Source organism: Manis javanica, chromosome 15 (assembly GCF_040802235.1).
Source record: "Manis javanica isolate MJ-LG chromosome 15, MJ_LKY, whole genome shotgun sequence".
Classification (NCBI taxonomy): Eukaryota; Metazoa; Chordata; class Mammalia; order Pholidota; family Manidae; genus Manis; species Manis javanica.
In genome coordinates this window covers 38,891,410-38,958,268 of record NC_133170.1, presented here as the reverse complement: position 1 = coordinate 38,958,268, position 66,859 = coordinate 38,891,410, and the positions used below count along the sequence as shown (strand labels likewise).

The following is a 66,859-nucleotide window of genomic DNA, read 5'->3' as shown; positions in this document are numbered from 1 at the left end:
CCCAGAGTGCTGGGCCCATCTCCTCCCAAAAGAGCTGGCTACAGGGGGCCACTGGTGCTAAGTGCTATCCATGGACCACCCACCAAGAAGTGAAATTAGGGTCAAAAACTGTTCAACATGCCTTCCTGGTAATTCCGGAGTGCCCCACTCCCCTCCTGGGCTGAGATCTCCTAAGCAAAGTCCATGCACAGATTTATTTCCAACCACATGGGAAGTCACAGACAGGGAAGGGAAACCCCTACAGGTATTGACCGTGAACCTGCAAGATTAGTACCGCCTCTACCAATCGGCTGAGCAGAGTCACAAACTGTCACCAGAAATCCAGAGGTGGGTACAGGAGATCCCCCAGGCTTGGGTGGAGACTGCAGGGCTAGGAGAGATGCGGCACCAACCTCCTGTGATTATCCACCCGAAGCCGGGAGCTGTGCCGACTCTGGTAAGACAGTACCCAATTCCCCGCGAAGCCCGACAGGGGATCTCCCCCCACATACACCGTCTGCTGAAAGCGGGAATATTGAGGAAGTGCCAATCCCCCTGGAACACCCTGCTACTCCCTGTGCGGAAATCAGGAGGGGGCTACCACCCAGTGCAGGACCTCTGGGCTGTCAATGCCAGGGCAGAAGACATCCATCCCACCGTCCCAAACCCATACATGCTCCTCAGCAGCCTAGAGCCCCGATAGGTGTGGCACACCATCCTAGATTTAAAGGATGCTTTTTTCAGCCTCTCCCTGACCCCCAGGAGCCAGGACCTCTTTGCATTTGAATGGACTGATAGTGAGCAGGGGACACCACAACAACTGACCTGGACTCGCCTGCCCCAGGGGTTCAAAAACTCCCCCACCATTTTCAACAAGGCCCTGGAGAGGACCTCCAAGAATACCGAACCAGACATGCAAAGGTGACCCTCCTCCAATATGTGGATGACCTCCTCCTGGCCGCAGCAATGCAGGAAGAGTGCAAGCAGGCCACTGTTGACCTCCTGAGAGAGCTTGGGTGCCTAGGGTATCAGGCAAGTGCCATGAAAGCCCAGATAGCCCAGCAGGAGGTAAGATACCTGGGCTACTGCCTAAGGTGGGGGCAGAGATGGTTGACCCCCGAAATGACAGACTGTCCTGTGGATACCGCAACCCAAATCCACGCGAGAGGTGAGAGAATTTTTGGGGTCAGTGGGATATTGCCGCCTGTGGATACCAGGGTTTGCTGAAATAGCCCAGCCCCGCTACGCTGCTAGCAACAAAGCACCGGGATGGGGATGGACTGAGACTCACCAAAAAGCCTTTGACAGGCTAAAGACAGCCCTACTAGAGGCACCCGCTCTGGCACTGCTGGACCTAGAAAGGCCCTTTTTCTTATATGTCAGTGAGGCCAAAGGAATAGCCAAGGGAGTTTTGGTGTAGCCTCTCGGCCCATGGAAATGCCCGGTTGCCTATCTGTCTCAGAAGTTGGACCCAGTGGCAGCCAGATTGCCCGCCTGTCTCCGGGTTATAGCAGCCACTTCCCTATTAGTCAAAGGTGCTGATAAATTTACCTTCGGGTAGCCCCTCACCATCATCACGCCCCATGCGGTAGAAAGACTGCTGCGCCAGCCACCAGGGTGCTGGATGAAAAATACCTGCCTCACTCACTACCAGGCTCTCTTACTAGACACCCCCTGCATGCAGTTCATGCCTCCTACCATGCTGAACCCAGCAACAATGCTACCGCTCCTATCCAGACAGGCTCCCCTCCACGATTGCCAAGAGATCCTAGCCGAAACCATGACCGTGAGACCAGACCTGAAGGACACCCCACTGAGTAACAACGACCTTGTGTGGTTCACAGATGGGAGCAGCTTTGTCTAGGACGGTCACAGGTATGTGGGCGCTGCCATGGTAGAGAAAGAGGGAGGAATTGTCTGGTCAGAGACTCTACCCCAAGGCACGTCAGCCCAGCAAGCGGAACTAATAGCTCTGGCAGAAGCACTGGAGCGGGGAAGAGGAAAGTGACTGACGGTTTACACCGATAGCCACTATGCCTTCAGGAACCTCCACGTGCACGGGCCCATTTACAAGGAGTGGAGATTCCGCACGGCTGAAGGAAAAGACATTAAGAATCAAGGAGACATCCTCCACCTGCTGGCTGTGGTACATGAGCCCCAAGCAGTAGTAGTCTATATACAAGGGCACCAAAAGGGAGACAGTCCAGAGGCCTTGAGCAACCGCCGGGCAGATGAAGCTACCCGACAAGCCGCTACATCTCAAGTCCTAGGTCTACTTGCGCGAAGGGGACGAAGGGGAAGGTCTACAGCAGTACAGTTGGTCTACAGTTGCATCAGATGCCGCTGCCAGGTATGGGAACCCTTCCCCCCAGCCCCGAGTACTCCTCCTCATACACACAGTGGATCCAGAGACAGGCCGGGATAGAGAAGATGGACTCTGGGTGGTACTGAGACCAAGAAGGATGGCTAATATTACCTGAGACCTTGGGGAACCAGATACTAACTAATTTGTACTCCTCCACCCACTTGGGTGAGAAGAAGACTCGAGTACTCTTAGAAAAAGCCAAGATCTGGATCCTGGGGGCCAAGGCCCACATACAAGCTCTTTTGAGATCATGCACTGCCTGCCAGGTAATGCAACCGAGCCGAGTTAAAGAGGCACACACAAGACTTTGCCTTCGGGGCCATGCACTAGAGCAGCATTGGGAAATAGACTTCACTGAGGTGAGACCTGGCCGATCCGAGTACCAGTACCTGCTGGTGATGGTAGACACTTTCTCCGGATGGGTAGAAGCATTCCCTACAAAGAGACAGCACTAATAGTGGGTAAGAAGTTGTTAGAAGGAATCTTGCCTAGGTATGGCCTGCCCCTAACAATAGGATCAGACAATGGACCAGCGTTCTCTGCAGAGGCTATACAGAGAGTGGCTGCCCACCTGGGGATAAATAGGAAATTGCATTGTGAGTACAACCCCCAAAGTTCAGGACAGGTAGAAAGGATGAATGGAACCCTAAAAGAGACCCTCACCAAATTGGCACTAGAGACTGGCGGGGACTGGGTGATTCTCCTTCCCCTTCGCCCTGTTCTGGGCTCAGAACACACCTTACCAGTTAGGATTGACCCCTTTTGAGATCATATTCAGAGCTCCCCCTCCTATCTTACCCCGCTCAGCCCCTACTCCTGAATCCCTGGGACCCCTGGCCCTTTGGGAAGCCTTAGAAAGGCTGCAGGAAGTACACCAAGAGGTGTGGCCCCTCTTACATGCTGTTTGGGGAAACCCTAGCAGCCAGGAGGCACAACATGTCCTGAAACCTGGAGAAGAAATATGGGTAAAATGTCACCGTCCCAAAACTTTAGAACCTAGATGGAAAGGGCCTTATGTTGTACTCCTTACCACCCCTACAGCCCTTAAGGTAGACGGCATTGGGCCGTGGATTCACCACTCCCATGTACGCCGAGCCACCCAGGTGGAGCAAGGACAAGCCAGAGAGTGGACCATGCAGCAGCACCCTGATAACCCCCTGAAGCTGTGGATTTTGAGACCTCGAGAGTACCCTAAACCTCCTGCCCAACATGGTGATGAAGTGGCTACCAGTCCTGCTCCTGCTCAACAACTGGAAAGACAACTGTGTAGAGATCAACCCTCATTGGCTTTACAAGCAGACATGGATCCTGATAAATGAAAAGACTGATACAATCCTTAACGAGACCTCCGGCACAGCCCCACTGAACATCTGGTTGCCAGACTTGTATTTTAACCTGGACAAAGTAGCAGACATCGGAGAGATAGCAGGGGGAGGCTGGAAAAAGGGACAGCACCATCGAGCCCCTCTTAGTAGAAGGCAGTGTGGAGTCTCTGTAAGTCAAAATGAGTTTTATGCATGTCCTGGGTTTTGAAGAGGTCCAGAGAGGATTCAGTGTGGAGAGGTTGAGTCCCTTTACTGTGCACAATGGAGTTGTGTTACCACCAATGATGGTGAACACAAATGGCCAGTAACTCCAAACCTCATTTTTCTCTCATTTGTTAAGCCATGCACCCAAACTTGGTACAATCCTAACTGCAACCTAGTAAAAGTCCACTTCACAGAGGCAGGGAAGAAAGACAAGCGATAGCCATCAGGTTTAACTTGGGGCCTGCTTCTCTATCAGACACCTTCAATTGGAACTTTTCTCCAGATCAAGTTGAGAACTGAGATGATAGTCACAGCTCTGGTGAGCCCAAATACAGTGTTAGCTCCTCCCGCCCCCTGCCCCAATCAAGTATTGGTAATAATTCCAATAAGTCCACACCATGCCCCAGATAACAAGAGCACCTCTACTAAGAAACCTGAAATTCCCCGAAACAGAGGAGCTCCAGTGACAAGTACAGTGCTACCCCCTACCCATACCCCCACCACTCTTATCCACCATACATTGCTAACAGGAGTTGTAGCTGTGAGCGCCTCCAGTCCTCCTCTCCTTGGCTCACCATGCTGAGCCTCATAGCTGGGCTCATCTCCATGGGAGGCACCTCTAGAGCCCCAAAAGAACCAAATGCCCCCTGCCTAGAGGCAGACCTTGAGCTCCCGAGTGTGTGGCAACTCATCAATCAGACCTACTTTGTCTTTAATGCCACAAACCCAGACCAAACCTCTGAATGTTGGCTCTGCTATTCTGCTAAACCACCCTTCTATGAAGCTATAGGACTGCAAGCCAACTTCTTTCAAACCAAAGATCCCAACCAATGTAGATGGAGTCAAAGCCTAAAGTACAAGTTGACCCCGCAAGACGTGCATGGGCAGGGAACTTGCCTAGGACGGGTGCCCCCTGACCTTAGCAGCCTTTGCAAACAGACTTTTTCGAGCCCAGTAGACCTGAACACCCTGAGCCCCATAGACCAGGCAGACTTGTATGCTCTCCCAAATGCCAACGCTTGGTGGGCTTGCAACACAGGCCTAACACCCTATGTCAGCTTCTTAATTTTAAACCAAACTCAAGGCTTCTGTGTCATGGTCCAACTCCTGCCTCAACTTACCTACCACATTCCAGACCAGATTGCCCGGACCCTAGAACCTTTTCACCAGAGCCAGAGAGAACCCATCACTGCCCTCACTCTCTCCCTGATACTAGGCCTAGGAGTAGCCGGCGCTAGGACAGGGATATCTGCTTTAGCCCTTCAAGGGAAAAATTACCAACAACTCTGAGTAGCCATAGACTTAGACATCCAAAATTTAGAAAAATCCATCTCTCACCTCCAGACCTCACTCTCTTCCCTTGCTGAAGTAGTTCTTCAAAACCAAAGAGGTTTAGACCTATTGTTCCTGCATCAGGGAGGACTCTGTATAGCCCTAAAAGAAGAGTGCTGCTTTTATGCAGATCATTCAGGAATAGTAAAAGAATCTCTAGCCAAAGTCAGAGAAGGACTAACAAAGAGAGAGAGAGAGAGTACTGAGAGAACCAGAGTTGGTACGAAGGATGGTTTGACAGCTCCCCTTGGCTCACCACCCTTTTATCTACCCTCATTAGGTCCCTTGCAATCCTATTGCTCCTTCTCACCTTTGGTCCCTGCATTCTTAACCACCTAGTTCAGTACATGAGACAGCACCTCAGTGCTATTCAGCTTATAGTAGTACGCTACCAGTGCCAAAATAGCGACCTTGAAGGAGCCTATGAAGTGCTATGCCAATAATGTCATCAATTGAATATATAGTGGGACAAGAATGCCCACTCAGGCACAAAAGAAAAGGGGGGAATGTGAGACCGCTAAAAAGTTAGCTTGACATAACTTACTCCAGTTTGTAAGCTTAGCCAAACACACCCCATCTTGTGTAAAACCTTAGTCACAAGCAAAATCAGTAAAATCACAGTCCTAAGCAAAATAAGAGAAACGAAGTACCCCATCCCTGGAGAAGCCACAAGCTAGAAAACCACAATGAGCAAATGTCTATTTTGCTGAAACTGTGATTTAGAAACTGTGATTATCCATTTTTGCTGAATCTGCCCCTTAGAAAGCCCCTAACCATTTTAACCATAATTGCTAACTGTTTTTTGCTGTATTTGCTGTTTTCCAAAGTATAAAAGCAAAAAGGGAACTTTCTTCAGGGTCTCAGATTGTGTCTGGTGTTCTGACGGGCTGCTGAGACCCTAGTTCAAGCTAGCAATAAAGACCTGTTCTGTTTTTGCATCTTGTGACTGAGCTTGGTGACTGTGACTCCGCACGGGGACTCAAAGAAACAGGGCACAACAGTATTATGCTCAGTGAAATAAGCCAGGCAGAGAGAGACAAGTACCAAATGATTTCCCTCATCTGTGGAGTATAAGAACAAAGAAAAACTGAAGGAAGAAACCACAGCAGAATCACAGAACCCAAGAATGGACTAACAGTTACCAAAGGAAAGGGACTGGGGAGGATGGGTGGGAAGGGAGGGATTGTTGGATTCCCCTGAGGAAGGCGCCGCCCCAAATCACTCACCAAAGACGTTTCTTGATGCAACAAGCAAGAGGAATTTATTCAGAAGCCAACTAGTTGGGGTCCAAGTCAGCCCGTCACAGCGGGTCTCAACGAGGACCCTGAGCACTTACAACTAAGTGGTTATATAGGATTTTCTGAGGCATTCAGCCCTAGAGGATTACCATGGTTACAGATTGTTTTGTAATAACAAGATAACAATACTACATAGCAAGATAACAATACTACAAAGGCAGTAATTTTTCAAACCTACGATTTCTGGGTTAGTGCCACATCCTGGGGGGGTGTAGCAAGGTAGGGTCGGCATTTATGATTAACTAACCGAGAGGTTAGTGCTGCCAGCAGTCATGATTGATTAACTTGTTTTTCCAGAGGAGTTACCTGGTTTCAGTTGTTCCCTCTGAGTCATATATCAGAATGGCTTTTTGGACTTCAAGATGGCTACTCTTAGGCTAACTTATTTCTCAGGGAGGTTGGGGTCCTACATTCCCCACTTCTTTTTCTGAACATTCTAATCATGGAATGTTGGTTTCTTCTTGTTGTGTGAGGGTATGATACTGTTGTCTCAGCATTAGCACCTGCACAGCACTTACTCTTTCTCTAATAAAGGTTATTACTCGATTTAAAATGCAGGGACCTAAGGTGAGGAGCAATATTGAAATAAGCAGGGGTCCTGCCAAAGTGGATATTAGAGTTGTAAGCCATGGGGATCTAGAAAACCAGGATTCAAACAGGCTCTGGTTAGCTTCTCGTTCTCACTTTCGCTGATCTAATCTTTCTCTTAATTTAGACATTGAGTCTCTTACTACTCTAGTATGGTCTGCATAGAAGCAGCACTCTTCCTTTAGAGCTGCACACAATCCACTTTCTTTTAGAAATAGTAAATCTAACCCTCGTCTATTTTGCAGCACTACTTCAGAGAGAGAGGTTAGGGACTTTTCAAGTTTAGAAATAGACTGTTCTATAGTTCTCAAATCTTCATCGATAGCTATTCTTAGTCCTTCATAATGTTGGTTTCCTTGTATAATTGCAGCTGCCCCTGGTCCTACTCCGGCTGCGACTCCTACTCTTAGTAATACAGCTAGAGTGAGTGAGACTGGCTCTCTTTTATACTTTAGTTTAGGTTCTAATTCTGCCACGAATGATAAGTCATCATGATACATTAGTCTGGGTACTAACTGGACCATGATACAGAAATCACGGGAGGAGTTGAAGGCAGAAGTAGAGACACATGGGGTCACTCCAGTGTTACAAGCCCACCATCCCTTGGGAGGAGGGATTAAATACCTGTTTTTACCAGGGAAGGCTATGGGTATGGTCTCATTCTTTCTTCTACAGATAGAGACTCTAGCTGCTGCTAGGGAAAAGGGGCGATGACCGCTCTGGCTGCTTCGTGCTGAGAAGGGGGCACAGTAAAGGGTGCAGCTAGGTCTCCATCACTGGTCAGTTGAGAGGGCTTCAGAAGGCTGGCGCTTCTATTCTGGGTTTCATTTTTATTACTATTTGCAGTTTTGTGGCTTCTAGGCAAGATAAAACAAATTGTGTTATTAGGTTATGTAGCAACATCTGGAGTTAGATTTTTTATTCTGGAAGGAGGCTACATTATTGAAACAATACTTCTCTCTAAAATCACTCTCATTTTTACTAGAAGTAACTAGGTTAAGAAAATAATTAACAGCTGGCTTGATTATTTGCACAGGTGCAGCAAGAAGAGCAATTGATTACACAGGCTCTTTTAAATATGCTTTGCTGGAACTTTTTGTAAGGAATTTCAGATTGAACTTTTAAAGGCCTCTTGAGGCCAGACAGCCAAGCCAGACTTGCCATCAGGCTTTGCCTGCAGTACCTGTAGATTTGGATGAATTCTTCTCTTCTCGAGGTCTCTGCACCTGCCAGGAAGTGACCTTCTTTACTCACCTGGTAAGGCTGCTGGGAACTCTGTAAGCAAGGTACCAGGCCAGTTCTTCCAAGGGGCTTTGTTGGCTTTATAAAGTCAATCTTAGTTCTTTAAAGTTGTTCACATCTGAGTCTATGCACATGTCTCTCAGGTACGACATTCCAGTCAAAGCCCTGGTAGTATAACCAGTGTTCTTAAGTAGTCTTCTCACAAGGAAAGCAGATTCTTATTGAACTCGTGCAAATAAACATACTGCCATGGAATACAAAAACAGTCACTGAAAGTTTTTAAACTCTGGAGGGATCAAGTAGAGAGAAGGATGTTTCAATTCTGCTCATAAAGATAGTCATTTACTAAACTGTTGTCAGTTTAAGAGAACAAGGTTAAAACACTTTACCAGCAACATTTGAAACAAAAAGACACAAAATCATTTTCTTTAGTTTATGTAATCTTATGTAACTAATACCTGTTCTGCTGAAATCTAGTTCTTTACCAGTTTAGGGATAATACTATAAATGACAAAAGACTTACAAATGACAATGGTTAAAGATCTGATGAGAGCTTACTGTAAAACAGTTGACATAAGGAAATTCTGATATTTCTGTAATACAAAACATTCAGTAACAAAGTTTAGCATCATTCTCTTTGACAGTGCTTTCCTGGTAAATAAATATATATATATCAGATAAATAAGCCAAATTAGTCAAATACTTTCTCTAGTGAGAAAAAATTCTTCTGACATGTTCCAGGGGCCCTCTGGAAAATATCAGAGTTAACTAGAGGTAAAAGCACCTTTTTGCATTTAATTTTTTTAGAACTATCATTACACATTTATTGTCTATATACTCAGCACAGTAAACGAGATATCTTAAAAAGTGGGGCAGCAGGGGAGACTGCTGCTGTCAATTTTTAAAGACAACATACAGAAAGTCAAACTAATTCTAGGTTACTGTAGGACCCCAACCTCCCTGAGAAATAAGTTAGCCTAAGAGTAGCCATCTTGAAGCCCAAAAAGCCATTCTGATATATGACTCAGAGGGAACAACTGAAACCAGGTAACTCCTCTGGAAAAACAAGTTAATCAATCATGACTGCTGGCAGCGCTAACCTTTTGGTTAGTTAAACATAAAAGCTGACCCTACCTTGCTACACCCCCAGGACGTGGCACTAACCCAGAAATCGTAGGTTTGAAAAATTACTGCCTTTGTAGTATTGTTATCTTGCTATGTAGTATTGTTATCTTGTTACTACAACATAATCTGTAACCATGGTAATTCTCTAGGGCTGAATGCCTCAGAAAATCCTATATAACCACTTAGTTGTAAGTACTCAGGGTCCTCGTTGAGACCCGTTGCGACGGGCTGACTTGGACCCCAACTAGTTGGCTTCTGAATAAATTCCTCTTGCTTGTTGCATCAAGAAACGTCTTTGGTGAGTGATTTGGGGCAGCGCCTTCCTCAGGGGAATCCAACATTTGGGGGCTCGTCCGGGATCGGGCGTCCACCCTGCTTCACTCCCGAAGTCGCTCTTGGAGGAAGAGGTAAGATTAGTGGCGCCTTGAGTTGTATGTGTTCTGTTTTCTGTTTCAGTGAGACCGGTCGGAGTTCTGAAGGGTACCCGCTGTCTGGCAGCCGTCTCAATCCCGTAAAGGGGCTGTGACTGCGGTCAGTAGACATACTAGAGCACCGCAGGCTGCAACCCTGGGGGACGCCCCAGGGAGGTTGGGAGGCCAGGGACGCCTGGTAGCCTCCCGTCTGTTTTTCCGGCAAACTGAACCTGATGAGATAGGGTTGATTTTTGGGCGCCGAGAATATCAACCCTCTGATTCCTTTCGGTTTCTGTTCGAGGCTCTGAAAAGAACCAAAAGCGGCCGCTGTGTGTCTAATCTGTGTGTGTCTTTGTTTTTTGTGTCCTTTACGTGTCTAATTATTGTTATACTGACAATGGGACAGACAGTGACGACTCCCCTTAGCCTGACGCTAGATCATTGGACGGAAGTTAGAGCGAGGGCACATAACTTGTCAGTAGAAGTGAAAAAGGGACCATGGCAGACTTTCTGTACCTCCGAATGGCCCACCTACAGTGTTGGGTGGCCCTCGGAGGGGACTTTTGATCTCCCCACCTTATTAGCAGTAAAAGCTGTTGTCTTTCAGGATTCGTCTCAAGGACACCCAGATCAGCAACCCTACATTGTAGTCTGGCAAGAGTTGGTGGAGAACCCACCACCCTGGGTAAAGCCCTGGGTGCAAAAGAAAATGGGCCCTCGAGTTTTAGCTGCCCAGACTCAACCTCAGAAAAAGGAAAAGGAAACTACCAAAGTTTACCCTGATACTCAGGATTCGCTTATAATTGATGATCCCCCTCCCCCTCCTTACCCTCCTGCCCCCACGGCACCCCCGGTGCCCCCACCCCCAGCACCCTCAGCACCCCCAGCACCCCCAGCTCCGGCATCCTCAGTCCCTGATGCTGAGGCAGTAGGGCAGGCTCCGGGACCTGCCCAGGGCACCCGGCGCCGCCGAGGGGTCATCTTGGACCCACCGGGTATCTTTCCTCTCCGGTCTTATGGAGTTCCCATCCTTGGAGAAGAAGGGGAACCACCTTTTCAACCCCTGCAATATTGGCCCTTCTCCTCTGCTGATTTGTATAATTGGAAAGCTAACCACCCGCCCTTTTCAGAGGAGCCACAGAAACTAACTGGTTTAGTAGAGTCTCTGATGTTTTCCCACCAGCCCACCTGGGATGACTGTCAGCAGCTTTTGCAGGTGCTCTTTACCACGGAAGAGAGAGAGAGGATTCTCCTGGAGGCACGGAGGAATGTGCCTGGAACCGACGGACGGCCTTCGCAACTCCCTCATGACATAGAGAGGGGGTTCCCGTTGACTAGACCCAACTGGGACTTTAATTCTCCAGAAGGTAGGGAGCGACTAACCATCTATCGTCAGGCTCTGGTGGCAGGTCTCCGTGGGGCCGCAAGACGCCCCACCAATTTGGCCAAGGTAAGAGAGGTCAGCCAGGGAGCCACTGAAGCACCTGCAGTATTCTTAGAGCGCCTGATAGAAGCCTTCAGGCGGTATACCCCCTTTGATCCCACTTCTGAGGGGCATAGTGCTTCAGTGGCCCTTGCCTTTATCGGGCAATCGGCACCCGACATTAAGAAAAAGCTTCAGAGATTGGAGGGCTTACAGGATTTGTTGCTGAGAGATTTAGTGAAAGAAGCAGAGAAAGTTTATCATAAGAGAGAGACTGAAGAAGAGAAGGAGTTAAGGAAAGAGAAGGAGAGGGAAAGTAAAGAAGAAAAGAGAGATAGGAAGCATGAGAGAAATTTAACAAAAATCTTGGCCGCAGTAGTAGAAAGTAAGGGACGGCCGCCCTCTAGTGGTAGAACTAGTAAGGCAGGGTCCCTGGGCAACCGACCTCCTTTGGATAAAGATCAGTGTGCGTACTGCAAGGAAAAGGGGCATTGGGTGAAAGATTGCCCTAAGAAACCACCACGGGGACCTCCGAAGAAAGTGTTGTCCCTGCTAGAAGATGAGGACTAGGAAAGACGGGGCTCGGAGCCCCTCCCCGAGCCTAGGGTAACTCTGAAGGTGGAGGGGCAACCCGTTGAGTTTCTGGTAGATACCGGTGCTCAACATTCAGTACTGACCCAAGCTAGAGGCCCCCTTTCTAGTAAAAAGTCTTGGGTGTTTGGGGCCATGGGTCAGAAACAATATGCATGGACTACCCAAAGAACAGTAGACTTAGGAGTGGGACAAGTAAACCACTCATTCCTTGTTATACCGGAATGCCCTACACCCTTGTTGGGAAGAGACGTCTTGACCAAAGTCGGGGCCCGAATATCCTTTCAGACTGAAGATACCCAAGTGACTGATAGAAAAAAGAGACCCTTGGGCCTAAGCATTCTGTCCATAAAGTTAGAAGATGAGTACCGCCTTTTTAAGGAACCAGAACCCTCCCGAGTTAATCAGAGGTGGCTCAACCAGTTTCCAGGGGCCTGGGCAGAGACGGCAGGTATGGGACTCGCTGTAAACCAACCCCCGGTGGTCATAGAATTAAAAGCCTCAGCCTCACCAGTAACTGTGAGACAATATCCAATGAGTAAAGAAGCCAGAGATGGGATTAGGCCCCATATCCAGAGGCTCATAGAACAGGGGATATTAGTAAAATGTAAATCCCCATGGAACACTCCCTTGCTGCCTGTAAAGAAAGCGGGAACAGGAGATTATCGACCAGTGCAAGATTTGAGAGAAGTTAATAAGAGAACACAGGACATTCATCCCACTGTGCCGAATCCTTACAACCTGCTAAGCTCTCTGGCCCCAGAAAATACTTGGTATACAGTCTTAGATTTAAAAGATGCCTTCTTTTGTTTGCGCCTGCACCAGAGTAGCCAACCGCTGTTTGCTTTTGAGTGGAAAGACCCCTCCACAGGAACTACTGGACAATTGACCTGGACTCGCTTGCCACAAGGATTCAAGAACTCACCTACCCTCTTCGACGAAGCTTTATACCAGGACTTGGCCTTTTACCGAGCCTCCAACCCGCAGGTAACCTTGTTACAATATGTTGATGACTTACTGATAGCCGCTCCTACACAGGAAGTCTGCCAAGCGGCTACTGAAGCCCTTTTGACTGAACTTACTAGGCTGGGGTATAGAGCATCTGCCAAAAAGGCACAGATCTGCCAACCACAAGTGACTTATTTAGGGTATTCCCTGAGAGAAGGGAAGAGGTGGCTTACTGAAGCCCGGAAGCAGACTGTGACGCAGATCCCGGTCCCTACTACTCCGCGCCAAGTCCGCGAATTTCTGGGAACAGCAGGGTTCTGCAGATTGTGGATACCCGGATATGCCACCTTAGCCGCCCCCCTGTACCCCCTAACCAAAGAGGCAGCCCCGTTTGTTTGGGGACCTGAACAGCAACAGGCCTTTGATGAAATCAAGAAAGCCCTCCTGTCGGCACCCGCTCTGGCCCTGCCAGACGTAACTAAGCCATTCGTCCTTTTTGTGGATGAGCGGAGTGGAGTGGCTCGGGGAGTGTTGACCCAGCAATGGGGACCTTGGAAGAGACCTGTTGCCTATTTGTCAAAAAAATTAGACCCAGTAAGTAGTGGATGGCCTGCCTGTTTGAGAGTAGTGGCGGCTGTGGCCCTCCTAGTTAAAGATTCTGACAAACTGACACTGGGACAGAAACTTACTGTAGTTGCTCCACATGCGTTGGAGAGTGTAATTCGGCAACCACCCGAGAGATGGATGTCGAATGCCAGAATGACTCACTACCAAACCTTACTCCTGAATCGTGATCGAGTAGAGTTTGCCCCCCCTGCCATCCTAAACCCGGCCACTCTGCTCCCCGATTTGGAGAAAGAAGTGCTTCACACCTGCCAGGAAATCCTGGCTGAAGAGACAGGAACCCGCCAGGACTTGCAAGATCAGCCCTTAGGGGGAACGAGACTCCTGACTTGGTATACAGACGGGAGCAGTTACATCATGGATGGTAAGAGAATGGCCGGAGCTGCAGTAGTAGATGATGACCGAGTTGTATGGGCCAGTGGACTCCCAACGGGCACCTCTGCACAGCGAGCAGAACTCATCGCCCTGACTCAGGCCCTAAAGATGGCAGAAGGTAAGAGACTTAACGTCTACACTGACAGCAGATACGCCTTTGCCACTGCTCATATACATGGGGCTATTTATAGACAGAGAGGGCTGTTAACTTCTGCCGGGAAAGATGTTAAAAACAAACAAGAAATTTTAGATTTGCTGGAAGCCATCCATAGGCCTAAAGAAGTAGCAATAATGCATTGCCCTGGACACCAGAAAGATGACTCTCCAATAGCTCGAGGAAATCGGAGAGCAGACCAAGCTGCAAAGCAAGCGGCTCAGGGAATGAACATTTTGCCCCTTCAAGTGTGTCCGGAAGCCACTCACATCGAGAGCTTCCAGTACACACCTGAAGATCTCGTTTGTATAAACAAATTAGGGTTCAAAAATTCCTCACCCCAAGAGATATACAAGTCTGAAAAAGGGAAAGTTGTCCTGCCCTGGAAAGAGGCAGAAGAATACTTAAGGCAATTACATCAACTGACACATTTGGGAGCAAAAAACCTAAAGACTTTAGTTCGAGACTCCCCTTATCATGTTATTGGATTAGGAAAATTAGCTGACGAGATTGTAAAAAATTGTGTTCCCTGTCAATTAGTAAACGTGAGCAAAAATCAAGCAATATCCGGGAAAAGACTTCGAGGAGATCGCCCAGGAACTTATTGGGAAGTTGACTTCACTGAAATTAAGCCTGCTAAGTATAGATATAAGTACCTTCTAGTTTTTCTAGACACATTTTCAGGATGGACAGAGGCGTTCCCCACCAAAACTGAAACAGCTCAGACGGTGTCTAAAAAAATCCTTGAAGAAATATTTCCCAGGTTTGGGATTCCAAAGGTAATCGGCTCCGACAACGGCCCTGCTTTTGTTGCCCAGGTTACGAGCCTTGGAGGCTGTGCAGAAAGAGGTGTGGGCCTCCATCAAGGAAGCCTATCAGCCAGAAGACCTCTCGGTGCCTCACCAGTTCCAGGTGGGAGACCCAGTCTACGTGAGAAGGCACCGGACAGGAAACCTCGAGCCACGGTGGAAGGGACCTTTCATCGTCCTCCTGACTACTCCCACAGCTGTAAAAGTAGACGGCGTCTCTTCCTGGATACACGCTTCACATCTAAAGAAGGCACCCCCGGACCCAGACTGGCGAGTAACTCGGACTGATAACCCCCTTAAGCTTCGCTTGTGTAAAAAGAATTATGCTGTTAGTAATTCTGATGCTCCTGCTACTTCCAACCCACCAGAACCCTAACCCCCATGAACCCAGGTTACTGACATGGCAAATCATTACCCCAGCTTCCCACCAAGTAGTAGTCCAGTTAACAGAACAGCATCCTAGGGGGACTTGGTGGCCTACCCTCACTGTAGACATATGTACTCTCTTCAAACAAGACCCTCGGCACGGAGGTAGAATAGGAAGGCCAGGATGTGGATCTCGGGCTTCTATGAAAAAACTCCAAGATACCTGCTTCTATGTGTGCCCAGCCCCCTCAACCGATCGTGCTAAGGCCTCACAGTGTGGTGGGCAGACAGACTTTTTCTGCAAAAATTGGGGCTGTGAACAAACAGGGACATGTCATTGGATAGGCAGAAATGCCGGGAGCTCCCCTCCAAGTCTTATAAGAGTTAAAAGAAACAGTACTCAGGCCCAATGTATGACCAGCTCTACCTGTAATCTTATTGATATTTCCTTTACTGAAGCCGGAAAGGAGGCAAATTGGGAAAGAGGGCTCATGTGGGGATTAAGACTCTATCAGGAAGGATATGATAATGGAGTTGTATTCACTCTTAGACTCAAAGTAGAAACCCTCCCAGCTATTCCAGTAGGACCAAACGCTGTCTTACCAGATCAGCCTCGCCTCCCAACCCCAGCCCCGAAAAGAACCCTAACTATTTCAGCTGTCCCCGTCTTTGCTCCTAGCCCACTGACCTCCTTTTCTAGCAATGGACAGCGCCTCCTCAACCTTGTTGAGGGAGCTTTCAGAGTCCTAAATGCCACCGACCCTAAAACTACAGAGTCCTGTTGGTTATGTTTTTCTTCTAGACCACCTTATTATGAAGGGCTGGGATTGCCAGCTGATTTTAAGAATACAACCAGCCACGAAATTTGTAGTTGGGGCAGTCATAAAAAGCTAACACTAACCGAAGTGTCTGGAATAGGAAAGTGTCTAGGTACGGTTCCCGCCACGCATAAAAATTTATGTAATGAGACCATCCCCATGATCCCCACAAGAGAAAACAGGTATTTAGTCCCACCACCTGAAGGATGGTGGGCCTGTAATACTGGACTAACTCCATGTGTTTCCACCTCTGTCTTCAATTTCTCCCACGAATTCTGTATAATGGTCCAGTTAGTACCCAGACTAATGTATCATGATGACTTCTCATTCGTAGCAGAATTAGAACCTAGACTAAGGTATAAGAGAGAGCCAGTCTCACTCACTCTAGCTGTATTACTAGGAGTAGGAGTCGCAGCCGGAGTAGGAACAGGGGCGGCTGCAATTATACAAGAGAACCAACATTATGAAGGACTAAGAATAGCTATCGACGAAGATTTGAGAACTATAGAACAGTCTATTTCTAAACTTGAAGAGTCCCTAACCTCCCTCTCTGAAGTAGTGCTGCAAAATAGACGAGGGTTAGATTTACTATTTCTAAAAGAAGGTGGATTATGTGCAGCTCTAAAAGAAGAATGTTGCTTCTATGCAGACCATACTGGAGTAGTAAGAGACTCAATGTCTAAACTGAGAGAAAGATTAGATCAGCGAAAGCGAGAACGAGAAGCTAACCAGAGCCTGTTTGAATCCTGGTTTTCTAGATCCCCATGGCTTACAACTCTAATATCCACCTTGGCAGGACCCCTGCTTATTTTTATATTGCTCCTCACCTTAGGTCCCTGCATTTTAAATCGAGTAATAACCTTTATTAGAGAAAGAGTAAGTGCTGTACAGGTGCTAATGCTGAGACAACAGTATCATACCCTCACACATCAAGAAGACACCAACATTCCATGATTAGAATGTTCAGAAAAAGAAGTGGGGAATGTAGGACCCCAACCTCCCTGAGAAATAAGTTAGCCTAAGAGTAGCCATCTTGAAGCCCAAAAAGCCATTCTGATATATGACTCAGAGGGAACAACTGAAACCAGGTAACTCCTCTGGAAAAACAAGTTAATCAATCATGACTGCTGGCAGCGCTAACCTTTCGGTTAGTTAAACATAAAAGCTGACCCTACCTTGCTACACCTCCAGGACGTGGCACTAACCCAGAAATCGTAGGTTTGAAAAATTACTGCCTTTGTAGTATTGTTATCTTGCTATGTAGTATTGTTATCTTGTTACTACAACATAATCTGTAACCATGGTAATTCTCTAGGGCTGAATGCCTCAGAAAATCCTATATAACCACTTAGTTGTAAGTACTCAGGGTCCTCGTTGAGACCCGTTGCGACGGGCTGACTTGGACCCCAACTAGTTGGCTTCTGAATAAATTCCTCTTGCTTGTTGCATCAAGAAACGTCTTTGGTGAGTGATTTGGGGCGGCGCCTTCCTCAGGGGAATCCAACAGTTACTAAGCATTCTTGAGAGAATGGTAGCAGATGGTAGATTCTTCTGCTTTGATCTTCAGGAGGGGAAAAAAGCTACAATAAGAATTCATATTTAGCTGAAAGAACTGTCTAAACTCAAGGCAGAGTATAATATCACCAGGCATACAAAAGACTTGTTAGAGATACATACAAAGAATGAATATGGCTATAGTCAAATTCAACTTAAAAGTTTAAGCAGAATCTCAAATTTAAATGTCTCTTTCTTTCACACAGATATTCAGATATGACCAGAAATATGATTTGAGATGAAAGAGATCAGGCATTTTACTTCTTCATTTAGGGACTGAGAAATGATGACCTTTGGCTTACAATCAATAGCTTACAAACAGTGAAAATAATAAGAACATAACTCAGCATAAGTGTCTAAGACCAGATACAAAAAAGCAGAGAAAGTGCTTAAGTTTACAGGTCTTCCCTGAAAGCTTCAAGAATGTTTTACTTTTTAATAGTAGATATAAGCTGCTATGCAAATTCTATTAAAAGCTCTAAGATTATTTGCATTAAAAAATATGGAGAGTCCCCCATGTTTTTTTTTTTTTTTAAACATACAGCATATAAATTAAACAAGAAGACCTGGTGGTTCTCAAAAAAATCTATTACAACTTTTCTCAAAAGTGGTCACACGTTCGTCTATCTAAACCTTTACAGTGAAACCTGTTTTTCTGGGAGAAACATAATCTTGTCCAGATTCTACAGTTTAATAAATTTTGGTTTGTTAACTAAGTGCATTTAATCAGCTGAAAAAAACTTTGTTACTATTCTGCTTAGGAATTCAATTTTTCAGGCCATGCAATCATTTTTAATAACAAAATATTTCAAAGGCAAATAAAGGTTATACAGTTGTTAACAAACTTTAGCTTTTAGTCCCTTTAACATTACGATTTCATGGCAACTCACTGAGACTTTAAGCATGAGAAACTGCTGTGATCTTTCAACATTAAGAGCAGACTAACAGTTAAAGAAAACTGTTTAACTGGAAACGAGATTTTAATTTTGCTGTGCACTTGATATCAAGACTCACTTGCTTTAATTTCACTAGGCACGACTATATCTGTAAGAATATAGTAATTTATTCTTCATTTGCCCCATGGTCCCAAGCACATAAGCCGGTGAGAATTATGCCTGGGCTTGCCTGCGGCTTGACTGGGTTTATCTCACTTTATCTCTAAACATCTTAACCCTCCCCCCAAAGCAACAGGCTGAGCGGATCTTCCACAACAAAAGGCACCAGGCTGTTTTCTCTCTTTGTCTCTCTTTAAATAAATAGCTGTACTTTAGAACAAAGTTACTTTCTTTTACTTTCAACAAAACGAATTTCCGTTCTTTACACTTTCTCTCATTAAAACATACATCTTCCAGCATAGAGAAATGCCCTATCACTTTAAGCAGTTCTAACCAGAACTCAAAACTATTAGAAACTTCAAGCTCCAGTGAACACTGAGAAGCAGGACACTGCAAACTGTCAAACCAACATTTCCTAGACTGACAAACTTACGAACACATTCTACAATTTCTGCAACCATGAGCTTCACAGCACAATCTCCCAGAAAACACAGAGCACATCTTCTCAACTTAACAAAACTCTAAGGCCTTAAGTTACTACAAAGATTCTCAGGCTGCAGGTAGGCATACACACTGCAACACACAGTTAAAAAGGTGTTCACTTGCCACACTTATCCAGTTCACCTACCTGCAACAACTATGCTAGCCTACTCACAAGACCCCCACTGAACACTAGACAAAGCCAAGCTTCTAAGCATTCTATTCTTAAAAGATTTAGCAGATAACATGACTCAAATGACTCTAGGTAAACTCAGGCAGCCGACAACTACCAGGACATGCCCGCCTCAGGCAAACTCAAATTAGCATTAATGCTTAACACTTTTTTATCAGGTTTTCTGGAAGTTTTAGAACACTCAATTTTCACAAGCGCTTGTCTTTAAATCAATTTCATTAATACCATCCGGAGGTAGAAAGATATATTCATTTACACACTTAGGGGGTTGTCTGAGTCTGTCCCATTGTCAGTATAACAATTATTAGGCAAATGAAAGACACAAAAAACAGAGACACACACAGATTAGACACACAGCGGCTGCTTTTTGTTTTTTCTCAGATTTTCAAACAGAAACCGAAAGGAATCAGAGGGTTGATATTCCTGGCGCCTGAAAATCAACCCTATCTCATCAGATTCACCTTGCCAGAAAAACAGACGGGAGGCTACCAGGCGTCCCTGGCCTCCCAACCTCCCCGAGGCATCCCCCCAGGGTTGCAGCCTGCGGTGCTCCTAGTACGTCTACCGACCGCAGTCTCGACCCCTTTACGGGATCGGGACAGCTGCCAGACAGTGGGTACCCCTTTTCAGAATTCTGACCGGTCTCACTGAAAAACAGAAGACAGAACACAGACAACTCAAGGCGCCACTTATCTTACCTCTTCCTCCAAGAGCGACTTCGGGAGTGAAGCGGGGTGAACGCATGATCCCGGACGAGCCCCCAAATGTTGGATTCCCCTGAGGAAGGCGCCGCCCCAAATCACTCACCAAAGACGTTTCTTGATGCAACAAGCAAGAGGAATTTATTCAGAAGCCAACTAGTTGGGGTCCAATTCAGCCCGTCGCAGCGGGTCTCAACGAGGACCCTGAGCACTTACAACTAAGTGGTTATATAGGATTTTCTGAGGCATTCAGCCCTAGAGGATTACCATGGTTACAGATTGTTTTGTAATAACAAGATAACAATACTACATAGCAAGATAACAATACTACAAAGGCAGTAATTTTTCAAACCTACGATTTCTGGGTTAGTGCCACGTCCTGGGGGGGTGTAGCAAGGTAGGGTCGGCATTTATGATTAACTAACCGAGAGGTTAGCGCTGCCAGCAGTCATGATTGATTAACTTGTTTTTCCAGAGGAGTTACCTGGTTTCAGTTGTTCCCTCTGAGTCATATATCAGAATGGCTTTTTGGGCTTCAAGATGGCTACTCTTAGGCTAACTTATTTCTCAGGGAGGTTGGGGTCCTACAGGATAAGGGTGGGGAAAAAATAGGGGGAATTAGATTAGCATGTGTAGTGGGGTGGGGGGGCACGGGGAGGGCTGTACAACACAGAGAAGATGAGTAGGGATTCTGTAGCATCTTACTACGCTGATGGACAGTGACTGTAAGACTGTAATGGGGTTTGTGGGGGTGACCCGGTGAAGGGGGAAGCCTAGTAAACATAATGTTCTTCATGTAATTGTAGATTAATGATACCAAAAATTAAAAAAAAAGATAATATTACATTTTAACACCCAGGAGTTCAAGAGGCAGGATTCTTTAGCAAGTAGACAATACCTCAGCCCACCTCGGGGGCTGGGCAGGCAGCCTTTTGATGTGCTCCTGGACCAAAGTGCCGGTGTCCCAAAGAGAAATCAAGGCAGGAAATTCCTAATGTTAAGATAATTTTTAATACTCAGGGACTACTCAGGGACCACTTAACAAGTCCACACCCCTAAGTTTTTTTCATGTTCTCGAAAAATCCTCAACTGCCTATAAAACCCCCTAGACAACGCACCACCACGGGCTCTCTTGTCCCCTCCTGGCGTGAGCCAGGAGCTCTATTCTCTCACTTTATTTCTAAATAAAAGCCTGTACCTTGTTCTCCTACCTTGAGTGTTTATGAAGCTCATTCTTCGGCTTCGTGAACACGAACCCCGGCATCACTTCTTCCTGGGTTTTTTCAAAATGTAATTTTGGCTTCAAGGTGGGATCCCCCTGTCTTCATTATGCTCTTTATAGATGGGCCTTTTAGCAGGCTAGAGTAAATCTTACAATGGCACAATGAAGACATGGGCTGTGCTCAGATACTTCTCTTTATCTGGGGAATATTCAAACATTCAAGGCCACGTTACTCCTGACTTTTTGAGCTTTAACTGATTAACTCATTAACTCTGAGTCTTTTCTGGCTTTTTAGTTTTAACTGGTTAACTGAGTCCTTTCTAGGGGGCTTTACTGACCTTATTCTCTTTCCACCCCACTCATATCTATTTTCCTGCCTAACAAATGGTTGGCTCCAGAAACCTGAATCATAGGACTTCTTCCCTCCAAGTCACCCTCCAGCTTCATTAACTTTCTAAAACACAGGTTTGATTGTATTTCTCAGGAGTTCTAAACCTTTCAGTACCTGACCATTATTGTCCCTAGCGGTGCCGGGGTTCTTGTTTGCGGAGTTGAAGAATGAACTTAGCAAACAGTCAAGGTAGGAGAGCCAGGGAGACTTTCTTTGAGAGATATAGTGAGAGGACAGAGAGAGCTCCTAGCATGAGCCAGGAGGGGACAAGAGAGCCCAGGGTGGTGCGTTGTCTAGGGGCTTTATAGGTGGTTGAGAGACAAAGGGCTAGGGATGCATATCTACCAGATGGTCTCTAAATGTTTATCTTTGAAGAAACACTAAGTTTCTTATCAGTTTTCCAGACTATTTTGCAGAGTTAACATAAGAAATTTACTGCTTTGATCCTTTCTCAGAGTAGCAGTTTCTTGGTTTGGGAGTACATCAGTCAAGGTTCTTGTTTCATTTTCAAGGTGAGCTGAGTTACTGACTTGATTAGGGCTGGAGGAGGAAAAGCAGCATCTGGGTAAAGTTAAAGATAAACTGGGATTTTTATCAGGCGAAAGTAAATTATACAATAGCCTCATTTAATTGATACAAACAAGACATGGGCTGTGCTGAGGTATTTTCTTATCTGGGAGATGTTCAAACATTCCAGGCTAAGTTACTACTGGCTTTTAGTTTTAACTAATTTTCACTGAAGAATGCTTATATTCCTCGTTTGATATTTTACTTTATAGAATTAATGTGATTCTGTCTTTGCTTAAGTGTTTAATATGGAGTTTTGATAGGGGTCTTTTTCCAGAGGCCTTCACGCTACTCTGACTACACCCACGGTCCCTGTCTCACCAGGATGTCCAGGATGACATTCAAAGCTCGTGTGATGTGAATCCCTTTGCCGGTCAGTGCCTTCCATGTCCTCTCCACACTCCAGTCACAGCAAACCCCCTGCCTCCCCATGTGCCCTGTGCACTTCTGGGGGCTCCCTTCCTCCTCTGCCTGGAAGGACCGAGGGCCCCACCATGAGTCCTGCATGCTCAGCTGAAATGTCCTGGCAGAGTCTTCTCCCAGTCCCACCTCCCAGGTAACATCACTCCTCCTCCGAGTGCCCATAACCCTCTACTGCAGCACAGTTAACATGCTGCTTTGGTTACTGTGGTCTTGCAGCAGGGCCTGCTACATGGGCAATACCTTATTAATCTTACTGAGGGCCCAGCAGACTATCTAGGCCATCGTAAGAGTTCAGTTAAATGTTGGTTAAGACTGATTGTGAACGTGGGAGATGAGTGGTTTGTTTGACACAGTTTAAGCTAATGTGTATGGAATGTCTCAGTATTTCCCCCTGTGGGTAAAATTGTAATATTTCCAGAATATCTCACCTGGCTTTAAGAGATCTGCATATCAATAGGCGTTCAGAGGTGGAAGTATGGCTTTAGTGCATTTGCATCATTCTTCAGGGGTGGGGAGAAGTTCATATCCATATCAATGGATAATTACTTGGGCAAGGAGGGCTTATCTGTACCCTAGAGGTGAGGTGAGGGCTGCTTTTTACTGATGCTGGAGCAGGAGAGAGAGAAGGCCCCAAATTGCAGTTTGTAAGCAATAAACGGGTTTTGAACTTTATTTCTCCCTTTGACTGATTTTGGATTTTAGAGGTATATTGCCCCAGGATTTCCTTTCCCCAGACTTACACCCCACAAAGATCATGGATCTTTGGGATTCTGGGAACAAAGCCTGAAGCAGCTCACCCAAATTATGAAACTTTCTTGCAGACTTGTTATCTTGAAATTTCATGTAGAACTGGCTCTCTCTTTCATAATAAATTAACATTTGTTATCAAAGTAATGTTATTGGTTTTGCACAAATGTTTAAGACAAATAGATATTTCAAAAAAAATCTGTCCTCTTTCTCCTGTGGCTTCTTGTTCCCTCTGGCAAAAAATCCCGGGGAATAGATACCAGGTTGAGCCATTGGGACCTAGAGGGCATCTTTTCCTGACCTCAGAGTTGAGGGCGTGTGGTTGACTTTAACTAGAAGTCCTAGGAGAAACCCGTCTCAGTCCCCCGGGCAGCTGGATACTAACTGTGTTGCTTCTGCAGGATTGGGCCTCCCAGTAATCAGTTCAAATGAGCAATTATTCTACAATTTATCCATTTTGTAATCATTCTCCAAAGTTTTTTTAGGGATGACTCACTCTGTGAAGTGGAACAGCTTGTTGGATTTTTCCATGATGTCCTTTGTTTGTTATTGTTTTAATGATTCTTTTATTGTTGTTGAGCCTTTATCATCCTGGGCATGCGACTTCCTTCTTATCCTCACAGAGAGACTGAATTCTTCCTTTGAGTTTGATCAACTTTAAATTTCCTCTCTATTGGTGGAGTAGATTTCTGAGAGAAGCAGAACCAGTTTCAGCCCTGGTTCCGCTACTAACTTACTATATTATAGCACAAATAGTTTAACTGTTAGGAAGAAATTCAGTTTGGAACACAAGAAGTCAGAGTGAACAGGAAGTAAGGAATTCATTAAAGCAGAGTAGCAGGGAATGGCAGCTGCCTTGCAGGCAGCAGCGAGTAATGAGACAGAGACCATGGGCTTAGACAGAGTAGGCTGAGGGCCTCTGGAAAAAAACAAAGCAAAATAATTCATTGTGAGATTTGCTCTGGCCTGCTGGGGGTCCTAGCTTGTTTTTCTGACTTTACCCAGTTGCTGCTTTTTTTCCTCCAGCCCAATCAAGTGATTTGCAGCCTGGGCAATTTAACAAACAAGCCCAAAACAGAAAGGATTCCATCTTGAAAATAAGATTGCATTTTAAAACCCAATTTGTTAAAAAATAAGTTTCTTAACATACTCTTTAACAAACAGAGAATAAATAACTCAGCCCACCTTGGGAGCAAAGCAGGCATTCTTGAGTGACATACTCCCAGTCAAGGAAGCTGCTGTCCTGGGGGGAAATAAGAGCAGTAAATTTCTTGTAAATAACCAGGAAAATTAATAAGAGACTTAATGTCTCTTCAAAGATAAACATTTTGGGACCACTTAGCAGGTGTGCATCCCTAGCCCTTTTTCTCTCAACTGCCTCTAAATCCCCTAGACAATGCACCACCCTGGGGCTGTCTTGTCCCTTCCTGGCCTGAGCTGGGAGCTCTGTCCTCTCACTTCATCTCTAAATAAAAGAGCCTCTCACTTGTTCTCCTACCTTGAGTGTTTGCGAAGTTCATTCTTTGACTCCCCGAACAAGAACCCCAGCATCAGCAAGAAAGAGCAGAGGAAGGAAAGGGATGCTCATTGAACTCCTGCTCAGCATGGGGCAGACCCCTTGCCATCTCCTGAAGCCAGGGTCACCTGGTGTCTAGTGTCCACTTGAAACTGCACAGCTTGGGAACTGAGCCCCTACCACCCCAGGATTTGAGGGAGCTGCAGAGCACTGGATGGGGTGAGATTATGTTCTGAGAACTTCCCAAAGGCCAATAAAGGAGATTTTCAGGCAGGCTACTAAAGAGCATGATTACACAGCTCTAGTCCTGTCTGGGTCACCCAGGTGATGGGAACTTGCAAGCCCAAATCAGAGCTCTCAGTTCCTCCCTACTTATTTGGAGTAGAACAGAGACAGAGTGAAGACTTGTGCTTAAGCCTGTGAAATAGAATGAAACAGCAAAGTAACAAAGACACTTACCACTGGAAGAGTGCAGACAAAATGTAATTAGTTGAACAATAAGTTTTTATTTAAGGCAAAAAGTGCACACTCAAAGAAAGGGGATTGTGGCCTCAGAGGAGGCACACTTAAGGGTTTAGGGTTTGGGATTGTATAGGGCCTTTTGGGTGGGGGTCAGCATAAGGCTGATGTATACAGGTGACTTATAATTCCTTTGAAGTTTTGTCTTAAGAATAGGGTTATTTTAAAATATATTATGAGATCTTACTGATATTTTTTTCCTACATCTTGAAACAATTAGCTATTTTAATGTCCTACAAACCATTCCATCATTACCCACTATTACCCATAAATTATTCCCAATAATGCTAAAAAAATAAAATAAGAAAACTAAAATAATAAGAATAATGGAATCATGTAGGGTGATCCAATAATAAAATATATTGCCTTTCTTTTTCCTATTGTGTTGCTCAAAGTATTGCACTGCCTTCCCATAAAAAAACAAAATTGAGGACACCTTATTTGTAGTCTGTTTTTAGCTTTCATTAAACAGTGTTGGAATTGAAAATTTTTCATTTTCTACCCATAATGGCAAAGGGAAGGAAATTAATGAAGGAAGATGTTTCACAATTATTAAATGAACAAGAAGACAAATGAAAAGAGACAGAACCACTCCAATCCTAGGGGCAATGGTGACATTGGATGGTGTTAAATAAACTCTCATACTGTAAAGCTTCAGATAGCTATATCCCAGATAGAAGTTCTCATATTCAAGAACTGACATGTGATCTATGCATATGTAAGAACAGGAAGGAACCACGGTATTCTCATCCAGTTAATTATTCAGCAGGAAGGGTGTAGGATCTGAAGAATCAAAAGTTAGCATAAGTACAGCCATCTTAAAGGCTTAAATATCACCCCCTAACCTAGAAGGAGGAAAATTATTAGAATCTTGAAAAACAAGTTTGTCAGCCAGTGTTAAATGTAGTGACCTTTAATTAGCTGACCTCAAATCAGTTAATCATACACACCAAGCTTATCTTACTAGAACCACCCTAAACATTCCGAAGGTAATCTTATCTAACCAGACCCCAGGATGTGGCCCCAGGCAAAGATTTATGTGTCTATGAAAAAACACTGTATTGTGATTGTGGAAAATGTTGCCCCCTTTGAAAATGCTATAAAACCTTCTGGCTTTGTGTGCTCAGGGTCCTTGTTGAGACCCGCTGCTTCGGGCTAACTTGGACCCCAGCTAGCTGGTTCCTGAATAAATTCCTCTTGCTTATTGCATCAAGAGATGCCTTTCATGAGTGATTTGGGGCGGCGTCCTCCTCTGGGAAAATCCAACAAGGGTTTCATCACACAATATTTTGTAACAACAAGTTTAACCTTGTCTACCCATCTCATTGCTGCTGAAAAGATAGGCAACACAACTCTTTGGTCTTATGATATTTGCATATGAATATTTACTTGAAACAAAGAGATTCTGTTATGTCTAAGCACTTGTTAAAGTTTCTAATAATGTTATTTTTTAACTATTCCTTTATCTTTACTTTCATAAATTACTCCTACAATGACTTAAAAATACAAAAAGAAAAATGATGAATGGTTATGACTGCTTTTCCTGATTACACTAAGAGTTAAACAGGAGAGTAACATTATCAATATGGAGATAAACTGATGAAGGATTGGGAGGAGAAAGACCATTTAGCAATAATTCAGTTTAGAGATGAGGATCAAACCAAAGTACTGACAGTAGAAATGGTATAATATTCAATAAATGCATGAGAAGACATTTGCAAAGGACCCATATGATAAAAGACTATTATCCAAAAATACAAAGAACTCCTAAAATTCAACAATAAGAAAACAAACATCCCAACTGAAAAATGGGCCAAACTCTTGAACCTCACCAAAGAAGATAAACACATGGCAAATAAGCATATGAAAAGATGCTGCACATCTTATGTCATCAGGGAATAATAAATCAAAACAATGAGGTATCACTATACTCTTATTAGAGTGACCAAAATCCAAAACACCAACAACAGCAAATGCTAACAAGTATGTGGGGTGAACACAAAATGGTGAAAGCTCTTTGAAGGACAATTTTGCAGTTTCTTACAAAACCAGATAGATAGTCTTACCATACAATCCAGTGCATTCCTTGGTATTTACAAAGAAGTAAAAAACTTATGTCCACACAGAAACTTGCACAAGGATGTTTACAGCAGATTTATTCATAATTGTCAAAACAGGGAAGTCACCAAGATGTCCTTCAGTAATTAAATGGATAAATAAACTGTGGTATGCCCAAACAATGGAATAGTATTTGGTGCTAAAAAGAAATGAGCTATCCATGAAAAGACATGGAAGAACCTTAAGTGCATATTAATAAGTGAAAGGAGCTAATCTGAAAAGTCTACATATTGTATAACTCCAACTATATGACATTCTCAAAAAAGACAAAACTACAAAGACAGTAAAAAGACCAGTGGTTGCTAAGGATGGGGAAGAGAGGAATGTATAGACAAAGCACAGAGGATTTTTAGAACAGTGAAACTACTCTGTATGATACTGTAATATTAGGTGGCTATATGTCATTATACATTTATAAAAATTCATAGAATATATATCAAAAGGACCCTGATGTAGTTCTATGAACTTCAGGTGATAACTATGTGTCAATTCAAGTTCATCAAATGTAATAAATGTACCACTCTGGTGACAGAAGTTGATAATATTGGTGGCCATGCACAAGAGGTTGTAGGGAGTTAAGAATTTGGGAGCCCTCTGTATTGTCCACTTTGTTTTTCTGTGAACCTAAAACTGCTCTATAAAACAAAGTTTATTTAATAAAAAAAGACCACATGACCTATAGATTTTTCTACATTGAGCTGCTATCTGTAGAATGTTTTTTTGATATTTTTCCCTTCAAAATCTTTCATGTTACCATGACTTCCTAGTTATACCTTTATTGAGCTAACATTATCTAAACCAGGCACTTTAATAGAGTGAATTAGCCATGAGTACTTTCCATTTATTGGGCACCTTGCTCAAACCTCGCTTCTAGTCTTTGTAACTGTAGGGTTGAAGGCACTGGGGGGAGGGGTGAGCACGTTACACTGACGTGCCAAAGTCCCCAGCTGCTACCCCCTCCCAACCTGAAAAATGTGCCTTAGGCTAGCCAGTCCTCGCACCACTGTAAATCTAAGCTCTGCCCTCCCCTACCTTCTTTAAAAAGTCACTACCTGTCTACTTTCGCATAACTTCCCCAGCCTGTGACAGCCAGGCTGTGGAACCTTGCCTGGGGGCATTCAAATAAATTACCTGGCCCTTTGTTGCCTCTCTTTGCCTGCTTATTTTAGCTAGAATTTATCTTACATTTGGTGCAGAAATCCCGGGAAAGAGTGTGAGCCCAGGGCCCCAATGGGCCACTGGTGGCCCCGTCCCCTCCTTCCCCGACCCGGTACTTCAGCCTGCTCTCCACTGCATGGACTATTTTCTGGTGAGTCCCTCAGTTTCCCCCGGTATGGTTCCCTTCCTAACTCCGTTTCACCTGGTCCATTAGAAATTGTGCGTACGTCCAGGTCTGGGTATTCAGCCCATCTGTTGTGAGTATCCGGGATACCTGCCCCTGGCCCTGTGGTGTGGGAGACGTCCCTCACCCAGGCTCCCAGGCTGTCTCCCCTGACTTGGTGCACTTGGGACGCTGGGCGCTCCTTTCAGCAGAATTAGTTGGGAAGTGGTGCAGACATGGGGAACCAGCCCTCAAAAGCAGAGGTTCAGACCTTGCTGCAGTGTCTCATTTCTAATTTGGCTACTCTATGTTTGTCCTGGGAAATTTGCAAACGGAAGCTAGTCTTTCTTTGCTCTGAGGCTGGGCCTCAGTATCCCATGGACAATCAATCTCGCTGGCCCTCTGAGGGAACTTTCGATTTTGGCCTCCTCACCAACTTAACTAATTATTGCCACTGGAGCGGAGAGTAGAGTGAAATCTCATATATGCAGGCTTTTTGGACTTTGCACTCCCGCCCAGACCTCTATGCTAACTGTTCAATGACTCAGGTTCTCCTGGCCCGATATCCAGTTAAAGATTGTCAGCCTCTTACTCTGCCCTTACATCCTTTTCAGATCCGCCAGAAAACCTCAGGCACCCACCTCCCTCAGCTCGCAATCCCCTCCCCCCCTCTCCACCACCATCTTTAAGTCCTTTGTCTTCACACGTGTCGCCGCCATCTTAAAGTCCTACATTCTCAACCATGCCATTATCCTGCTCTCCTCTTCCAGTGGCTGCACCACCCCTCCCCCTCTCCTTCTGCCTTCACCACCCTCTTCCCCCACGAGAACATGCTCCTCCCACCCTCTAGTTCCAGAAGCCACAAACAAGAAGCTGAAGAAAAACAAAGCAATTAGATATCAGTAACTCAAGTCTTTATATCAGTTTGTCTATCTGTGTATATGGTTTTGTGTAAAAAGTGTTGCTGACTGTAGTTGTTGTGTCTCAATTTGTATGTTTGTGTGTCTATGTGTATAAATGAGAAATATTTCCTACCTCCGGATGGTATTAATAAAAATTGATTTAAAAACAAGTGCTTGTGAAAATTAGGTATTCTAAAACTTCCAGGAAATCTGATAAAAAAATGTTAAGCATTAATGCTAATTTGAATTTGGCTGAGGCAGGTATGTGCTTGTTATCAGCTGCCTAAGTTTACCTAATGTCATGTAAGTTGATGTTACCTGCTAAATCTTTTAAGAATAAATGCCTAAAAGCTTGGCTTTGTCTAATATTCAGTAAAGGTCTTGTAAATAACCTAGCATAGTTAAAAATAAGTGTAGCAAATAAATCCCAGTATCAAGAACACAGAAAAATTAAAATTTTGTTTTCAGTTAAAAAAACAAAGTTTTCTTAACTGTTAATCTGGTCTTAATATTAAAAGATTGCAATGAGTTCTCTAATTGTTTTATCAAAGCAGTTTCTCAAGCTTAAAGTCTCAATGAGTTGTCAGAATATTTAAGAAAATGAGATCTTAATATTAAAAAGACTAAAAGCTAAAGTTTGCTAACAACTGTATAATCTTCTTTATTTGCCTTTAAGGTATTTTGTTGTCATTCTGGTTAAATAGATAAGTATTGCTTTATAGCAACCTATAATCCTATTTAAGCAAGTGTGTTAAAACTTTTAACAGCTTCCCAAAATCAAATTCAAAAAAGTACTTTTTACCTCTAGTTCACTCTGATATTTTCCAAAGGGCCCCTAGAACATGTCAGAAGAATTTCTTCTCACTGAGGAAAATATTTGGCTAATTTGACTTATTTACCTGCTTAATTACCTAGAAGGCACTGTCACAGAGAATGATGCTAAACTTGGTTACTGAATGTTTTGTATTCCAGAAAGATCTAAATTTCCTTATGACAACTGTCTTACAGTGAGCTCTCATCAGATCTTTAACCATTATCATTTGTAAGTCTTTTGTCATCTATACTCAGTTTTATTACTCCTAAACTAGTAAAAAACTAGATTTCAGCAGAACAAGTATTAGTTACATAAGATTAAGTAAACTAAAGAAAATGATTTTGTGACTTTTTGTTTCAAATGTTATTCATAAAGTGTTTTAAGGTTTTTTTTATTAAGCTAACAACAGTTTAGTAAATGACTGCCTTTATAAGCAGAATTGAAACTTTATCTTTCTCTCTACCTGATCCCTCCAGAATTTAAATACTCTCAGTGACTATTTTCATATTTCATGGCAGTATATTTATTTGCACAAGTTCAATAAGAATCTGCTTTCCTTGTAAGAGGACCAATTAAAAACACTAGTTATATTACCAAAGCTTTGACTGGAACGTCATACTTGAGAGACACGTGTGTAAACTCAGATATGAACAGACAGCTTTAAGGAACTAAGATTGACTTTATACAGCCAACAAAGCCCCTTAGAAGAACTAGCCTGGTACCTTGCTTACAGAGTCCCCAGCAGCCTTACCAGGTGAGTAAAGAAGGTCACTTCCTGGCAGGTGCAGGAACTTCAAGAATGTCTTGGGAACCTCAAGAAGAAAAGAATTCACCCAAATCTACAGGTACTGCAGGCACAACCTGATGGCAAATCTTACTTGGCTTTCTGGCCTTGAGAGGCCTTTAAAATTTCAATCTGAAATTCCTTACAAAAAGTTCCAGCAAAGCACATTTAAAAGAGCCTATGTAATCAATTGCTCTTCTTGCTACACTTATGCAAATAATAAAGCCAAGTGTTAATTATTTTCTTAATCTAGCTACTTCTAATAAAAATAAGGTTGATTTTAGAAAAAAGTATTGTTTCAATAATGCAGTCTTATCTATACTAAATCCTAATACTATTCATTGAGATATAAACTCAATCCAGAATTTTAATTTCCCCATAATACCTGGCTATAATTCTCTAAACTCTTCATATTTCTAGTTCTCATATTCAGCATGCATTCTTAATCTCATCAAATTTGTCCTTCCAGAATAAAAGCACCAACTTTCTGAAGCCCTCTCAACTGACCAGTGATAGAGACCTAGCTGCACCCTTTACTGCGCCCCTTATCAGCATGAAGCAGCCAGAGCGGTCGTCGCCTCTTTTCCCTGGCAGTAGCTAGTCTCTATCTGTAGAAGAGAAAATGAGACAGAAACCATAAGCTTAGACAGAGTGAAGTGAAAGCCTCTAAAAAAGGCAGGGTGAGATACTTGCAGTCAGAGCAATATAACTACATGCTACGAACCCCCCCCCCCCCCACGATGCCCCTTGTCAGCCAGAAGTAGCCTGATCAAGTCGTCGCTCATTATGACCAAAAGGCTGAAATGTAAGGTTGAAGGCACTAGGGGGAGGGGTGATCACGTCAGACACTGATGAGTGTCAAAGTCACCAGCTGCTACCCGCTCCCAACCTGAAAAATGTGCCTTAGGCTAGCCAATCCTTGCACCGCTGTAAATCTAAGCTCTGCCTCCCCCTAACTTTAAAAACTCCCTGCCTGTTTACTTTCGCATAACTTCCCCAGCCTGTGACAGCCAGGCTGCGGAACCTTGCCTGGGAGCATTCAAATAAATTACCTGGCCCTTTGTTGCCTCTCTTTGCCTGCTTATTTCAGCTAGAATTTATCTTACAGTAACCAGACCATCTGCAAGGATAGCTGATGTGGCAGAGAGAAAAACAAGGTACATGAACATTGCATAACCTAGGATTTAGGTAATATAGTCCTTTCACCTACTTGTACTTGTGTTAATTTACACTCAACTCTTTCCCTCTGCTTTTTAGTGTGTGTGTTTTACATTTATTTAATAAACCATGTGATTGAAGCATCAAAAATAAAGAGTAGGGTTATTTAAATGACTGCGTTGGTCCAGATCTCAGCATTCTTTATCCATGTAGGTTCACTTACACTTCAGAGGTCTATCTCCTGCCCTAGTTACAAAGTTGCTTAACTGATTAAGGAGCTGGAAGAAGAGGAAGAGCAGCATATAGATTAAGGTAAAGAATATGCTGGCTCCCCCCCACCCCCTGCAGGCTGCATTATTTTACAATGGCATGACCCTTGTCCTGTTTCCCTGCTCTACCTCTTGGGCAGAGAAGTCCTTGACTGACAGTCTTTGGCCTTGGAGGCCTGATCTTATTGGTACAATGACAACATGGGCTGCCCTCTGATATTTTTCTTTATCTGGGGAATTGTTTCATCTAGGGAATGTCAGGACATTCCAAGTCACTCCTGGCCTTTGAAACTTCAACTAATGAACTAATTAACTCTGTGAGTCCTTTCTGGCCCTTTAGTTTTATCTGTTTAACTCTTTGAGTCTCTTTTAGTGGACTTTACTGGCTTTATTCTCTTTCCACCCCATCATGTCTGGCTCCTGGCCTCAATATATTTATCTGTAAAAATGGGAACAATATTATCTATTTTCCAGGATGTTGTGAGAACTAAATGAAAGGTCTGCAGAATCATCTCACAGAGTACTTGTCACAGGGTAAATAACCAATAAATGTGAATTTTTGTTTCCTTCCTTCTACAGATACAGAGAGAGAGATAGATAATGTCTAGTTCTGTGATCTGGAAACCTGGGTGCAGTTGGTGCCTAATGAGGAGCATTGGGCCACTCCCCACTGGGGTGGATTCTGCACTGCAGTACCTCCAGCTCCTACCCAGCATGGGGCTGCAGGTAGCAGGGATTCAACAAATGTCTGTTGACTGACTGACTGAATAAATGGGCAAAGGAATGGGTGAGTACTTTCTTCCTGAATGATAAAGGATTTGAGACAAATAGCTAAACTATGTCAAAGTAATCAAATAATTTACAATATGTGAAACATTTTCCAAAATCAATCAGACCCCTACACCTCTGACACTGTAATAACAAGCTGGTCATGGAGGTCTACCACACTGGGGTGGGGGTGCCTTGAGGGCTTCGGGCATATCCTAGTGCGAGAACAAGTCAGCTGGGCAGATCACTCACTAGTAGGGCCATCGGGAGTTAGCAGGGAAGGCGTGAAGAGGAGTTGCCCTGTAATTACTATGGTTTCAGCATAAGTACATGTTTTTTTTTCTAGCAAGTAATTGCTGTGTTTCTGGGCTGCAGCAGCAGGTCTGACTGTGGAGAGGTCTTTGAGGAATGCCCACGGATGACTAAGCTCCTCCCGGCCTCGCCAGATGGCTTACAGCCGCCCTCGCCTCTGGCCTGAGCAGCAGCCTCTGGACCTGTCTCCTGCTCTCCCAATTGCCTCATCGCAGTCATTCCCCACAGCGCGGCCACAGGGGCCTTTCCCAACCATGAGTCAGACCTCATGAACCTCCGCACTTAACACTTCCCATCCCTGTCTCCATCGGAATTAAAACATCTCAATGCTGTGGTGCTGGTAGCCAGCTCCAGCCCTTGCCCACCTTGCCATCGCCTCCCTGCTGGCTGTGCTCCCGCGGCGCCGGCCCTCGCTCGGCCCCGGGACACTCCAAGCCCGTGCCCTGCTCCCCGCACCGCACCTGCTGTTTCAGCTGTCCGGATGCTCCCCCTGCTCTTCACGGGCTGGCTCTTCTCCCCAGTGTCCCTCCCTGACTCTGAGCTGAGGAGCTCTCCCTCCCTCTTCTTCTACACCCCTAGTTTCTCCTTGTCACTTATGAAATTAAGTGAAAGAGAAATTAAGAAAACAATCCCAATACCTAAAGTCACTTTATTGCTTTATTTTTTTAGGGCTGTTCTTGTGCTTTTCCCTTCCCCTGATGGAACACAGGGCTCAGAGGTTTGCATTTGTCTGGTTCTCTGCTCTACCTCCAGCACAAATGGCTGTAATCAGTGTCAACAATTACTTGTTAGGTGAATAAACAAAATCTGTCCCACAGAGAGCAAACAAGCTCAGGTACTAGAACCTCCGCCAGTTTCTCACCATTTGTTGCTAGAAGACGAGGGTGCATTGTTCCTGCAAGGTGGAGGGAGTAGCGCCTGGAGGAGGAGCGTACAGGCCGTCAGGAAGCTCTCCCGGGAGCACAACCTCTCAAAAGACAGTGGCTCTGCACAGCACAGTTCTCCCAGAAGCTCTCCGGAATCCCTGAGACAACCGGGTGGCCCTGAAAAGCTGGCACACCTGGAAGCTGCTGATGACCCCGCAGCCACAGGGTCCCGTCACAACGGCATAGAAAACGAATGTATTTGGCGATGGTTGTCACAGCTGATGCGAATGCCGGTTCAGATTCCCATCCTCAGTCCTCTTGGGTAAGAGGAATGGTATTGTTCAGGAAGAGTTTAGTAGCAATGAAATGGACTCTGGATATCTAGACAAAATGGGAATTTACTGGAAAGATACCAGAGGTGCATTAGTTCCAGAAGGAGGGACTGGCATGATTAAGTCAAGGAAGTTAGGAAACAAGCACACATGAGGGGCCCTGGGGACATGAAGGCAAGCCAGGAGCAGGAAACACACCCAGTTTCCCCGGCACGTTAGGCGGGCCCTGCCTTCTCTTCCGTTTCTGTCAGGCTTCAAAAAGGGCAAACTTGTCTGAAGCAGGATATTCATAGATTAAGGAAGCGGCCCACTTTGCCCTGCCAACTCTGCCTACTGAAAATGAAGAGACACTGGTAACGTCTTCCTCCTCCATCTCCAAAGGCCCTGACTAAGTCCAGGCCTTTCCAGGACCACAGGGCTACAGTGGCTCCAGCCAGTCTGGGACAGGCTGACCTGGCAGCAAAGTCACATGCCTTTGGCGACCAGTAGGTCAGGGAAAGGCAAGAAGCTAGCTGGGTGAGAGGCAGCACATGGGGCTGATGGCTGTGCCAAAGGGGAGATGAAGCCCCCTGAGCCATCCCTCCCTAATGCACCTGCAGTAGACACTGTGTTATCTCTTCTTAAAGGTATTGACGGAATGGACTCATTGGTGGATTTCCTAATTTTGAATCAACCTCTCATGATGCAAGGTGGCTGCCTCTGAGCAGCTTATGAGAACCAATTGTCTAGTTTTCAAGCTGGTTGAGGTCATGTTGATAGCTCCTCACCATTCTTTGCTAGGAGCAAAAGTAGCTTAAAATGAACTATGCTGAAAATTAGTTGTAGTGAGAGTATTTACACTACAGAAACTGACAAATGCTACAAATCAGGTCTTTCTGAAAAATATTTCCCAGAGAACTGGTTGTTAAACCAGCACACTACTGCAGATTTCCTGAAGGAAACTGCTTGGTTTTATTGTATTATTTTTTGTCTTTACCACATTTTACTTTTTAATTATAAATGAAATAGGTCTATAGCTTTTTGGGGGGCTTACATTCTTTGTCGGTTTTATTTCTTAAAGCTTTCCAGGTTTTTCTATGACCCTGTTTAAATTTCTGATTCTTAATCATCTGGGGAGTACTTTTAAATACAGATGCCCAAGCAAGGCACCTAATTAATTAAATCAGACTCTCTAGGTGTCAATCAAATACCAGTAGTTTTTAAAACTCCTCAGATAAATGAGGGGGGGTGGGAGAAAGGGGAGGGCTGTACAACGCAGGGAAGACAAGTAGTGATTCTACAACATTTTGCTATGCTGATGGACAGTGACTGTAAAGAGGTTTGGAAGGGGGACCTGGTATAGGAGAGAGCCTAGTAAACATAATATTCTTCATGTAATTGTAGATTAATGATAACAAAAAAAAAAAAAAAGGAAAGAAAAGGGGGATTACTCCCTGATAGGATAAAACTATCTGTAAATCAACGATTAAAGCATGCTTTAAATATCCTTAATTTTGATCATTTAAAGGGTGTCAGATGATCAGCTATGGAATACATTTTTCTGATAATATTCCTTTCTCTTAAAAAAAAAAAAAAGCAGTTCCTTTGTGGTGATCTCCAATAAGTTCTTCACAATGATATAAAGGGCATATCAAAGTGTGGGCAAAGGGTTTGTTTGTGTTTATACAGAGGATCAAAGACTAATTTGGCTACCCAGAAAACGAATTAAGATACGATATGAAGAAGAACTTCCAACATCAACATTCTCTGGAAGAGTCATTCCAGAAGATGAACATCAAAAAACTTCAACAAAGATCCTGGCGCTGTTGCAGTTGTAGCTGTGTTCATCCCACCGGTTCCTGGACTTGCCATTGGAATGAAGAAGGAGATATCTAAACTGGCCTGTGCATACAGTAAAAGAACAAATTTGACTCGATCTATACTGTCAGAAGTAAACCAAGAATTAGGAGAAGTGCAAGTTGCAGCACTCCAAAATCTTGAGACTACAGACTACCTACTGTTAAAAGAACATATGGGATGTGAACAGTTTCCAGGAATGTGTTGTTTTAATTTGTCTGATTTTTCTCAAACTATTCAAATTCAGTTAGACAATATCCATCATATCATTGATAAGTTTTCACAAATGCCTAGGGTGCCTAACTGGTTTTCTTGGTTTCACTGGAGATGGCTGGAAATTGTAGGTCTGCTTTGGTTATGTAGCTGTATTCCTATTATGTTAATGTGTGTATGCAATTTAATTAGTGGTTTAAAACCTGTACATACTTATGTTACTCTATAAGAAGATATGTCAAAGAAATAATCAATCTTCCCATGTTTTCTTCCGTCTGCTACTTCTATAGCTTTTCTTCTTCCTTCCTACTTACAACCCTTAAGTATAATTCATGCCTTATAACGAAATTACCGAGTATCATAATTCTTCCAAGTGGTAAAGATACCTCAAGACAAATGCTGGGCATAGAAGCCACAGGGCATAAATCTGCAAAGAAGTAAAAAGCTAACCTTTTCAAACAATATTACTTCTCTCTCACTTACCAACTTTACATTTCCCTGTATTGCCCTGGAAGATGACTGGTTAGCCAGAGATGGGTAAGATTCCTCAAGGGAGGAATGACCTAAGACAGGCACAGTTGCAGGGGGGCCATCAGGTGAGAAATTGGGAATCAACAGAGGTGAGGCTTAGAACCCCCCCGCCCCCGTTTTGAGAGAAATCTTCTGCATCCGTGGATGTTTTGTTGCCCTTGTCTAGCTTGGATTAATATTTAGTCTATAGGCACACACCTCTTACAGCACTAAACTATGTTTTCTACCTTATCTTGCATCTACCTACCACTTCAGCATTTTATTAAAAAATAATAATAATAACAATAATAATAAAGGAGAAATGTGGGATTCACATATAAATCAAGTATAAAAATCAAATGAATATTCATATTTGACCTGATTGTTTATAGTTCATAATGTGTGATCAAAACCAAAAATTTCTGTGATGACTGCCTTTGCACTGTTCACCACGTAAGAACTTATTCACTATGTAAGAATTTGTTTACCATGTAAGAACTTGTTCGTTATGCTTCAGAAGATTGGAGACTGTTGAGAACTAGACTTGGGGTTGATTAATGATTGTGCATTGAGTCCCCTATACAGAATTTTATAGTTGTTAAAAACCATTTGATCAATAAATATGAGAGTTGCCCTCTCAAAAAAAAACAAACTCATCAGATAATTCCAATATTCAGCCAAGGTTGAGACACTGCCTTGGCCCAGTGCTCCTTAAGCACTCACATACAGGCAAGTCACCTAGATATTTTGTTAAAATGCTGAATCTGATTTACTAATCCTGGGTGAGGACCTGAGATTCTGCATGTCCAACAAGCTCTCAGTGGTGCTGATGCTGTGGGTCCAAGGATCACACTCTGAGTAGCAAGGATTTGACTAATGTCATTATCTGTCTTAAAAGTTAGATAAAATTTAACTGTGCTGCCATTTCATCCTGATGCTGTTTAACAACACATTTAATTACCCATATAATCTCTTCTGTAGTAGTTGATTTCTTTAAATTTTCCACTTTGTCTATGTTGATTTTGATATGTTTCATTTTGCAAGAAATCTGTTTTTCCTAGGTTTTCAAATTTACTGCCGTAGTGACATTTAATAGTCTCTTATTATTACTTTAAACTCTCCTGTATTTGTAATTATAGCAATTCAAATTAAAAAGTTTTAAAAATATTAAACCACTCAACCAAACATCTGTGGGCTGACTGATCCTCAGGCTTCAAATTTGAGGCTCTGCCAGAGAGTCCCCAGTTATTCCCTCATTTCTCTGGTTTTTGAGTTATCACTAGTGGCAGAAGATTCTGTTAAGATATATTATTGAAGAAATTCACAGGATACAAAATCAATGTACATAAATCTGTTGTATTTCTATATATAAATAATGAACTAGCAGAAAGAGAAATTAAGAAAACAATCCCATTTGCAATTACATCAAAAAGAATAAGAAGCTGAGAAATAAATCTAACCAAAGACATGAAAACCTATACTCTGAAAACTAAGACATTGATAAAAGAAATTGAACATGATGCAAATAAATGGAAACCTATTCCATGCTCAAGGATAGGAAGAATTAATATTGTTAAAATTGGCATACACCCAAAGCAATCTACAGATTCAATGCAGTTACTATCAAAATACCAATATTTTTCACAAAACTAGAGCAAAATAATCCTAAAATTTGTATGGGTCCACAAAAAACTCTGAATAGCCAAAGCAACCTGGAGAAACAGGGGCAAAGCTGGAGGAATCATGTTCCTTGATTTCAAACTATACTATAAAGCTATATTAATCAAAACAGTATGGTAGTGGCACAAAGATAGACATAGATTAATGGAACAGAAGAGAAAGCCCAAAAGTTTAGCCATGCCTATATGGTCAATTCATATATGACAAAGGAGGCAAGAATATACAAATGGAGAAGACAGTTTCTTCAATAAATGGTGTTGGGAAAACTGGACAGCTATGTGTCAGAGAATGAAATTGGATCACTATTTTATGCTATACACAAAAATAAACTCAAAATTCATTAAAGACCTAAAATTAAGACCTGAAATCATAAAATTCCTAGGAGAAAACACAGACACTACATCCTTGAACATCAGAATTAGTGATTTTTCTCTGGATACATTTCCCCAGACAAGGGTAACAAAAGCAAAAATAAACAAGTAGTACCACATCAAACTAAAAAGCTTCTGCACAGCAAAGAAAACCAACAACAAAACAAAAAGGCTATGTACTGTATGGGAGAAAATATTTTCAAATGACAAATCTGCTAAGGGTCTAATATACCAAATCCAAAATACATAAAGAACTCATACAACTCAACACCAAAACAAAAGATAATCTGATTTTAAAATGGGCATTAATAGACAGTTTTTCCAAAGAAAAGCTACAGATGACCAACAGACATGTGAAAAGATATTCAACATATCTAATCATTAGGGAAATGCAAGTCAAAAACAGAATGAGGTATCACCTCACACTAGTCAGAATGGATAGAATAAAAAAAACCCCAATAAAAACTGTTGGAAGAGAGGTGGAGAAAAGGGACCCCTTGTATAGTGCTGGTTGGAATGTAAATTGGTGCAGTCACTATGAAAAGCACTATGGGGGTTTCCCCAAAACTAAAAATGGACATACCATATGCTCCATGGATACTGCAGAAATACAAAGAATTATTCAAGAATACTCTGAAAAATTATGTGCCAATAAATTGGATAAATTAGAAAAAATGGACAACTTCCTAGAACAATACAATCTTCCAAGACTGACTCAGGAAGAAATAGAAAATCTGAACAGACAAATTACCAGCAATGAAATCAAATCAATAATCAAAAAACTCCAAAAAGAGTAAAATCCAGGACCAGATGGCTTCACAGCTGAATGCTACCAAACATTTAAAGAAGAGCTAATATCCATCCTTCTTAAAGTTTTCAAAAAGTAGATGAGGAGGGAATACTTCCAAACTCATTATTTGAGAACAGCATCATTCTAATAGCAAATTCAGACATAGATGCCATTAAAAAAGAAAATTAAAGACCGATTTCCCTGACAAGGATAGATGCAAAAATCCTCAATGAAATGTTAGCAAAGTGAATCCAAAAATACATCATAAAGATCATTCATTAAGACCAAGTGGGATTTATTCTATGGATGCAAGGATGGCACAATATTTCTAAATTCATCAATATATACCACATCGACCAAACGAAGGATAAAAACCACATATCATCTCCACCAATGCTGAAAAACCATTTGACAGAATTCAACATCCATTCATGACAAAAACTCTCAACAAAATGGGTATAGAGGGCAAGTACCTCAATATAATAAAAGTTATATAACATAAACCCACATCCAATGTCATACTTAACAGTGAAAAGCTATTAAGATCGGAAACAAGACAAGGATGCCCACTCTCCCCACTTTTATTCAACATAGAACTGGAGGTCCTAGCCATGGCAATCAGGCAACACAAAGAAATAAAAGGCATCCAGACTGGTAAGGAAGAATTTAAACTGTCACTATTTGCAGATAACATGATATTGTACATAGAAAACCCTAAAGAATCCACCAAAAATCTATTAAAACTAATAACTGAATTCAGCAAAGTTGCAGGATATAAAATTAATACACAGAAATATGTTGCATACCTATATACTAACAATGAACTAGCAGAAAGAGAAATCAGAAAAACAGCTCCATTTACAACTGCATCAAAAACAATACCTAGGAATAAACCTAACCGAGGAGGTGAAAGACCTATACTCTGAAAACTACAAGACACTCATGAGAGAAATTAAAGAACACATCAAAAAATGGAAATACATTCCGTGCTCATGGATAGGAAGAATTAATATTGTCAAAATGGCCATCCTGCCTAAAGCAATTTACAGAGTCAATATAATCCCTATCAAAATACCAACAGCATTTTTCAACTTACTAGAACAAATAGTTCTAAAATTCATATGGAACCACAAAAGATACTGAACAGCCAAAGCAATCCTGAGAAGGAAGAATAAAGTGGGAGGGATTATGCTTCCCAACTTCAAGCTCTACCTGAAAGCCATGGTAATCAAGACAATTTGTTCCTGGCACAAAAACAGAACCATAGCTCAATGGAACAGAATAGAGAGCCCAAATATAAATCCACACATATAAAGTCAATTAATATACAATAAAGGAGCCATGGATATACAGTGGAGAAAAGACAGCTTCTTCAACAACTGGTATTGGCAAAACTGGACAGCTACATGTAAGAGAATGAAACTGGATTATTGTCTAACTCCATAAACAAAAGTAAACTTAAAATGGATCAAAGGCTTGAATGTAAGTCATGAGACCATAAAATTCTTAGAAGAAAACATAGGCAAAAATCTCTTGAATATAAACATGACCAACTTTTTCCTGAACATATCTCAAGCAAGGGAAACAAAATAAAAAAATGAACAAGTGGGACTACATCAAACTAAAAAGCTTCTATATAGCAAAAGACACCGTCAGCAGAACAAAAAGGCATCCTACAGTATGGGAGAATATATTTGTAAATGACATAACTGATAAGGGGTTACCATCCAAAATATATAAAGAAGTCACACGCCTCAACACCCAAAAAGCAAATAACCCAATCAAAATATGATCAAAGGACCTGAACAGACACTTCTCCAAAGAAGAAATACAAATGGCCAATAGGCACATGAAAAACGCTCAGGGAAATGCAAGTTAAAACTCACACCAGTTAGAATGGCCACTATCCAAAAGACAAGAAGTAACAAATGCTGGCAAGGATGTGGAGGAATGGGAACCCTCCTACACTGCTGGTGGGACTGAAAATTTGTGCAACCCTTGTGGAAAGCAATATAGAGCTTCCTCAAAAAACCAAAAATAGAAAAACCCTTTGACCCAGTAACTCCACTACCAGAAATTTACCTGAAGAAGACAAAATCCTATTCAAAAAGATAAATGCACCCCTATGTTTATCACCACATTGCTTGCAATAACCAAGATATGGAAGCAACCTAAGTGTCCAACAGTAGATGAGTGGATAAAGAAGATGTGGTACATATACACAATGGATATTATTCAGCCAAAAAAAGAAATCCTGCCATTTGCAACATGGATGGATCTAGAGGGTATTATGCTCAGTGAAATAAGCCAGGCTGAGAAAGACAAATACCATATGATTTCACTCATTTGTGGAGTATAATACCAACGGAAAACAGAAGAAACAAAATAGCATTAGATCCACAGATACTGAGAAGGAGGAGGGGTGTGGGTGGGGCAGGGGGAGGGGGAGGGAGACTCTTGAACTACTGTGATGTACTGTGATGTTGATAAAATAATAATAATAAAAGAAATACCATATGATCCAGTAATTTCACTTCTGGGAATTTACCCAAAGAAAATTAAATCACTAATTTGAAAAGATATATGCACCCCTACGTTTACTGGCATTACTTACATGGCCAAGGTATAGAAGTAACCTCATGCCCATCAACAGACAAATGTATAAAGAAGTGGTACATATATACAATAGAATATTACTCAGCCATAAAAAGAAAGAAACCTTGCCATTTGCAACAACATGGGTGGACCTAGAGGGCATTATGCTCAGTGAAATAAGTCAGACAAAGACAAATTCCATATGACCTCACTTACATGTGGAATATAAAAGACAAAACAAATGAGCAATCAAACAAAACAGAAATAGACTCACAGACACACAGAACAGACTGGTGGTTGCCATAGGGGAGAGGGGTGCGGAATGGGTGAAATAGGTGAAAGGGATAAAGAGGTACAAACTTCCAGTTGTAAAATAAATTAGTCACAGGGATGATTGTACAGCAGAGGGAATATAGTCCATAATACTGTAATATCTTTATATGTTTGACAGATGGAAACTATAAACCTATTGTGCTGAGCATTTAGTAATGTATATAATTGTCAAATCATGTACACCTGAAATGAATATAATATTATATGTCAACTATATTTCAATAAAAAATAAAACATCTTTAAAAAGGTATAAACTCATTGCATAAAATTTGGAAAATTTAAAACATTACAGTAGAGAATTTACCCATAATTGATAAGTAAGTGATAATCATTGTTGCCATTTTGGTGTATTTATCGTTCATGCTTTTTTCTATGGATTATATATATATATGTGTGTGTGTGTATGAATGTGTTTGTATATATATATTCACATTCATACATACAATGGGATCACACTGTACTCATTTTTGTTGTTTTTATTATACTATGAGAATTTTTCCATGTGAAATTTAAAAAGAATACATTACTAAGAGGTAGTTTCAGAAACAGTTTCAGAGCTGGATTATGCTTCACAGCCATGCAATTCAATTGCTTTATATTGCAGATGGGGAAACTGAGGCCCAGAGAGATGTGTAAGTTACCCACTCAGAGTGTAAACATTAAGATCAGAGCCCACAATGTCCTAGAACCCAGTTGGGGATAGAAGAAATATCATCTTTGTATCTTTAGTGTGACTTGTACAACTCAGCAAGTCAAGAATGGCACCAAATACAAATGATATGAAAGGCTCAGTGTCTCTCTGGCACCCACCACCTTTTATATTCAGGCCACTTTGGTGATGTTCATACCTTTTTTCCAGGACTCCAAGGGGAAAGTGATATTATTGAGAAACCAATAATTAGAACTCTGATTTTGTGATAATGTAAAATGGTATAGCTGCTGGGAAAGAGTACATTGGTTCCTCAAAAAATTGAAGTAAACTCTACACCCCAAAACAGCAGGATACACATTCTTCTCAAGTGTACATGAAACCTTTTCCAGAATAGACCACATACTAGGCCACAAAAAGAGCTTCAGTAAATTCAAAAATACTGAAATTCTATCAACCAACTTCTCAGACCACAGAGGCATAAAACTAGAAATAAATTGTACAAAGAAAACAAAAAGCCTCACAAACACGTGGATGTTTAACAACATGCTCCTAAATAATCAATGGATCAATGACCAAATTAAAGCAGAGATCAAGCAATATATGGAGACAAATGACAGCAACAGCATAAAGCCCCAACTAATCTACATTCCAACCAGCAGTGTAGGAGGGTTCCCCTTTCTCCACATCCTCGCCAACTTTTGGAGCATCTTTTGGATGGTGGCCATGCTTACTGGTGTGAGGTGATATCTCATTGTGGTTTTAATTAGCATTTCTCTGATGACTAACGATGTGGAGCATCTTTCCATGTGTCTGTTTGCCATCTGAATTTCTTCTTTGGAGCACTGTCCAGCTCCTATGCTCATTTTTTAATTGGATTGTTTGCTTTTTGTTTGTTGAGGTGCGTGGGCTCTTTATATATTTTGGATGTCAACCCTTTATCAGATCTGTCATTTATGAATATATTCTCCCATACTGTAGGATGCCTTTTTGTTCTATTGATGGTGTCCTTTGCTGTACAGAAGCTTTTCAGCTTGATATAGTCCCATTTGCTCATTTTTGCTCTTGTTTCCCTTGCCCAGGGAGATATGTTCATGAAGAAGTTGCTCATGTTTATGTCCAAGAGATTTTTGCCTATGTTTTTTTCTAAGAGTTTTATGGTTTCATGGCTTACATTCAGGTCTTTGATCCATTTCGAATTTACTTTTGTGTATGGGGTTAGGCAATGATCCAGTTTCATTCTCTTACATGTAGCTGTCCAGTTTTGCCAACTCTAGCTGTTGAAGAGACTGTCATTTCACCATTGTGTGTCCATGGCTCCTTTATTGTATATTAATTGACAATATATGTTTGGGTTAATGTCTGGAGTCTCTATTCTGTTCCACTGGTCTGTGGGTCTGTTCTTGTGCCAGTACCAAATTGTCTTGATTACTGTGGCTTTGCAGTAGAGCTTGAAGTTGGGGAGTGAGATCCCCCCCACTTTATTCTTCCTTCTCAGCATTGCTTGGATATTTGGGGTCTTTGGTGTTTCCATATGAATTTTTGAACTATTTGTTCCAGTTCATTGAAGAATGCTCTTGGTGATTTGATAGGTATTGCATTGAATCTGTAGACTGCTTTGGGCAGGTTGGCCATTTTGACGATATTAATTCTTCCTAGCCAAGAGTATGGGATATGGATGAGTTTCCATTTGTTAGTGTTCTCTTTAATTTTTCTTAAGAGTGTTTTATAGTTTTCAGGGTATAGGTCTTTCATTTCCTTGGTTAGGTTTATTCCTAGGTATTTTATTCTTTTTGATGCCATTGTGAGTGGAATTGTTTTCCTGCTTTCTCTTTCTATTAGTTCATTGTTAGTGTATAGGAAAGCCACAGATTTCTGTGTATTAATTTTGTATCCTGCAACTTTGCTGAATTCCGATATTAGTTCTAGTAGTTTTGGAGTGGAGTCTTTAGGGTTTTTTATGTACAATATCATGTCATCTGCAAATAGTGACAGTTTGACGTCTTCTTTACCAGTCTGTATTCCTTGTATTTCTTTGTTTTGTCTAATTGCTGTGGCTAGGACCTCCAGTACTATGTTGAATAACAGTGGGGAGAGTGGGCATCCCTGACTTGTTCCCTATCTTAGAGGAAAAGCTTTCAGCTTCTTGCTGTTCACTATGATGTTGGCTGTAGGTTTATCATATATGGCCTTTATTATGTTGAGGTACTTGCCCTCTATACCCATTTTGTTGAGCTTTTATCATGAATGGATGTTGAATTTTGTCGAATGCTTTTTTAGCACCTATGGAGAGGATCATGTGGTTTTTGTCCTTTTTGTTGATGTGGTGGATAATGTTGATGGATTTTCTAATGTTATACCATCCTTGCATCCCTGAGATGAATCCCACTTGGTCATGGTGTATGATCCTCTTGATGTATTTTTGAATTTGGTTTGCTAATATTTTGTTGAGTGTTTTTGCATGTATGTTCATCAGGGATATTGGTCTGTAATTTTCTTTTTTGCTGGAGTCTTTGCCTGGTTTTGGTATATTGGCTTCATAGAATGAGTTTGGGAGTATTCCCTCCTCTTCTCCTTTTTGGAAAACTTTAAGGAGAATGGGTATTATGTCTTCTCTGTATGTCTGATAAAATTCTGCGGTGAATGCATGTGACCCAGGGGTTTTGTTCTTGGGTAGGTTTTTAATTACTGATTCAATTTCTTTGCTGATAATTGTTCTCTTAAATTTTCTGTTTCTTCCTTGGTCAGTCTTGGAAAGTTGTCCATTTCTTCTAGGTTTTTTAGCTTATTAGCATATAGATTTTCATAGTATTCTCTAATAATTTTTTGTATTTCTGTGGGGTCCATTGTGATTTTTCCTTTCTCATTTCTGATTTTGTTGATGTCTGTTGATTCTCTTTTTTTTTTAATAAGTCTGGCTAGGGGCTTATCTATTTTGTTTATTTTCTCAAAGAATCAGCTCTTGGTTTCACTGATTTTTTCCATTGTTTTATTCTTCTCAATTTTATTTATTTCTTCTCTGATCTTTGTTATGTCCCTGTTCTGCTGTCTTTTGGCCTCATTTGTTCTTTTTTTCCAGTTTCAGTAATTGTGACTTCAACCATTGTGGAAAGCATTATGGAGGTTCATCAAAAAACTGCAAACAGAAATACCATTTGACCCAGGAATTCCACTCCTAGGAATTTACTCTAAGAATGCAGCACCCCAGTTTGAAAAAGACATATGCACCCCTATGTTTATTGCAGCACTATTTATAATAGCCAAGGAATGGAAGCAACCTGTCCATCAGTAGATGAATGGATAAAGAAGATGTGGTACATATACACAATGGAATATTATTCAGCCACAAGAAGTAAACAAATCCTACCATTTGCAAGAAGATGGATGGAGCTAGAGGGTATTATGATCAGTGAAATAAGCCAGGCGGAGAAAGACAAGTATCAAATGACTTCACTCATCTGTGGAGTATAAGAACAATGGAAAAACTGAAGGAACAAAACAGCAGCAGACTCACAGAATCCAAGAATGGACTAGCAGTTACCAAAGGGAAAAGGACTGGGGAGGGTTGGTTGGAAGGAGGGATAAGGGGCATGTAAGAAAGGGGGCATGATGATTTGCATGCAGAATGTGTGTGGGGTCTACAACAGAGAATACCAGTAGTGATTCTACAGCATCTTTCTAAGCTGATGGACAGTGACTGCAATGAGGTATCTTGGGGGAACTTGGTGATGAGAGAGTCTAGTAAACATAATGTTCCTCATGTAATTATAGATTAATGATACCAAAAAAAATTTTGAAGTAGAATTATCATATGAGCCAGCAATCCCACTACTGGATATAGATCCAAAAAGTTTGAAAGCAGAGTCTGAAAGAGATATTTGCACACCTGTGTTCATAACAGCATTATTCACAATAGCTGAAATGTGAATGCAATGCAAGTGTCTATGGACAGATGAATGGATAAGCAAAATGTGGTCCATCCATACAATGGAATTACTCAGGCTTAAAAAGGAAGGAAATTCTGACACATGAACACCATGGAGGCCAAAGCAGGGAAGCATCTTTACACAGAGCCCATGAGCTCACATTCACTTTTCTCTGATGCTCTGGGTCATTGCTGCCCCTGCCACCATTAGGACCACTGCCTCTCCCGTTGAGCAGGAGCAGAGGCCTCCCTGTTCATGCTGCTGAGATGGCCGTCAGAGCTGCTCTAGCCCTTAGCTGCCCACCCTGGTGCCAGACTGCTGTGGAGCCCAGAACCTCCCACCTCTGCTTGTGTCACAACCAGGAAAAAAGCCTTCTCTTCTCCCTTCCTCCTGCCTTCCCAAGTGGAGGCCCTAACAGAACCTAACTGGCAAGGAGCCCAGCTGGCAAGGAGGTTTGGGAAATGCAGTGTCTGGAGACACAGAGGAGAATGTGGGAAGGTGAGAATGTGCCCCAGGAGCCTCAGATGACATGCAGTGTGGCCAGCCAAGAGGAAGACGTAAGGTGACAATGTGGCCTCTGGAAGTCAAGTCTTGGAACTCAAAAGCATGCTGCCACCAACAGGCAGCAGCCCTGAGATTTCACACATACCATCCGGCATGGCCCCTTTCCTGTGGTCTTTCCAGAAAAACTACCTTCTCCAGGGGAGGTCCTGGCTGCAGGGGGACAGCTTTGCACCCCTCAGGGAGAGCTCTGTGGGCTGAGTCTTCAGCTGTAGCAGAAACAGTAGGCCTAGGAGAGAGGTCCCACTGCATTCCCAGGGGTGTTTCCCTTTTATCTTTCCTTGTGGGTCCCTTGCCTCCTGATGACCCTTCTGTGTAAAGGGCAGAGGCCATGTCACAGTGGGGGAAGTCTTGTACAAAATGTGCCTCTAACTGGGATGTTCCTTGAGAGCTCCTCAGACATCTTGGCTGACATGGAAGGTCACTTCTTTTCTCCCCAACCCACCCAAGGTGCTGGCTTGGCTACACTCAGGTACTCTTATTCTTTGCACCACTCTTCTTTTCTTCAAACTCTGCTCTGCATGCCCTTCAAACTACTCTGCTCTTTGGATCCCTGACTACAAAAGGCTCCTTTTCTAAACTGAGTGCATGCCTACCTCTGAGCCTCCGGTTGTTTTATTCAGTTGCCTTCCCCACTCCTTAACAAGTACAAACTGTATTCACATTTTATAGTACTGAATTTCTTACCAATAATTTTTTCTATGAATTTTTGCATAATTCAAAACAGACTGTACAATTTTACTTTTGGATCTTCTTTCTTTATTTTTATTATTATTATTCTTGTTTTTAATTTTGGTATCATTAATCTACAATTATATGAGGAACATTATGTTTACCAGACACCCCCCTTCACCAAGTCCCCCCCACATACCCTGTTAGTCACTGTCCATCAGTGCAGTGAGATGCTGTAAAACCACTACTTGTGTTCTCTGTGTTGCACAGCCCTCCCCGTGCCCCCCCACAATATACATGCTAATCATAAGGCCCCCTTTTTACTCCCCCCACTTCTCCCTCCCTTCCCACCCACTCCCCATTTGCTTTCCCTTTGGTAACCATTAGTCCCTTCTTGGGTTCTGTGATTCTGCTGCTGTTTTGTTCCTTCAGTTTTCCTTTGTTCTTATACTCCACATATGAGTGAAATCATTTGGTACTTGTCTTTCTCTGCCTGGCTTATTTCACTGAGTATAATAAATACCCTCTAGCTCTATCCATGTTGTTGCGAATGGTAGGATTTGTTTTTTTCTTATGGCTGAGTAATATTCCATTGTGTATATGTACCACATCTTCTTTATCCATTCATCTACTGATGGACATTTAGGTTGCTTCCATGTCTTGGCTATTGTAAATAGTGCAGTAATAAACATAGGGGTGCATCTGTCTTTTTCAAACTGGGCTGCTGTATTCTTAGGGTAAATTCCTAGAATTGGAATTCCTGGGTCAAATGGTATTTCGATTTTGAGCTTTTTGAGGAACCTCCATACTGCTTTCCACAATGGCTGAACTAATTTACATTTCCACCAGCAGTGTAGGAGGGTTCCCCTTTCTCCACATCCTCGCCAACATTTGTTGTTGTTTGTCTTTTCGATGGTGGCAATCCTTACTGGTGTGAGGTGATATCTCATTGTGGTTTTAATTTGCATTTCTCTAATGACAAGCGATGTGGAGCATCTTTTCATGTGTCTGTTGGTCATCTGAATTTCTTCTGTAGAAAACTGTCTATTCAGCTCCTTTGCCCATTTTTTAATTGGATTATTTGCTTTTTATTTGTTGAGGTGCATGTGCTCTTTATATATTTTGGATGTCAGCCCTTTATCGGATCTGTCATTTATGAATATATTCTCCCATACTGTAAGGTGCCTTTTTGTTCTATTGATGGTGTCCTTTGCTGTACAGAAGCTTTTCAAATTGATAAAGTCCCACTTGTTCATTTTTGCTTTTGTTTCCCTTGCTCGGGGAGATTTGTTCATGAAGAAGTCACTCATGTTTATGTCCAAGAGATTTTTGCCTGTGGTTTTTCTAAGAGTTTTATGTTTTATGACTTACATTGACGTGTTTGATCCATTTCAAATTTACTTTTGTGTATGGGGATAGACAATGATCCAGTTTTGTTCTCTTACATGTAGCTGTCTAGTTTTGCCAGCATCAACTGTTGAAGAGGCTGTTATTCCCCCATTGTATGTCCATGGCTCCTTTATCATATATTAACTGACCATATATGTTTGGGTTAATGGAGTCTCTATTCTGTTCCACTGGTCTGTGGGTCTGTTCTTGTGCCAGTACCAAATTGTCTTGATTACTGTGGCTTTGTAGTAGAGCTTGAAGTTAGGGAGTGAGATCCCCCCACTTTACTCTTCCTTCTCAGAATTGCTTTGGCTATTTGGGGTCTTTGGTGTTTCCATATGAATTTTTGAACTATTTGTTCCAGTTCATTGAAGAATGCTGTTACTAATTTGATAGGGATTTCATTGAATCTGTAGATTACTTTGGGCAGGATGGCCATTTTGACTATATTAATTCTTTCTAGCCAAGAGCATTGGATGAGTTTCCATTTGTTAGTGTCCTCTTTAATTTTTCTTAAGAGTGCTTTATAGTTTTCAGGGTATAGGTCTTTCATTTCCTTGGTTAGGTTTATTCCTAGGTATTTTATTCTTTTTGATGCCATTGTGAGTGGAATTGTTTTCCTGCTTTCTCTTTCTGTTAGTTCATTGTTAGTGTATAGGAAAGCCACAGATTTCTGTGTGTTAATTTTGTATCCTGCAACTCTGCTGAATTCCGATATTAGTTCTAGTAGTTTTGGAGTGGAATCTTTAGGGTTTTTTTTATGTACAATATCATGTCATCTGCAAATAGTGACAGTTTGACTTCTTCTTTACCAATCTGGATTCCTTATATTCCTTATATTTCTTTGTTTTGTCTAATTGCTGTGGCTAGGACCTCCAGTACTATGTTGAATAACAGTGGGGAGAGTGGGAATCCCTGTCTTGTTCCCAATCTTAGCAGAAAAGCTTTCAGCTTCTTGCTGTTAAGTATGATGTTGGCTATTGGTTTTTCATTTATGGCCTTTATTATGTTGAGGTATTTGCCTTCTATATCTGTTTTGTTGAGAGTTTTTATCATGAATGGGTGTTGAATTTTGTTGAATGCTTTTTCAGCATCTATGGAGATGGTCATGTAATTTTTGTCCTTTTTGTTTATGTGGTGGATGATGTTGATAGATTTTCTAATGTTGTACCATCCTTGCATCCCTGAGGTGAATCCTACTTGATCATGGTGTATGATCTTCTTGATGTGTTTTTGAATTCAGTTTGGTAATATTTTGTTGAGTATTTTTGCATGTATGTTCATCAGGGATATTGGTCTGTAATTTTCTTTTTTGGTGGGGTCTTTGCCTCGTTTTGGTATTAGGGTGATGCTGGCCTCATAGAATAAGTCTGGAAGTATTCCCTCCTTTCTATTTTTTGGAAAACTTTAAGGAGAATGGGTATCATGTCTTCTCTTTATGTCTGATAAAATTCCGAGGTAAATCCATCTGGACTAGGGGTTTTGCTCTTGGGTAGTTTTTTGATTACCGCTTCAATTTCGTTGCTGGTAACTGGTTTGTTTAGACTTTCTGTTTCTTCCTTGGTCAGTCTTGGAAGGTTGTATTTTTCCAGAAAGTTGTCCATTTCTTCTAGGTTTTCCAGCTTGTTAGCATATATTTTTTTGTAGTATTCTCTAATAATTCTTGGAGAATTATTATTCTGGAGTCCATCATGATTTTTCCTTTATCATTTCTGATTCTGTTGATGTGTATAGATTCTGTTTTTCTCTTAATAAGTCTAGCTAGGGGCTTATCTATTTTGTTTATTTTCTCAAAGAACGAGCTCTTGGTTTCATTGATTTTTTTCTATTGTTTTATTGTTCTCAATTTTATTTATTTCTTTTCTGATCTTTATTATGTCCCATGTTCTGCTGACTTTAGGCCTTATTTGTTCTTTTTCCAATTTTGATAATTGTGTCTTTAGACTATTCTTTTGGGATTGTTCTTCCTTCTTTAAATATGCCTGGATTGCTATATACTTTCCTCTTAAAACTGCTTTTGCTGTGTCCCGCAGAAGTTGGGGCTTTGTGTTGTTGTTGTCATTTGTTGCTTGATCTCTATTTTAATTTGGTCATTGATCCATTGATTATTTAGGAGCAGGTTGGTAAGCCTCCATGTGTTTCTGAGCCTTTTTGTTTTCTTTGTACAATTTATTTCTAGTTTTATACCTTTGTGGTCTGAGAAGTTGGTTGGTAGAATTTCCATCTTTTTGAATTTACTGAGGCTCTTTTTGTGGCCTAGTATGTGGCCTATTTTGGAGAGCATTCCATGTGCACTTGAGAAGAATGTGTACCCTCTTGCTTTTGGGGTTAGAGTTCTGTAGATGTCTGTTAGGTCCATCTGTTCTAGTGTGTTGTTCAGTGCGTCTGTGTCCTTACTTATTTTCTGTCTGGTGGATCTGTCCTTTGGAGTGAGTGGTGTGTTGAAGTCTCCTAAAGGAATGTGTTGCATTCTATTTCCTCATTTAGTTCTGTTAGTATTTGTTTCACATATGTTGGTGCTCCTGTATTAGGTGCATATATATTTATATTGGTTATATCCTCTTGTTGGACTGACCCCGTTATCATTATGTAATGTCCTTCTTTATCTCTTGTGACTTTCTTTGTTTTGAAGTCTATTTTGTTTGATACAAGTACTGCAACACCTGCTTTTTTCTCCCTGTTGTTTGCATTAAATATCTTTTTCCATCCCTTGACTTTTAATCTGTGCATGTCTTTGGGTTTGAGGTGAGTCTCTTGTAAGCAGCATGTAGATGAGTCTTGCTTTTATACCCATTCTATTATTCTGTGTCTTTTGATTGGTGCATTCAGTCCATTTACATTTCAGGTGATTATTGAAAGGTATGTAGTTATTGCCATTGCAGGCTTTAGATTTGTGGTTTCCAAAGGTTCAAGGTTAGCTTCTTTACTATCTTACTGTCTAACTTAACTCACTTATATTATAAACACAGTCTGATGATTCTTTATTTCTCTCCCTTCTTATTCCTCCTCCATTCTTTATGTGTTAGGTTTTTTATTTTGTGCTCTTTTGTGTTTCCCTTGACTTCTTTTGTGGGTAGTTGATTTTATTTTCTGCATTTAGTTAGTATTTGATTGTTCTGCTTTCTTTGCTGTGATTTTGTTTTTTTCTGGTGACACCTATTTGGCCTTAGGAGTGTCCCCATCTAGAGCAGTCCCTCTAAAATACCCTGTAGAGGTGGTTTGTGGGAGGCAAATTCCCTCAACTTTTGCTTTTCTGGGAATTGTTTAATCCCTCCTCATATTTAAATAATAATTGTGCTGGATACAGTATTCTTGGTTCAAGGCCCTTCTGTTTCCTTGCATCAAATATATCATGCCATTGTCTTCTGGCCTGTAAGGTTTCTGTTGAGAAGTCTGATGATAGCCTGATGGGTTTTCCCTTGTAGGTGACCTTTTTTCTCTCTCTGGCTTCCTTTAATACTCTGTCCTTGTCCTTGATCTTTGCCATTTTAATTATTATGTGTCTTGGTCTTGTCCTCTTTGGGTCCCTTTTTTTGGGAGTTCTGTGGGCTTCTGTGGTTTGAGTGACCATTTCCTCCCACAGTTTGGGGAAGTTTTCAGGAATTATTTCTTCAAATACACTATCTATCCCTTTTTCTCTTCTTCTTCTGGTACCCCTATAATGCGAATATTGTTCCATTTTTATTGGTCACACAGTTCTCTTAATATTCTTTCATTCCGGTATATATTTTTATCTCTCTCTGCATCAGCTTTTCTGTGTTCCTGTTCTCTGATTTCTATTCCATTAACGGCCTCTTGCACCTCATCCATTCTGCTTTTAAGTCCTTCCAGAGATTGTTTTATTTCTGTATTCTCCTTCCTTAGGTCTTGCATATTTCTCTGCAAGTCCATCGTCATGATTATGACCTTTATTTTGAATTCTTTTTCAGGAAGATTGGTTAAGTCTATCTGTACAGGTTCCCTCTCAGGGGAGGATGTCTGTGTGATTCTGGTCTGGATCAAATTCTTCCTTTCATGGCCATAAAGGTAGTCGTGGGCAGTTGGCACGTGCGTCAATTGGGAGAACAAAGTCCCTTGTCGCTTGCTTCTCGCCTTCCTTTCCTGGGAGAATGGCGTACCCTAGCAACTTGTGCTGGGCAGCTGCGTGCAGACGGTGTCTCTGATTCTTGCCCGGGCAGTTGTGGAGGAATGTCTGCACGACTGCTGTGGGTTTGGCTGGTCTCAGACTGCTGCTTTGCTATAGCAGGGCCTCACCGGAGGGGGAATGGGTGGGAGGTTGTTTATCGCTATGATGTGTCTCAGAGCCACGTTACCACCCAGGGTGTTAGGGCGCCTGGAGTTCCCCGGTATTCCCAGGTGCTGGGCTGAGTGTGCTGGATGCTTCCATCCAGCTGTGAGGCTCCTGTCCCTTTAACACTTTCAAAAAGCACTCACATTTCTTTTGTCCCAGGAGTGCCGGCTGCCGGGATCCACTCACAGGTTTTACTGTTCATTTCCCTAGTATCCAGCACACTACACACTATGTGTCTATGCTCCTGGTGAGGATGAGTAGGGCTGGGTATTTAGCAGTCCTGGGCTCCCTCTCCCTTCCCACTCTGACTCCTCTCCACCTGCCGGTGCGCTCGGATCCTACCAGGCCGCGGCTTTTATCTTACTCCCTTCATGAGGCACTGGGTTCTCAGAGATGTAAATGAAACCTGGTTGTTGTCCTCAATCTTCTGGTCTCTCTTTTAAGAATAGTTGTATTTGTTCTATTTTCAAAAATATATATGGTTTTGGGAGGAGATTTCTGCTGCCCTACTCACGCTGCCATCTTCTCCCACTCCATTTTTTATATTTCCTTTGTCCTAATTTGCAAGCACTTGACTATATTGAAGTTGCTAACTTTGTTATGTTATGCAAGACTCCCTTAAATGAGTATATTTCCCCTTTCTTTTCAATGGCTCAAACAGGACAGACTTTGAAGGACCTAAAATTGGCTAAATGAGACCAGTCTATCCACTGTGCCCAGTTATGCTCAGAGGCAGGAGAATGACCAAGAGGGGCATATTTTAACCTTAAATGTGCCTATGGATCACTTGGGGATCCTGTCAAAGTGCAGATTCTGAGTCAGTAAGTCTGGGGTGGATCCAAGATTCCGCACCTCTAACCAGTTTCTCCCTGATAATGCTGATGCTGCTAGCTGGGTTGTAAGGCAAATGACCTTTCAGAGTCTTTTCACCCCTGGAATGCTAAGAAGAAATAATGACCCTAGTAGGGAAGAGGTCATTCAAGTCAAAGAGAGGAACACTGTGTTAGCACTGCCTTTGATGACACTCTTTGAGTTATGAAACTCTTGCATTACATAAATTTATACATATGGTAAGGATAAGAATTCATTTGTTGTCAATAGCTCAGAAGGTTTTTAAAATGTTGTTGATGAATTTTTCTTACCTTCTAGAGGGACCTGTAGAGCTGGTCCTGACTGCTCCTCCTGCAAGTTAGAGTGGAGAAGAGGCCATGGGCATGGTAGGTGGGAAGATCTAGGAAAACTAAGGACAGCACCTCAATCTGACGGAGCAAGGGCCAACTTCAAATTCAAGATTCTGGGGACCCCCAATGGTCTGCAAGGTGGGGGTGCGGGGTGTGGGCAGTGTGGGGACAGGTTCTGGTTGCGGCTGTGCTGGGAGGAGCAGGCGTCTAGGGGTGCCGCATAGGCCCTCACTGCGGGAAAGGCCGCCTGGGAATCCCAAGCAGGGCAGTGAGGTCCTGGCAGCTGCCAGGCACGGCTGGCGACTGGCCCGTGCCGCCTGGCCCCCACCTCCCGGTCATGCTGTGGTCAGGCAGCCTCAGAGAGATTTTAAATCATTAAAACAAATGTTTTATACCTATCTCATATGAGGTATGCAGGATTTTGAATTGGCTTCAAAGTGAATATTGTAATAAATGTAGGTAACAAATAAAATCATATCTAATTTGCCTTTCACACTCATTGCATTTATAAATAAAACTTTATGTCAATTTTTATGCAGATAAGAAGAAAGATTTCCAAAGATAGCTCTTTAATATAAAATATTTAACATCCTTTCAGATGCATCTTTGGAATTACTTCTTCATTAATTTCCTCTATTACACTTATGAATCTTTCTGTATCACAGTTATCAAAACATTTGCTATTTTGGATTATTTCATATATCTTGAAAATTCATTTACGTACTAAAGTTATTAGAGAATATTTAAGGAATAACTTTGAAATAGAAAATTTCTGTGCTTTCATAGAGGAGAATGGTAACTAATGATGATGATCTGGGCATCTTAGTATAAAAGGAATAGGCAGAGGTGTTCTTACACCTCCATGGGAATATTCTTCATGTTTTGCCAAAGATTACATATACTGTGATGACAATTTAAATGATCAGTCGTGCAATATATTAACCTAAAGTTATATTAAAGTGCCTTCTAGATGGAAATGAAAATTAACTCTACAATTTAGAATGTGATATGTATTCCATCTAATTAAAAATATATATACATATTGGGATAGTAAGAAGTGTCTGTTACTAGTGAACAGAATTCTTTAGGTATCCAAGTGTGGCTGAGACACAATTAAGGAAAGGCAGCCTTCCTGTTAATGGAAATGTGATCACAAAGTTAATGGAAATGCCTTTATCTCCTCTTCAGCCTCAGATAAATTGCAAAACAAAAGAAAACAAACCTTAAAGGAGGCTTGAACCTACAAGCACAACAAACATAAGAAGAGAGGCAAAAGCGCAGAGACAAAAAAACAGAATTTTAAAGATGAAAATAAAATGAAGTGTATTAATTTTCTTATTTCAGTGGAAAAGGCTGAAACACGATACTTCAGAAAGGAAACCAAAAAAAATTTTCCTGAGACTTTAGAAGGTTTATAAAATTAGCACAATCAGAAACGTTAAGAGTTGGAATGGAATAACAAGGTTGAGATTGTAATGCCTTGAAAGCCTTGCACCAGGAGCATTTAGAAACCCAGATCTTTTTCCTCCAAATCTACATTGCAGTTAGAATACTGTCCTCCCTAAGAGAAGAAGAGTGATTTTATTTTTTCTTAAAGTTGTTAGAGAAAAAGGACCCCATGTTTGGAGACCCAAAGCACATTCGGAACTAGAAATGCTTTATCTTTTACTAAAACAATAAATAAAAGCTTTCTTATAATAAATTATGATTTCCACACCCTGCCCTTTCTTAGTTATCAGAACACAAAGTCAATGCTTAACTCAACTGCTATTTACATTGTAGGCTTGTGCCTTGTTGTATTTATAGTATGGTTGTAAACCAAGTTTGTACCCTTATTACCTGACAGTAAACCAAGCTTATATACTTATTACCAAAGTGGAGATTGAAGATTTTTTTCATGATCATACAAGGAATTTCACCACTTAATAAGACTTGCTCCTGTATACAACTTCCAAGTTACTTTTTCATTCTTAAATATAAATAGATCATCAAAAGAGTGAAGGAACAACCAAAGACTGGGCGCCCTAGTGCACTGGTGTGCAGACCTAAGGGCTTCCGGAAGGTGCGCAGAACTAAGGGCTTCTGGAAGGCAGCATTCAACAGGTGAAAGATGACTTAGCCATAGAATAAATTCCTTTTCAGACATGCAACGTCTCTGATGACTGGAGGTTTGTGTGCTCTGCACAAATGACAACTATGTAATAGAAGAGAGGAGCCCCAACAGTGGAAATACATGAAGCGAATTCAGAAGATGACGATAAAGGGAAAGATCAGGAAAGTAGCTAGAAGCAGGATTAGAAATGATACATTCAAGATTAGAGAAGGAAGATTTAAGTTCTAATCCTACAACTGCAAGGAAATGAATTCTGCCAGCACCCTTGGAGATCTAAGAAGCAGATCCTTTCCTAGTCAAGCTTTAGATGAGAACCCAGAACTGTCCAACATCTTGATTACAGCCTTGTGCTACTCTAAGCAGATGACCCAGCTAAGCCAAATCCAGACTCCTGACTAACTGAACCTGTGAAATAATAAATGTGTATGGTTTTAGACTGCCTAATCTGTGTGCATTTGTTATGCGACATAGAAAACTAATAAAACACAAAACTCTCAGAGTTTGTTTCCAGTTAGAAAAAATTGTTGGCCTATTTCAATTTTCTCTTTATTTTTTCTCATAATGTGATTCTCTTTCATGTGCCAGATTTGGTCAACCACTAGGAAACCCTCTCAAAACTCAATTTCCTTGGCGCCTCTCTCCATACTTTGCCCCCAGATGGACAAATAGACTACAGTGCTATTGTTACAGGCTTTCCTAAGATAATATACATAAACATATAAACTGTTCTGTTAGTTTTTAAATTTCAGGACATTTTAAAGCCTGTGATGCACTACTATGCACAGTCTTCTCCAAAAAGGAAGCACGTAATATATCCAACACTTTGTGAAAATATCTGATCAAGAGGTCCCTCAAAGCACTCATGACCAGCTAATAGAATAGTGTGCTGCTTGGAACAGTTTAGGAAATAGAGACCCAGATTTTCTGTTGGTCATTATATTAAAGCAAGTGAATGTTGTGAATCTGAAATTATATTTATTCTTCTTCCACAGAGCATCTTTAACTCATCCATGAATGAGGAAAATCAGAGTAACTTTGATTGAAATCCTACTATGAGCCAGGCACTGTGTTAGGTTAATCGTACTCCTTAAGTAATTTCTTCCTTGATGCAACACTGTAAGGAGATATCACTCTTACTTTATCAACTTTAGACATTGAGGATCAGTGGAATGAAAAGATTTGCACAAGGACCACATCTACTAAGTGTTAAGGCTTAGACTCAAACTCAACTAGCCCTGGACCCTAAATTCTTATTTATCTCACCATAGGTGTCTTTCTAAATTTCTAAGGATAGGTACAAGGGCATGCTATTTTGTTTGTGAAGAAGAGCAGTTAATCAGGAATTTATACAAATATTGAGTCATTAGTCCCATTTGGCAAATGAATATTTTTTCATTTATATAATTAAATGAGTTAGAAAGTCACTAAAATCCATAACATAGTTCCAATTAACAATCAGCATTCCCTTGATGCCTTCTGAGAAATAAGACACTACTTATTGATAATGTTATATTTTCTGCCTTTTGTATTACCTAGGTTTTAAAAATATCTCTGTATTAAAATTTGGTCCTCTATTAGAAAGCTGGCAAATAAGTATTAAAAGAGCATTTAAAAATGCTGATGTGCCCATCTTCATACATGAACAGGTAGACAGAACAGCCACACCCAAGACATATCTGCTCAAATGCTTACTTGGTAATATCCTTTCCACCAAAGGAAATTCACCTTTTCTCTGGAGTAATGCTGAGAACTTTACCTAAGGGTATCCATACTAAACCCAGATTTGGCAAAATCTGAGGTACTAGCTTTCAACTTCATGTGAATTTTAAATTCTTATCCATGAAGATCTCAATACAAAATATTTAAAACTATTTCGAGAACAAAACCCTGTGGCAATTAGTCTTTTGATTGTGAAAAGCAGCATGAGTTGAAGCAAGCTGAAAACACATGTCGTGGTAAACATCTGTTCATTTCTCTTCAGATTACGAGAGATTAATTTTTCTTCCTACAAATACATAGACACAAAGAGCTAACATTTCCCCTCACCGCTCTATGACCTGATCAAGATAACCTAAGAAAGCTGTTACAATCCTACCACTAATATAAAACCCAAGATATTGTGAACAAAATGTTTGAAAAACAAATGCATTGTCTTTTGGAAAGGATGGCTCACTAATTTCTCACCATGGAGTAAAAGAGTTTCACATTCATTGCTTAGTCTCTTCTCCTATCCCCAGGGTAAAATGAGCCCAAGGACTGACTTTTTTTTTCAGTGAGGGTGGATGAGTAATGATCTTTATTTTAACATCAGTTTTCATCCCATGGAAATGAACTGAGGGCTTTGCATGACTCACAGATCTCATGATAAACTCTTAGCCAACTATCAAAACTCATTTCCATTGCAGAGATCTATTAATGACAAATTATTTTATTCAGAGCTATCTTACATTTGATGATTTGTGTTGCACTCTGGAAGAAATATCTACTACTGAAGTTGAATTTCTCTATTCTTAATAAACAACAAATTATGTAACTTATTTGGGTTTTAAGCATATGTCTTTAAATCTTTTACTCTCTTCCTAAAGAAAAATTAAGGCCTTTGGTCAAAACAGTGTGGAATATTTATTTATGAATCTCCTCCAAGTAAATACAAAGAATTGAAGAATATGAAAAAGATAAAAAACATACCTAAGTTAAAAAAATATCTTTAGGCCTTGTCAGAGCAAAATTGTTGTGGACAAAGTTAACCAGGGAAAGAAGACTATTCAAGGCAACAAGGAAAACAAACCAGAACGTGGTGCAGATCCAACGCTACTGAAATGAAGGGCTCGGAGTGTTTTTAAAAATGGACTTGGGAGAGGCGGAGCCAAGATGGCGGCGTGAGCAGAGCAGTGGAAATCTCCTCCCAAAAACACATAGAGCTATGAAAATATAACAAAGAAAAATCTTCCTAAAATAGAGCCCACAGGACACAGGACAACATCCAGACCACATCCACACCTGCAAGAACCCAGCGCCTTGGGAAGGGGGTAAGATACAAGCCCCGGCCCGGCGGGACCCAAGCGCCCCTCCCCCCGGCTCCCGGCGGGTGGAATGAAACCAGAGCGGTTTTATTTATTTATTTTTTTTGGTAAGTGCTTTTTGGAAGCCTTAAAGGTACAGGGACCCCGTTGCTAGGGAGGCAGGGTGGTGGGACTGGTGAGCGGGTGCCTGGGACCGGCACTTGAGGATGGAGGAAATCGTGCATTTTTCCCCTTTTTTTTTCTCTTTTTGGTGAGTGCTTTTTGGAAGCCTTAAAGGGACAGGGACCCTGGTGCTAGGGAGGCAGGGCGGCGGGACTGGTGAGCGGGTGCCTGGGACAGGCGCCTGAGGACAAAGAATATCCCGCGTTTTTCCCTGCGGGACCGGTGGGCGGGTGCCTGACACCGGCACTTGAGGACGGAGGAAATCGTGCATTTTTCCCCTTTTTTTCCCTCTTTTTGGCGAGTGCTTTTTGGAAGCCTTAAAGGGAAAGGGACCCTGGTGCTAGGGAGGCAGGGCGGCGGGACTGGTGAGCGGGTGCCTGGGACAGGCGCCTGAGGACAAAGAATATCCCGCGTTTTTCCCTGCGGGACCGGTGGGCGGGTGCCTGACACTGGCACTTGAGGACGGAGGAAATCGTGCATTTTTCCCCTTTTTTCCCCTCTTTTTGGCGAGTGCTTTTTGGAAGCCTTAAAGGGAAAGGGACCCTGGTGCTAGGGAGGCAGGGCGGCGGGATAGGTTAGCGGGTGCCTGGGAACGGCGCCTGAGGACAAAAAAAAAATCAAGTGTTTTTTCGTTTTTTTTTTTTTTTTCTGTTCCCTCTATAATTGTTGCTGTTGTTGTTTTGGTTTGGAGAGTGCTTTTCGGAAGTCTTAAAGGGGCAGGACAGATAACTTAGACCAGAGGCAGGGAATCTGGGGATCTCTGGGCACTCTAACCCCCTGGGCAGCAGGGAGCACAGAGGCCCCTTATGGAGATAAATGGCATACCAGCCACTCCCCCTCCAACGGGGCTCCACCATTTTGGAGGAGCAGCCCCAGCCAGGCCACGCCCACAGCAACAGCGGAGATAAACCCCATAGCAACCGGGCAGGAATCAGAAGCCCTGTCTGAACACAGCTGCCCAGCACAAGCCACTAGAGGTCGCTATTCTCCCAGGTGAGGAAGGCCACAAACCAACAAGAAGGGAAGCTCTTCCAGCGGTAACTTGTACCAGCTCTGCACACTATCTCTATCACCATGAAAAGACAAAACTACAGGCAGACAAAGATCACAGAGACAACACCTGAGAAGGAGACAGACCTAACCAGTCCTCCTGAAAAAGAATTCAAAATAAAAATCACGAACATGCTGACAGAGATGCAGAGAAAAATGCAGGAGCACTGTGATGAGATACAGAGAAAAATGCAAGAGCAGTGGGATGAAGTCCAGAGGGAGATCACAGATATCAGGAAGGAGATCACAGAAGTGAAACAATCCCTGGAAGGATTTATAAGCAGAATGGATGAGACGCAAGAGGCCATTGAAGGAATAGAAACCAGAGAACAGGAACGTATAGAAGCTGACATAGAGAGAGATAAAAGGATCTCCAGGAATGAAACAACAATAAGAGAACTATGTGACCAAGCCAAAAGGAGTAATATTCGTATTATAGGGATACCAGAAGAAGAAGAAAGAGGAAAAGGGATAGAAAGTCTCTTTGAAGAAATAATTGCTGAAAACTTCCCCAAAATGGGGGAGGAAATAATCGAACAGACCATGGAATTACACAGAACCCCCAACAGAAAGGATCCAAGGAGAACAACACCAAGACACATAGTAATTAAAATAGCAAGGATCAAGGACAAGGAAAGAGTTTTAAAGGCAGCTAGAGAGAAAAAGGTCACCTATAAAGGAAAACCCATCAGGCTAACATCAGACTTCTCGACAGAAACCCTACAGGCCAGAAGAGAATGGCATGATATACTTAATGCAATGAAACAGAAGGGCCTTGAACCAAGGATACTGTATCCAGCACGATTATCATTTAAATATGATGGCGGGAATAAACAATTCCCAGACAAGCAAAAGCTGAGGGAATTTGCTTCCCACAAACCACCTCTACAGGGCATCCTACAGGCACTGCTCTAAATGGGAGCACCCCTAAAAAGAGCACAGAACAACACACACAACATATGAAGAATGGAGGAGGAGGAATAAGAAGGGAGAGAAGAAAAGAATCTCCAGACAGTGTATATAACAGCTCAATAAGCGAGCTAAGTTAGGCAGTAAGATACTAAAGAAGATAACCTTGAACCTTTGGTAACCACGAATCTAAAGCTTGCAATGGCAATAAGTATATATCTCTCAATAGTCACCCTAAATGTAAATGGACTTAATGCACCAATCAAAAGACACAGAGTAATAGAATGGATAAAAAAGCAAGACCCATCTATATGCTGCTTACAAGAAACTCACCTTAAACCCAAAGATAAGCATAGACTAAAAGTCAAGGGATGGAAAAACATATTTCAGGCAAACAACAGTGAGAAGAAAGCAGGGGTTGCAGTACTAATATCAGACAAAATAGACTTCAAAACAAAGAAAGTAACAAGAGATAAAGAAGGACACTACATAATGATAAAGGGCTCAGTCCAACAAGAGGATATAACCATTCTAAATATATATGCACCCAATAGAGGAGCACCAGCATATGTGAAGCATATATTAACAGAACTAAAGAGGGAAATAGACTGCAATGCATTCATTTTAGGAGACTTCAACACACCACTCACCCCGAAGGATAGATCCACCGGGCAGAAAATAAGTAAGGACACAGAGGCACTGAACAACACACTAGAACAGATGGACCTAATAGACATCTATAGAACTCTACATTCAAAAGCAACAGGATGTACATTCTTATCAAGTGCACATGGAACATTCTCCAGAATAGACCACATACTAGCTCACAAAAAGAGCCTCAGTAAACTCCAAAATATTGAAATTCTACCAACCAATTTTTCAGAACACAAAGGTATGAAAATAGAAATAAATTCTACAAAGAAAACAAAAAGGCTCACAAACATAGGGAGGCTTAAGAACATGCTACTAAATAATCAATGAATCAATGAACAAATCAAAATAGAGATCAAGGAATATATAGAAACAAATGATAACAATAACACTAAGCCCCAACTTCTGTGAGACGCAGCGAAAACAGTCTTAAGAGGAAAGTATATAGCAATCCAGGCACACTTGAAGAAGGAAGAACAATCCCAAATGAATAGTCTAACATCACAATTATCGAAACTGGAAAAAGAAGAACAAATGAGGCCTAAAGTCAGCAGAAGGAGGGACATAATAAAGATCAGAGAAGAAATAAACAAAATTGAGAAGAATAAAACAACAGCAAAAATCAACGAAACCAAGAGCTGGTTCTTTGAAAAAATAAACAAAATAGATAAGCCTCTAGTCCAACTTATTAAGAGAAAAAGAGAATCAACACAAATCAACATAATCAGAAATGAGAATGGAAAAATCATGACAGACTCCACAGAAAAACATAGAATTATTAAAGACTACTATGAAAACCTATATGCCAACAAGCTGGAAACCCTAGAAGAAATGGACAATTTCCTAGAAAAATACAACCTCCCAAGACTGACCAAGGAAGAAACACAAAAGTTAAACAAACCAATTACGAGCAAAGAAATTGAAACGGTAATCAAAAAACTACCCAAGAACAAAACCCCGGGGCCAGACGGATTTACCTCGGAATTTTATCAGACACACAGAGAAGACATAATACCCATTCTCCTTAAAGTGTTCCACAAAATAGAAGAAGAGGGAATACTCCCAAACTCATTCTATGAAGCCAACATCACAGTAACACCAAAACCAGGCAAAGACCCCACCAAAAAAGAAAATTACAGACCAATATCCCTGATGAATGTAGATGCAAAAATACTCAATAAAATATTAGCAAACAGAATTCAACAGTATATAAAAAGGATCATACACCATGACCAAGTGGGATTCATCCCAGGGATGCAAGGATGGTACAACATTTGAAAATCCATCAACATCATCCACCACATCAACAAAAAGAAAGACAAAAACCACATGATCATCTCCATAGATGCTGAAAAAGCATTTGACAAAATTCAACATCCATTCATGATAATAACTCTCAGCAAAATGGGAATAGAAGGCAAGTACCTCAACATAATAAAGGCCATATATGATAAACCCACAGCCAGCATTATACTGAACAGCGGGAAGCTGAAAGCATTTCCTCTGAGATCGGGAACCAGACAGGGATGCCCACTCTCCCCACTGTTATTTAACATAGTACTGGAGGTCCTAGCCACGGCAATCAGACAAAACAAAGAAATACAAGAAATCCAGATTGGTAAAGAAGAAGTTAAACTGTCACTATTTGCAGATGACATGATACTATACATAAAAAACCCTAAAGACTCCACTCCAAAACTACTAGAACTGATATCAGAAGACAGCAAAGTTGCAGGATACAAAATTAACACACAGAAATCTGTAGCTTTCCTATACATTAACAATGAACCAATAGAAAGAGAAATCAGGAAAACAATTCCATTCACCATTGCATCAAAAAGAATAAAATACCTAGGAATAAACCTAACCAAAGAAGTGAAAGACTTTTACTCTGAAAACTACAAGTAGCTCTTAAGAGAAATTAAAGGGGACACTAATAAATGGAAACTCATCCCATGTTCATGGCTAGGAAGAATTAATATCGTCAAAATGGCCATCCTGCCCAAAGCAATATACAGATTTGATGCAATCCCTCTCAAATTACCAGCAACATTCTTCAATGAATTGGAACAAATAATTCAAAAATCCATATGGAAACACCAAAGTCCCCGAATAGCCAAAGCAATCCTGAAAAAGAAGAATAAAGTAGGGGGGATCTCACTCCCCAACTTCAAGCTCTATTCAAAAGCCATAGTAATCAAGACAATTTGGTACTGGCACAAGAACAGAGCCACAGACTGATGGAACAGACTAGAGAATCCAGACATTAACCCAGACATATATGGTCAATTAATATTTGATAAAGGAGCCATGGATATACAATGGCGAAATGACAGTCTCTTCAACAGATGGTGCTGGCAAAACTCTACAGCTACATGTAGGAGAATGAAACTGGACCATTGTCTAACCCCATATACAAAAGTAAACTCAAAATGGATCAAAGACCTGAATGTAAGTCATGAAACCTTTAAACTCTTGGAAAAAAACATAGGCAAAAACCTCTTAGACATAAACATGAGTGACGTCTTCTTGAACATATCTCCCCGGGCAAGGAAAACAACAGCAAAAATGAGCAAGCGGGACTACATTAAGCTGAAAAGCTTCTGTACAGTGAGAGACACCATCAATAGAACAAAAAGGAACCCTACAGTATGGGAGAATATATTTGAAAATGACACATCCAATAAAGGCTTGACGTCCAGAATATATAAAGAGCTCACACACCTCAACAAACAAAAAACAAATAACCCAATTAAAAAATGGGCAGAGGAACTGAACAGACAGTTCTCCAAAAAAGAAATACAGATGGCCAAGAGACACATGAAAAGATGCTCCACATCGCTAATTATCAGAGAAATGCAAATTAAAACTACAATGAGGTATCACCTCACACCAGTAAGGATAGCTGCCATCCAAAAGACAAACAACAACAAATGTTGGCGAGGCTGTGGAGAAAGGGGAAC

At 41.8% G+C, this 66,859-nt stretch overlaps 1 protein-coding gene and 1 long non-coding RNA gene across 7 annotated transcripts; both read left to right on the top strand.

Annotated features, from left to right (window-relative positions):
- Positions 1-12,851: 12,851 nt before the first annotated feature.
- Positions 12,852-17,435, top strand: LOC140846558 (uncharacterized). Its single transcript, XM_073223429.1, has 2 exons — positions 12,852-13,950; positions 14,527-17,435. Exons 1-2 carry the CDS (start codon positions 13,578-13,580, stop codon positions 15,081-15,083), a joined length of 930 nt encoding a protein of 309 aa, XP_073079530.1. The 5' UTR covers positions 12,852-13,577; the 3' UTR covers positions 15,084-17,435.
- A 3,944-nt stretch (positions 17,436-21,379) lies between these two features.
- LOC140846559 (uncharacterized) lies at positions 21,380-38,171 on the top strand. 6 transcript variants are annotated; one of them, XR_012125774.1, is made up of 3 exons: positions 21,380-28,774; positions 31,285-32,756; positions 33,293-38,171. It is a non-coding gene; the product is annotated as an uncharacterized lncRNA (long non-coding RNA). The 6 variants fall into 6 exon arrangements; XR_012125771.1 differs by having other exon boundaries at positions 30,661-32,756; XR_012125773.1 differs by having other exon boundaries at positions 21,380-31,347; positions 31,756-32,756.
- Positions 38,172-66,859: the final 28,688 nt, after the last annotated feature.

Excerpts from the sequence above, each read along its gene's own strand:
- LOC140846558 (XM_073223429.1), top strand. The coding sequence starts at position 13,578 with ATGTCGAATGCCAGAATGACTCACTACCAAACCTTACTCCTGAATCGT. Across the intron at positions 13,951-14,526 it reads GGCCCTAAAGATGGCAGAAG|TAAACGTGAGCAAAAATCAA; the intron begins GTAAGAGACTTA and ends CCTGTCAATTAG.